Source organism: Mirounga angustirostris, unplaced genomic scaffold (genome assembly GCF_029215605.1).
Source record: "Mirounga angustirostris isolate CCGP_5_RB_7025 unplaced genomic scaffold, mMirAng1.0.hap1 SCAF_16, whole genome shotgun sequence".
Lineage (NCBI taxonomy): Eukaryota > Metazoa > Chordata > Mammalia > Carnivora > Phocidae > Mirounga > Mirounga angustirostris.
The window spans coordinates 19,225,706-19,297,372 of record NW_026991724.1 but is presented as its reverse complement, the minus strand read 5'-3'; the positions used below and the strand labels follow the sequence as shown (position 1 = coordinate 19,297,372).

The window sequence follows — 71,667 nt, the reverse complement described above, 5'->3', positions numbered from 1 at the left end:
AAAAAATGAGGGGGAGAGGAAGAAGAGCTGCCCTGGCATTACTGTTTGTAAGAAATGAGATTGTGCCCCTTCCACGGCCTGAAATCCTCTAGTGCTGCCCTCTGGTGGTCGATCCGATAGAGGAGCCAGTAGTCCCAGGGGGCTATCTGAATTTAAAGTAATTAAAATGAAACAAAACTCACCACACTCCAAGTGCTCAGAAAGCACACGGAGAAGGGGTGCTCTATCGACAGCTCAGACACAGGATGTTTCCACCATCACAGAAAGTTCTGTGGGGCAGTGCTGCTCCAGCAGTCCCCACCGTTGGACTTGGGATGAAACTACTGCTCCCACGGGGGCCTACAGGTCCCTTCCTCTCCAGCTTTATCCTGGGCCACTGCTCCTTCTCAGGCAGTTCTCATTATCCCCATTTGGCAGATGAGAAACTGAGGCTCAGAGAGGTACAGTGATCTTCCCAAAATCAGCACAGCTAATAAATGCTGAAGCCTGAACTTGAACCCGTGTCTGGCCCATAAGCCTTCACCATCTCTCTGGTGCCTATTACCCCCACAACATTAAGGAACAGCCCCTCATCCTGCTCGTCTAAGCTCAGCTTGACCGCCTTCAGGCTCCTGTCCCGACAGCCTCTACAAGGCGGGAGCAGAGATACCCTTCTGCCCATGACCATGACTAGGTCAAAGGCAGAATATCCCGGGTGTGGCCCAGGCTCTTCCCCATCAACAGAAGGAGATGTGCCCTAGCTGCTGGCTTTTATTGGCCAAGAGCCCAGAGTTGACAAAGCAGGGGCAGGAGGGATTCTCCAGAGCAGAGATTCTTTTAAGACAAGAGAACAGCGTGGAAAACATTCCTTGATGGCCGTACATGTGAACACAAGTTCACACACAGGATTGCACATGTGAGCTGGTGCACACCCACACAGTCATGCATACATGCTGACTGACACAGACGTACACACTGGCCTGCACTCACACACACACACACACAAACACGGGCTGGCACACTCTCACACACGTACACAGATGAGCACATTCAAGCTTGCACAAGCTTGTTAATATAGATGGCAGTGTCCACACCGGAAGCATTTCAGAAAGACAGCCAAGAAAGTGCGCCCCGAACCTAAAGCAGAGCTGTTTCTCTGCAGGCAGAGGCCTTCCAGTTTTGTCTTGGATGAATCTCCACGCTCCAGAGACAAGCATCCACAAAGGCTGTTCAGAAGCACACAGATGGCCATAAAGACTGACTACAAGTCAGAAACGTAGGGTGCAGGGACAGGGACAGCACAGGAACACCCAGGCGCTAACCGGGAACCCCCAGGTGACGGTCTGGCTGGGGAACAAAAATGGCAGGGCCCGGGGAAACAAACACACCAGCCTGTCCAGCACCCTGGCCACAAAGCAGATGCCAGAGTCACCTCTAGGCCTCCCCGGGTGCCGCGGGGAGAAGCGGAGGGGCAGACAACCAGGTTGGGTGTGAAATGGGAAGTTTCCAAAGCTCATGGACATTTGCAAAAACACCCATGGCAAAGAAATGCTCTGACTTTCCATAATAGTCCCAAACAGGAAAGAACCCAAAATATCCATCCACCAAAGAATAGACTGGTATATTCCATGTGGGATACGATGGAATATTATTCCGTGATTAAAGAAGCAAGTACGGACACACACAGCAACAGGAACGAAAGCTTCCTGGCACACACACAGGGAGAGAAGCTAGCCAGAGACAGAAGCGGACTGCGTGACTCCCTTCCAGAAAATTCTAGAGCTGGCAACACTAACCTGTGCTGTTCAAAGTCCGGAGCGTGGTGACCTCAGGTGGGGAGGGAGTTAGACACAGACTTAGAAGGGTCACGAAGGGAATTTCTGGGCTGCTGGAGTTCTTTCCTTTCTCACTGAGCTGTACATTTCAGACGTGTGGCCTTCAGTATACATGCTATACTTCAACAATTGTTTTAAGGGAGAGGGAACCCGCTGGCGAGCAGGTGAGTCTGTAAGAGCCCAGGGCCCGGGCAGGGGGGAGGCGTGCATCCAGCAAGCAAGGGCTGGTGTTACACTGGCCAGACCTCTGCAGGGGGCGCTCTTCCCACCCATCTGGTCCTGCCATGCCCGCATCCCTGTGGGCGGGTGAACCTGGGCCCCAGCGGAACTTACAAAAGGGATCTTGTAGGAACCATTCCAAGTGAGGATGGACCCCAGCCCAGCCCAGAGGGGGCCCTCAGGCGTTTGTGCCACATGCGTGCGCACCCACGAGCTGGCTGGGGCTGAACCGCAGGGCCTGCATCGGGCCCATACAGGCGCATGCAGTCTTGAGGAGGGAGAGGATGGGCTCAGTCACACTAAGCTTCAGTGCATCAGGGTCAGGAAGAGAAACCCAGCCTCTCTGCCTCCACATCCACCTCAAGGCAGGACCCCTGTGGTGTGGCCCCATTTTCTGGTGCCGCTCTCAGCTCCAGGACCTGTACTCTACCTGCCCTGACTCAACCTCCATGGCTTCAGTTCTGCTGTTGCCTCCTGGGGACTCAGCTTTTCCCATCTCTAAAATGGGGCCGTTACCCCCTTGACAAACGGCTGTGAGGACACAGTGTGGCCATGCTCAGCCTGGCACCTGGCACACAGAACGTGCCCAAGTCCAATGTCTGTCCCCTTTGGTCTGCCCCCTTCCCTTGCAAACTGACCAGTGTGGCAGGGTCTCCTGGACTGAGGACAGAATCACCTGGGCCCTTATTAACCATACAGCGGCCTCCCAGGCCCTCCCAGGAGGTTGGGGCTCAGTGGGGCTGGGGCACTGTGTTTTTCACAAGTTCCCTGGTGACTCCCACATCGGAGACATCGGGGCAGCTGTGCTGGGCAGGACAGAGTCACCAGGCTCCGGGTGGGATGCTGGACTGGGGTTGCTGCACCTTTCTTCTTTGGCCGTTTCAAGGACTCAAAGATGTTACTATCCTGGGGCGTGTGGTAATCAACTTTCAGGCCCCTAGCCTCAAGTCCAAGCACAGAGTAGGTGCTCAGTCAACTGTACTGTTACTGGAGACCCAGCAATGGACCAGGAGGAAGGGCCCCCAGTTAGCTATACAGCAAGCCAGGGTTGGGCCCCCCAGGCCTCCTAGGTCAGTGAGGTGCCAGACAGGAAATGAAGGGTCCCAGCGGTGGGGTACACAGCTTCAGGACAGTGCAGCCCCCCAGTGGGGACCCCAGGAAACAGACCACAACCGGGAAAACTGCTCCCAGCATTTCTGACTGCCTCCCCCTCCCCCAGCCGTGGAAGCTGCAGACTCTGGGAGGTGCCTTGCCAACGTCCCCCGATTTGAGCCCCTCGCAGGCTGTGAGGCAGCAAGTGTCAGAACTGCCTGCTGACTTTCACGGGCCCTCAGTACTTCTGCCTTTGTGGGCACCTTCCTCCAGAAACCAAGCGGTTAAAAATTGTATCTTAAAACCGCATTAGCATAAAGATGAATATAATCCGGTCTGGATTACATTTACTTTTCTTCTGATTTGAAAAGGAATTAGAACAGTTCTGTGGGCCCCGGTATCCATTTACTATTGTTGCTATAACCAGCTACCATAAATTTACTGGCTTCAAACAACACAAATGTATTATTTTACGGTTCTGGAGGTCAGAAGTCCCAAATGGGTCTCCACGGACTTAAATCTAAGGTGTGGCAGGGCTGCAATCCTTCCCAGAGGGCTCCAGGGGAGAGTGCCCTCCCCTGCCTTTCCCAGCCTCCAGAGGCAGGCACATTCCTGGCTGTGGCCCCACCTCTATCTTCAAAGCCCACCTACTCTCCTGCCCATCTAAGGACCCTTGGGATGACACTGGACATCCTCCCCAGGATAATCCAGACTAACCTCTCTACTTTAAGGTCAGCTAACCAGCAACCCTAATGCCTTCAGGACCTTAATTTCCCTTTGCCACATAGTATAACATACTCGGCTAACCAGCAACCCTAATGCCTTCAGGACCTTAATTTCCCTTTGCCACATAGTATAACATACTCGGCTAACCAGCAACCCTAATGCCTTCAGGACCTTAATTTCCCTTTGCCACATAGGATAACATACTCGGTTTCCAGGGATGAAGAATGAGCATCTTTGGAAGGCCATTATTCTGCCTACCACAGCCCGTACTTTAGTACCTTGGGCCCTGCACTGTCCCTGCCAAGGCTAATGGGAAAATCAGCCTTGAGCATGTGTTCCCACTCGATAGCTGAGAAAATGGAAGCTCAGAGAGTGCAAGCAGTTCCCTAGCGGTCACACAGCATAGAGCTGAGGTGCCAGCTCAGCCTTGCCTGCCTCTGAGTTTGAGAATGGGGTGCAGAGCTGCGGTCAGGATCTGGGGGAAGGTCATGCTGGGGTACGAAAGCCATCTGCAGCAACAGCACCTGGAAGGGCCTGGCTTCACTGGGGATGGGAAGGCTGACCTAGCTCTTCAGAGCTCCCCGTACTCAAGCAGGAAGGCGATGCTTGCAGGTACTGACAGTGCGGCGGGGCAGGGGTGCCAGGGGCTCCATGATTCACAGCCCAGCAGATGCCTCCCTGTACCAGCGTGCTGATTCTTAATAAAACAGATTCATTTATCTCTGACATTTATGACCAGAGACAGAAATCATGTTGGGGGAAATGTCTTACTTTTCAAAAACACATTTGTTTCTTCCTCATCACCTACCAGTAAGCAGATGTGGGTAAGAGTTATTTATTTGAGGTTCCTATTAACCAGTAATTTCATTGCTAACACACTATGAAAAATGCAGTTATGCAGGCAAGAGCATCCTGTTCAGGGCAGACAAGTCAGGCGGTAGAACTGCGTGGAGACCCTGCCACACCCCTGCAACCTGGGGACCGTGACCCAGTGAGCCCAGAGAGGCCAGCAGCGGGTAAGGGGTTGCCCAGCAGAAGTCAAGGACCCTGAACTCTGAGACCGGGAATTGGCGAATTTAAGGGACACCAAGGAAGGGGACGATGGATCATCCTGGAGCCGCAGTGGGGCTGGGAGCAGGACACAAGCATGGTGAAGAAGAGGACGGGTCCAGGACTTGAGCGTGGGGGCCCAGAAGCTCATTAGTGCACACCCCAGAATAGTAACACCTGTTCACAGAGCGCCTGTGTTTTGGGTACCTGGCAGACAGCTCCTTTGAACCCCCCCGAGCATGATCGCCGTAGCTGACAGGTACTGGTACGCTGACTGTGGGTGGTACTGTCCCTGTGTCTCACACGATGCCTGCCAGAAGTATCCCCAGTTTCCCAGGTGAGAAAACCAAGACACAGAGAGATTAATTCACCTTCCCATGCTCACAAGCTCAGGGGCTGAGATTCATACTTAAGCGGGTGGGCACCCAGGACAAGAGAGGCAGGCCTCTCCTTGCTCTGCCCGGCTGGTCTGAGGGCCCAGGAGTCTCAAGGAGGCCCCACAGCCTCCCCACTTCTCCAAATCCATCACACACATCAGGTGGGCCAAGCCTGGGTCCTGAGGTTGCTGCCGCCCTCCCACTGACAAGGGGCTCCGGCTAGGAGTAGAAGGGAGGCAGGGGAGGGAGGCCGGAAGGTCCCTCCTCCCTGGCTGCCAGCCCTGAACCCCTCGCAGGCAGATCATTTTCTCTGATGTTTATTTATTAGCCAAGCTGTCTTAAAATTTATGCCAAATCAATGTCATAGCAACAGCTTAGCTGCAAAGATTTATTTCTTTTATTTAAGGTGAAACTAGTTTAGTTTAGAGGCCCCGAGCAAAATCCTAAGTTTGCTGAAAAGAAGCTGCTTGGCAAGAGGATTCCTGGGAAGAACCCCAAAAGCTGGAGCACCCCCAGCAAGCAGCCAGCCTTCAAGGCCAGTGGTTCCCAAGGCAGTGCCATCAACACCACAGGGGAGAAAAGGGGGAAGATGCAGCACTGAGTAAGGCACTCACGCGCACGGCCTCAGCACACTGGGAAGGGCATGTCTCCCCCTCAGCCCTAAATGAGGAAGCTGAGGCACAGAAACGTTGAGAAACTCTTCCAAGCCACATAGCGTTACATCTAAATATACGGGAATTTTTTGAACCTGGCGACTGAGGGAACTTCCCCCCAAGTAAATTCTCTGAGTTTCTGAAGCCACATCATAAAATGAATAAAATAGGACGTTTTCCCACAGGAACAATGTAAGATATTCAGCTTGGGTTTCTGATCAATGACTGGGCATCCAGTACATCATAAATATGACGAACCCTGTATCATAAATATAGGTGTACAATAACTATAAATGTCTCAATAATCAGCTGAAATGTAAAACCTAAATGGTCATGTAAAATTTGTCACAAGTCCTAAAACCTGTGAATAAATACAGTGTGCATGTTTGTCATAGGAGAAACCCCAAAGTATTATAAATAACGCACACATGCAGTGTATAAAAAATAGAGTTCTCCCATATCACACACTTGGCTTTCAAGTAGTAAGTTGCTATGGCAGAATTATAGAATTGCAGAGGAAGGAGAGACCTTAAATTGTATTTATCCTAGTCTCCATCTGATGCTGGAATCCTCACCACAATGGCACTACCAGGGTCTTCCGGCCTCTGCCTACACATCCCAGTCATGGGGAGCTCACTACCAACATGGCCTCCTGGTCTACTTTAGGCCAAACTTCCCTGTGGCTGTTCCCCATGCATCTGACAGTAGCTTGAAAGGAATGAACACAGCATTCCCAACGGGGTCTGGCCGGCGTGGAGCCAGCAGGCCTCGGGGGAGGTCCTGTCATTGATTAAAGCTCTGTCACCAACTAGCTAGTTATGTGACCCTAGGTAAGTTACTTCACCTCCATGAGCTTCAATTTCTCCACCTGTTGAATGCGCACTGATAGTAATATCTATATCACACATTATTGTAAGGGCCCAGTAAAGTCATCCATGTTAGCTATCATTATTGTTAATATTATTATTATCCCAACCATTGACCAAGCATCCTCAATTTCTTTCATACATGTCTCCCTATCTGTAGGCAGCGCTTCCTGATTTGTTGTTTAAGTGTCAGTACAAGGCCTTCAATTCATCCTTGTAATGTTACATACGGTTATTTTGAATAATTTCTCTGTCTTGTCAAGATATCCTGACCCTGATGCCCAATGCATTCCCCAATCCACCGGAGCTGGAATAGCTCACTGTGTGGATTAGCAGATAATCAATGTTTTACTCTAAGTCACTGATGAAAAACGCTGATCTAGGGCGCCTGGGTGGCTCAGTTGGTTAAGCGACTGCCTTCGGCTCAGGTCATGATCCTGGAGTCCCGGGATCGAGTCCCGCATCGGGCTCCCCCTGCTCGGCGGGGAGTCTGCTTCTCCCTCTGACCCTCTTCCCTCTTGTGCTCTCTGTCTCTCATTCTCTCTGTCTCAAATAAATAAATAAAAAATCTTTAAAAAAAAAAAAAAAAAAAAGAAAAACGCTGATCTAGACGGGCCTGGGATGGAACCCTCTGGCTTACCACTGAAGATCTGCCTCTGGGTCAGTGTTTCCCAAACTGCGTTCCATAGAACCTTTACTTTCCATGAGATACAAATATGTTTTTGAGAATAAGAGAGCCTGTGATCAGATGAGGTTAACACACAACAGATGCTAAAATAGCACTTGCATAAAAAAACAAAGACACAACATCTACTGGTAAGCTTCCAGGCTAGATGGTTTCCCTTATAACAGCATAAACCCTTAGATCTGTTTTGTCCACTAAGTTTTTTTAAAAATATTTTATTTATCTATTTGAGAGAGAGAAAGAGCATATGCACACAAGCAGGGGGGAGGGACAGAGGGAGAAGGAGAAGCAGACTCCACACTGAATGGGGATGGGGCTCGATCCCAGGACCCTGAGATCATGACCTGAGCCGAAGGCAGATGTTTAGCTGACTGAGCCACCCAGGTGCCCCATCCACTGAGATTTAATTTTATATAAGAATTTCAAGCTACAAGAAAAGATGCTCAGGGCACCTGGGTGGTACTGTTGGTTGGGCGTCTGTCTTCAGCTTGGGATCGAGCCCCATATGGGACTCCCTTCTCGGCGGGGAGCCTGCTTCTCCCTCTGCCGCTCCCCCTGCTTATGCTCTCTCTCTCTCTGTCAAATAAATAAATAAAATCTTTTTAAAAAAAAGAAAAGATGCTCAACATCTCTAATCATTACAGATATGTAAATCAAAACCACAACGAAATCCCACTTCTCACCCAGCAGGATCCCCGCTACTAAAAAATTTAAATTTAAATTAAAAAAAAAAAAAACACAGACAATAACAAATGCCGGTGAAGACTTGGAAAAATGAGAAGCCACATGCACTGTGGGCGGGGATAGAAAATGAAAAATAGTATGGTGGTTCCTTAAAAAAGTAAAAATATGATTACCATGTGATCCAGCAATTCCACTTCTGAGTATACACCCAAAAGAACTGAGAGTAGAGACTCAAATGGATATGTGTACCCCTATATTTGTAGCAGCATTATTCACAACAGCCAAAAGGTAGAAGCAACCCAAGTGTCCATGGACAGATGAATGGACAAGCAAAGTGTGGTGTATACATACAATGGAATACTATTCAGCCTTCAAAAGGTAGGAAATTCTGACTCATGCTACAATATGAATGAACCCGGAGGACATCATAGTCACACAAACACTGTATGATTCCACTTCTATAAGGTACCTAGAGTAGGCAGATTCATAGAGACAGAGAGCAGCATGGTGGTTGCCAGGGGATGGGGGGAGGGAGAAAGGGAAGTTAGTGTTTAATTGGTATAGACTTTCCATTTTGCAAGATGGAAAGAGTCCTGGAGATGGACGGTGCTGACTGTTGCCCAGCAATGTGAATGTACTTAATGTCACTGAACTACACGCGTACAAATGGTTCAGATGGCCAATCTTCTGTTATGTGTACATCCTATGGGTGCCCTGCCTGTAGCCAGTCACTCGCACCTTCCTCTGATGCTTTATTTCTCTCAATGCCCCTGCCCCTGGTGGAACGCCCAGCTGCTCCAGCCCGAGAGGTTTCAGGAACTTCCTGGGGGCCCTTGTTTGGTCCCACAGGAGCCAGCAAGGCAGGTAGCAGCCATCAATTTTGACTCATCTCTGTGGGCTCCTCTTCAGACCCAGGGCACCAGCTTCAAGAGGCTACCCCCACCCCAGCCACTTCAGGTCCCCCAACTGGGGGCGCCACCCCGCCCCACCCCACGCCACTGCCTCTGCCAGAGCCCCTCCCAGGGCTGAGAACAGAACCGCTTGTACCACAAGAAATGGAGCACCCCAAATATTCCATGCTTCTCCCCCTGATGTCTGAGACCAGCACCCCTCTCATACCTGACCTACAGTGGCCATCTGTCAAATGAACCAATGCCCAAACAGAGGTCAGACAGCCCCAAGGGTGGGCTCAGCTCTCTTTCCCCAGTGAATGTCTGTCATTTCAGATTCCTCTCTGCCTCCCCCTCCAGTCCTGCCTGGGACCCAGCCTCCCCAGAGTTATACATTATTTCTGACAGTTGCTAAAGATGGTAAGGCAGACTCTATTCAGGACCCTCACAATAGCTACAGGGACCACTGCAGTGGAGTTTGGGGGGAGAGAGAGGGCGCAATTCCAAACATGCATGGGCAAGAGGGAACTTACAGCCAAGGAGCAAGGTGAGTGGGAGCAGTGGATGGAAATTTGGTAAGAAAAACATAAGGGGTAAGAGGAATTCTGCCTAAACTGACCTAACAGGATTCTTGATCAAGGCAGGCCAGGGAAATGAGATGTTACCTGGGGATGGGCGCCTCTGGTTAAGCTGACTTAGCAGGGTTCTTGCTAAAACTAGATTTTATGAAGAAGTGCACAGACTAGGCCTCGGAGAAAGTTATGGAACCTGCCCAAAGTTTGATCAAGAAGAGTGTCTTCTTCCCCAGCCTCTCTCAGAGTTTGCAAATGGACTCTCATCAACAGTGCTTAAACATGAAACCTGCCATCATTCCACTCTCCTTTTCTCAAAAGACGCCTTTTGGACAAATGGGCAGCCCAAGTCTCCCAAAAACATCTGTCTTCAGTAACTGTAAATGGTGGCTTTTCCTCTTCCCTTATGTGTCCCCTGAGAACAGCGTCATTGGAAGTCCTGGAGATGCTCATTAGTTCCCACCAATGGCCACTAGATGGTGACATCCTGCATCAGTTAAAATTTTCCAAAGAGCTCAGAGAGGAGAACCAACACAGAGGTTCTAAATGCAGCCGCAAAAAAGGAAGGAATGGGAGGAAGGAGGGGAAGTGGAAAACAGGGACACTGGCTTCCAGCCCGTCTTGCTTCTACGTGACTATACAACCTTGGACACGTCCTTAAACTTCCTAGAGCTTCTGCGCCTATACAATGGAGCTTGGGGGGGGGGGGGGACCTACTCCCAAGGCAGTGATTAAAGCCCTGGGTGCACATGAGGACCTGCCAGGGAGCTTTTCAAAACTGTGAAGTTCAACTCCTACTGAGACCATTTAAATCAGAATCTCTAGGTGTGCCTTTCCCTCACGTGGTACTTGGAAAACAGAAAACAAACAAAAAAACCTCCCTGGGTAACTGCAGTTGGGGCGTGAGGGGAGGGACAGCACTTTAGGGCAGTTCTCTAAGTTTGAGCATACCAAAATCACTTGAAGCTCTTAAATAACACAGACTGCTGAGCCCCACCGAGTTTCTGATTTAGCAGGTCTAGGGGAGGGCCCAAGAACTGGCCGATGCTGCTGGTCAGGGCCACGTGCTGAGAGCCACTGCCACGGAGGAGGAAAGTGAGCTAATGCACACCAAGCTCTGAGCACTGCCCCTGGCCAAAGGAAGCCCTCCAGTGAATATTCCTTTATTTTTTTAAGATTTTATTTATGTATGTATATATTTATTTGACAGAGAGAGAGAGAGCACAAGCAGGGGGAGTGGCCGGCAGAGGCAGAGGGAGAAGCAGACTCCCCGCAGGGCAGGCAGCCCGATGTGGGATTCGATCCCAGGACCCCGGGATCATGACCTGACCTGAGTCACTTAACCAGCTGAGCCACCCAGGCGCCCTCCAATGAATATTCCTTACTCTTTTCCTTAACCCACTGCCATGCTTCCAGGCTATACGTGGGTCACGCTGGCACCTTCCTGAGCCCAGCTCTGAGGCCAGACACTTGGCCATCTACTAGCTATATACACAGGGATTAATCTTCGAGCCTCAACTTCACATCTGTAAAATGGGAGTGAAAACTACCTTGCCAGGATGTGATGTGAGATGATCTATGTATGGGACCTGACACAGGGTAACTTTCAAAAAGTGGTAGCTAATCTTCCTGACCTTGGATGAGGGAATGGTTTCTTAGCTTTGATACCAAAGGTACAACAGACAAAAGGAAAAATAGACATAAACTGGCCTTCGTTAAAACTAAAAGCTTTTGTATTTCAAAGGACACAATCAAGAAAGCAATGACAACCCAAGGAATGGGAGGAAACATTTGCAAACCGTATATCTGCTGAGGAACTTACATGCAGGACATATAAAAAAAAACTTCCAACACAACAACAAAAAGACAAATAACCCAATTAAAAATGGGCAAGTGATCTGAACAGACATTTTCCTAAAGAAGATACACACACAGCAATAAGCATGAAAAGGTGCTTAACAGCATTAGGCATTTGGGAAATGCAAATCAAACCCACACGGAGGTACCACTTCACACCCACCAGGACGGCTATCATCAAAAAGACAGATATTAACAGGTGTTGGTGAGGATGTGGAGAAATCAGAGCCGCTACACATTGTTGATGCAAATATAAAATGGTGCAGCTGCTTGGGAAAACAATTTAACAATACCTCAAAGATTGAATTTCGAGTTACCATATGATCCAGCAATTCCACTCCAACTATACACTCCAAGAGAATTCAAAACATCTTCACACAAAAACCTGTACACAAGTGTTCACAGCAGTTTCATTCATAACAGCCAAAAAAGTGGCAACAACCCAGATGCCCACCAACTGCTGAATGGATAAACACATGTGGTATATCTATACATGAGAACAGTATTCAGCCATTAAAAGAAATGAAGTCCTAATACGTATTACAACATGGATGGACCTTGAAAACACCGCTGAGTGAAAGCAGCCAGCCACAAAAGGTCACGTGGTGTACGATCCCGTCTGTATGAAATGTCCAGAATAGGTGACTCCACAGAGACTGAAGAGTAGATTAGTGGTTGCCAGGGGCTGAGGGGAATGGGCAGCCACTGCTAACGCGTACTGGGCTTCTTCTGGAGTGATGCAAACGTTCTAGACTTAGATAGTGGTGACTAAAGTACGACCTTGTGAACATACAAAAATGAAACAAAAAAACATGGAATTGTATGCTTTAAAAGGTGAGCTTTATGATATTTAATTATATTTTGATAAAGCTCTTATTTTTAAAAGGCAAGTATCTATATTCTTTACTGTTACTGTTTGAAATGGACAAAATGACTTTTCGATTGAATTTCAGGGAGTTGGAGGGGCTAGAGAGTCTTGGGGAGGTGGAATCCAGGCAGTGGAGATGACCCATGCAAAGGCCCTGTGGCCTAACAGAGCACTGTGCTTGTAGGGAACTCAATCCTGCCTCTCGTATGGCTGGAGCTGAGGGGCGGGGAGTAGAGCTGCAAGGGGCATCAGGGTGTTGAATGCCAGGCTGAGGAGCTTGGACTTTGTCCCAAAGAGTAAAAAGATGGTGGCCATCATGTAGGATCTGGCACAAACAGCAGACTGATGGGAACAGAGGTGGGAGGGGGTGAGATAGGGTAAGGGAGGGCCATAGCAGGGGTCCCAGATATGAAGGTGCTGCAGGGCTGGCCTATGGGACAGGAGAAGGGGCAAACCATCCCCCATCAAGCCTTCTTAGGCCCCAGGACTCCAGACACTGCCCACCCCTACACCACAAACCGCACTGCCCTGACCCCAGCCGTCCCTCACCCCAGCAAAGGACCACCATATGTTTCCGGTAAGTGGCCCCAGCCAGGACTCAGAGGTGGAAGGAAACTTTCCCAGAAGCACAAACAGTCCTGAGCTGTTCTCAGGATGGTCCCTCAGCCGAAGACAGAGGAACCCCGGATGGCAGCCAGATTCACAGACCCACAGAGATACAGAACCAGCCCGAGGCTCTGAAGAGCTGTCCACACAAACAAAAGAGCCCCAAGTTACCCCTCTTCACTGGTCTGGCTGCCCTCCCACTGAAGACAGGCCCAGCTCAGGAGTGCCCCAGCGCCACCCTGCCCCTTTCCTGCCCCCAGGCTTGTTAGAACTGTACTCGAACTGAGAGGTAACAGGCTCAGTGACACCCCTGGGAGCATGAGCTGCAGCCCAGGACTGGGGAAGATTTCTTTTGACTGGTTAGAGTCTCTCGTCTCCCTCCTGGTTCTCAGTGGCATGACAGGTGGGTGAAGTGGGGGATCCCCAAGATCTCTGCCAGCCTGAGTGACTACTCCCATCCAATCTGCCTTGAGTTCTCCCTGGCAGCTTCCTTCCCCAGGACCAGCTCCAACTCCTCTCCCCCAGCTGGACTATGCCCAGAAGACCTGACTCAGGCCATAGGAAAACAGGGAACAGAGTGTGCTGAGGGATCTGGAGACAGCCTGAAGAAGGGATGGACCAGCCCAGGCAGGAAGCAGACGCCCCAGGCTTGCCAGGTTCTGGCCCTGCTGTCACAATGCCATGCTTAGGGCTGGGGCTGGAGCCCTGTCTGTTTGCCCCCTCAAGAGGCAGGACTGACCTGCCCCTGACCCACCTTCCTGCCCTGCAGATGGCAAAGGCTCTGACTCATTGTTCTCCAAGACACTTTGACGGAGGACACAAGGAATGTGCAGCCTGGAGACAGGAAGTCCTGGCTTTCAAGGGGTGAGTTGTCTGCCAGACTCAGGCCTGCCCTCCAGACAGGGAAGCAGGGGCTTTAGTCTAATCCTGCTCCAGCTCGCTGGGCCACCCTGGAGCAAGGCTTTGACTTCTCTGGGCCTCTGCAGGAGACGAGGGTACAGAAGGCTTGGTCAGTGGGGTAAGCGGGGCAGATGATTCCAGGTGATGGAGGAGGAAGGGGCTGCCCCAAGGCCCGGCCCTCCCTTGGCCCGGCTAGAGCCCTCAGTGCATAACGTACCCATAAACACGCACGGTCAGTCCACGTGGGCACCTGCCATGCTCTATGGGTGCTCTGGCACATAGAGCCACACAGCTGCCCAGCAGACACACCCTCACATGTACACAGGGGCCCTCCGCACACACTCCCGTGGGCCCCACCGTCCACCTCGGCGGACATCATTCTCTGGACTAACGTTTATTGAGCACTTACTATATGCCAGTGACTGCTCCATGCACTTGAAGCTTTTCAATCACTCCCTCCAACAACCCCATGAGGAAGGCATGCAATCGCTCTCGTTTTACAGAAGGGGAAACTGAGGCACCAGGCTTGTCCAGGATCAGCGGGACCGTAAGTGGCAGGCATGCCCAGGACATAACAAGGCCCCCTTCAAAACCCTTACCGGCCACTCCCCGGTCCCCTCAGCCCCACAGCACGGGAGCACCGTTTCCTACCAACCTTCCCCGGATGTTGTGGGAGAAAAGTGAGAAACATCTGCGAAAGTGCTCGGCAGATAAGGTATTGTTCTCACTGTCGGGAATTCAATTCCTGCTCAGCCAGTCCTTTCCTGGCCAAGGAGAGGCCTTAGCCCAGCTCCAGCGACTGCACCTGCGGGACAGCGAGGCTTGAGGTTCCCCAGCCTGCGTCCTCGCCTTGGCCTGACCACCGGCCATGAGCCTGGACCGGGCAATACCCCTAAAGCTAAGGGCTCCTGGGGTCCCTGCCCAGCGTGAGGCCCCAGGTGCGCCCTGCCTGAGCAGCTCTCCACCACCTGCCCCATCCAGCCAGTCTGCAATGCCCTCTGGCAGAAGCTTGGTGCTGCCCCACATGGGATGGCTTCTCTTTCCCAAGTAGGACTCTGTGCCTTTGACTTTGTCGTTCCCTCTGCCTGGCCAGTCCTTCCTCCTGCTTGGGGAACTCCTGTCTACCCTTTCAACATCTTGGGGATCCCAACCTCTGGCAACTCCCCAAGGCCACCTCCAAGTACCCCCACCACAAGGCACATACCTCTGTCACCAACATGACCCCACCTAGTGTAGCCACCACTAATCTGACACATCAAGGGCAAGGACCCAGGCTGGGTCACCTCTGCATCCCCCATACCCAGCACAAAGCTAGGCAAAGCCTGGGCACCATTAACAGTATATTTTAATAATAAATGAGCATAAACATTATTACACAATGACAGGTTATCAGAAGTAGGATGATGTAAAATGAGCACTAAACCAGGAACCAGAAGACAAGGACTGGAATCCTGGCTCTGCTACTCGGGAGCTGTGTGAACTTGGGCAAATTATTCAGCCTCTCTGAGCCTTGACTCCCTCACAGGAAAAAAGGAAATATGAATAGTACTGACAATTCTCAGGGCTGTAGGGAGGAATCACCACACAAGAAAATAGGGGAGGGGCCCGCGAGGCTTTGAAACTGGACAAGTGGGGTGTAGGTGGAGTGGAAGCTTCCCAGAGGGCATGATGCTTCCCAGAATGGGAACCTGGGAAGACTGGATGGAGGGTGGGGTGCATCTGAGCTGGGCACTGAAGGGCTGGGAGGGTTTGGGCTGGCAGAGGTAGGAAACAAAGAGCAATCTCGGAGGCAGAAGCTGGAGCAGGAGGATTGGATCTAGGGTGTTCATCAAGGCTCAGCACACACAGGAGGCCTCGTTTGAGCTGGCCAGTGCCACGCCGGGCTTCTTACTTAACACTGTGAGCTGGGCAGAGCCACAACCCCTCGCAGGGTCATCGTGAATACTGACAAGAAAGTACAGGGCCTGGGGCAGAGACAACACACAGCTGGTGCTGAGTTCATGGCACTGTTGGTGACTGCCAGACCTCCACTCCAGACTCAGAGTTTATCAAGGGTTGATCTCTTTCACTTCCCTGGGCACCCACCCTAAGCCTGGCACAGAGCTGGGCACCCAGCAGGGCGGAGAGATGGACAGATTGATTGATTCGGTACTTCCTTGAAGCCTTCGAGAAAAGGACCCACTGTGCACTGGAATACACCGCAGAACACAGGGACATACCTGGCCCCAGGCCTTGGGTCTGCCTCCCTATACCAGTGGTTATCAACCCATTTAGTTACTCACTCATGCATTCTTTCTTTCAATGAGCCCTGCTCTGTTCCCACCCTGGGCACCCGATGTTAAACCCAGCCCTGTCCCTGCCCGAGGAGCTCTCCCTGTTCCTTGTGGCACCCAGCTGAGGGAAAGACCCCTCCCCTGCTCCTCCTTCCTGCTCCTCTCCCCTTGTGGGCTCCTGGAGCCTACCCCACACAGACTCCCATTCTATTTCCCCTGAAGGTTGGGTCCACCCTCACCCCCACCACAGCCAGGGGGCCTCCCCTAAATCCCTGGTGGGCAAAAGGGTTCTTCCTTTGCGTGTAACTAAGCAGGCTGGCCCACAAAGCCCTCTGTGCCTGTAACTCATGGGCTATGTTGCCCTCTCTCCCCTGCAGGCAGGAGCCCAGCAGCAGCCTGGTGAGCCCAACATGCTCAACTGTCCCCTCTGTCCCCACCCAACCTCCACCCAGGGAAAGTCTGACCCTCAGGTACCCACACTCCTCAACAGCTATGGTGTCTGGAGCCATTATCTGGAGAAGAGAGGAAGGAAATGAGAAATACTTCAGCAATCAGAGCAAGCTACTGACAGCATCCATGGAGTACAACCCAGGAGTTTCCTCACAGGAGAATCCTCACTGTATCCCCTGCCTACGTGTTCTGTGACACTGTGTGCGTGCTCACGGCATCCTGGGGCGCTTTGCACACAGCCCCTTACCACTCAGTGCAGGGGTGAAGAGCCCTGTGCACCCATGCAATCCCTGCGGAAGCCACAGATCTGACCCACAATGGGCTGACTATGGTTGCTAGCAAGCCATGGTGTCAAGTCCATGTATATGGAGCACTCGCCCTGGGCCGGGAACTCACCACAGACAGACACACAAAGGGGACATGATCCTGATCCTGGGTGGAGGGAGGCCAGATGAGTAGGTGAGCAAGGTGGTGGGCCGTGAAGGGGGTCTTGCAGGATGTTTCAGGAGCCCAGGGAGAGAGCGGAGTGGCAGAGAGGGCAGAGGAGGGGGGTGTTCTGGGTGGACAGGGCAATGACAGAGGCTCTGCAAGCAGGCCAGGGGGCAGAGAGAAGGCAACCCCAGAGGTGGGAGAGCATGAGCAAAGACCCGGAGGTGAGAGGCTGCCTGGCTTCCCTGCCCAGCACTTGGGCCTCCAGCACCGTGGGGAAGAAGGCACAGCACTCCTGTTGATGAGCCCCTACTGTGTGCCAGCCACAGGGGGGCAGGAGAGCTTAGGGGGCGAGGACACGGCCTCCAGAAACAGGCCTGGCTCGGAAGTGCCACTCCAACCCTGACAAGCTCTGATGTAGGAAAGCACGTAACTCGCAGCCTCTGTTTCCCCGTCTCAGCACAGTGGGGATGATGACAGTCCTGTCCCCCAGGGTGCTCTGAGGATTGCAACAGGAGCTCCTGAGAGAGAGCTCCACCCACTGCCCATGCACACAGGCTGTGCTCCCCGGACGTGAGTGCCCGCATGTCCTAGGCCTCAGGGAGCCACTGCCAGCCATCCTGCCTCCATCCACCTGGGCTGGGGCCCAGGAACCTGTATTCTCAACAAACCCTCCCCCAGTGATCCATCCGGAGGCAGGAAGCCTGAAGGCCACACTTTAAGAAACATCTACTCACTACTGGGTATTTACCCCAAAGATACAAAAGTAGGGATCCGAAGGGGTACGTGCACCCCGATGTTTATAGCAGCAATGTCCACAATAGTCAAACTGTGGAAAGAGCCAAGATGTCCATCGACAGATGAGTGGATAAAGAAGATGTGGTATATATATACAATGGAATATTATGCAGCCATCAAAAGGAATGAGATCTTGCCATTTGCAACGACGTGGATGGAACTGGAGGGTATTATGTTGAGTGAAATAAGTCAAAAAGAGAAAGACATGTATCATATGATCTCACTGATATGAGGAATTCTTAATCGCAGGAAACAAACTGAGTGTTGTTGGAGTGGGGGGTGGGGTGGGAGGGATGGGGTGACTGGGTGATGGACACTGGGGAGGGTATGTGCTCTGGTAAGCGCTGTGAATTGTGCAAGACTGTTGAATCTCAGATCTGTACCTCTGAAACAAATAATGCAATATATGTTAAGAAAAAAAAAAAAAAGAAGAAGAAGGTAGCGGGAGGGGAAGAATGAAGGGGGGAATCGGAGGGGGAGACGAACCATGAGAGACGATAGACTCTGAAAAACAAACTGAGGGTTCTAGAGGGGAGGGGGGTGGGAGGATGGGTTAGCCTGGTGGTGGGTATTGAGGAGGGCACATTCTGCATGGAGCACTGGGGGTTGTGCACAAACAATGAATCATGGAACACTTCATCTAAAACTAATGATGTAATGTATGGGGATTAACATAAGAATAAAATTTAAAAAAAAAAAAAAGAAAGAAACACCTGCTCAGTAAATGCTTCTTGCTGAGGTCATGCATTTGTGTCATCTTCTTTGATCCTCTGGACAGCCCTGCAGAGTGTGGACGAGTAACCTATTTCACAGGTAAGGAAAGGCTCAGAGAGGTACATCAGCTGTTCCAGGTCACTCAGCAATGAGAGGCCAAGGTAGGATTTGAACCAGGTCTGTAGCTCTCCAAGGACAGCATCACAGGGCCAAGCCCCCAGGCAGCTGTCGTCCTGGCAGAGGCTAGGTAGGTGTCCCAAGGCCCCCCTGCTACACTCCCCAGCCCACCCCACCGCCCCCACGGTCGCTTCCTCCTCCACTGCTAATCAGGTCTCACAGACCATCCCGTTTCCTGCCGGCCCCCCCGGCTGCCTCCTTTGCTCCCGATGGCACTTCCTGGCCTTGTGCCCTCGCAGCACCTCCTCTGCCTGCAGAGGGGTTGGAGCAGAGGCTGGGTGGTGGCAGATATGGGGCATGAGATCCCCAGGGGCCCCAAGAGGCACTAGCCCTCCTCCTGTGGCCTGGACTACCTCTGCACAGAGACCACATCCCTGCCCCAGGGGCACAGGCCTGAATGGCCATCCCCTTGTTTACAGACCACAGGAACTGCAGGCTTCAGGGCAGAGTCGACTTCCCCGTGGACTGCGAGGACAAAGGGAATTGGCAGATGGTTCCAAGACAGACCCTGTCCCCATATGCCACCAGCGCCAAGTCCGAGACCCAGCAGGAAGTAAGGCCAGGCCCAGCCTGGCCCCGTGGGCACGCAGACCACACAGCAGGCAGTCGACGTAGGCTAAGGGGGTGCGGGGCCGGGAGAATCGGGCCGAGGGACCAGAGACAGAGTGCTGGCCTGTCCTGGCTCCTCTGGGGCCTCCCTCACCCTCCGGCAGGGGAAGGCAGAGTTAAGCCTGCTGGAGAAGAAAACAAGAAAATGCTGCGCCTTTGTTTGTTCATTCCGCCGAAAGTGATGGAATGTGCTGGATGCTGTGCAGAGGCCCGCCTCAGGACCGTCCTCCTTCCACAGGTCACTCTTCCCCCTCTAGCATCATTTGGCCTCCCCATCTGCTGGAAGTCCCCTCAGCACAAACGTAGCTTTAAACACACACACACACACACACACACACACACACACAGAAAACCTTCCATTTCTTGCTCCCGTTCACTCTAAGTCTCAGGAAGGAGCTGTGATCACACACATCTCCCCCCTTCATCCCCCTTCGCTGGCCCCTCTCATCTGCCTTGTCTTCTCCGTTCCATTTAACCTGTTCTGCCCACAATGGCCCATGACTTCCAGCTTCCAAATCCACCCTCCCCTCACCCAGGCTGACCCAGCTGATACCCTGTCCTCATCCTCGCCTACTGTCCATAGCCCTGCTCTCTCCCAGCTTTCCCCCTTACCGGCTGGGCTCTCCTAGAAGATCTACAAATCTAGGAGGCTGGGGTCTCCCTCCAGGTAAGTCCATCCAATCCCAGGACCTCAGGTAAATAAGCCATAAATAAGTTCAAGGTTTCTGAACCTCATCTCTAGGCCACCTGTATCCACCCCTCTCCATCTGCCAACCTGGCATCACCACCTGGGGGTCTAAAAGCCATCTCTAACTCGACGTGCCCAAAACAGAGAAATTTCTACCTCCCCTTCCCAGAAAATATTCTTCCACCCTGTTCCCCATCTCCGTACTCCTGTCTGAAGGCTGTCCAGAGCACTCCTGGGCAAGAGGCTCCCTCTCTCAGGTCTCTGTTTGCCCAGTCCTATAAAGGAACAAGTTCGGGGCTTCCCAACCACTCACCCATGGGAAAACAGAGGCAACCATTCAGAGGACGGATTCCCACTGCTCACCCTGAGAGATTCCAAATCAGCTGAGCTGGAGTAGGGCCCCGGTATCTGCAGGTTACAAAAACTCCTCCTATGACTCTTAAGGTTCACAGAATCTGATCCCCTCCTGCCCCCAGGTGCTTGGTTCGGATGGACTGATCCCACCTTCAGCTTCATTTTGACTCTTGTTTATCTCAACAGCCATGTGAGGTTGAGGCTCTGATTATCCCCATCTACAGATGAGGAAACTCAGTATCGGGTCACATGACTGGCCCCACAGTCACATCAGAAGCAGAGCTAGGGCACTTGACTCCACCAGATATTCCCACACTCAAATGCCCCCCACAAGCCCCAGCTGCTACCTTAGAGCTAGAACCCATGCCCGCCCCTACCAGGGAGAAGCCAATCTGGCCCTCCAGAGCCAAGAGCTGCTGCCTGTTTCCTATCTCCCACCCAGCCACCCCCAAAAGCCCTGAAGCCTCCCCATCACCTGCAAAGTCTGCCCCTCTCTCAGCATGTCATGGGTCACCTCGGAAGATCTGGCTCCAGGGCCGGGCTGACCCAGGCTGGATCTCTTGCTCTGTACACCCCAGCTGGGTAAAGAAGCACCTTAAACTTAGAGTCTCAGTGCCCTGAGCTATAAAATGGGAGTGATGACACCTACCCTGAGGGTTACAAGGAGGATGAACTAAGGACCCTGGCGGGTGCCAGGCCCAGAGCCCCAGAGCTGAGGCCTGGGGTCAGGGTGTGAGTTGAGCATCCCAGGCCAGATCTAGGCCTAGCGCTCTGTGGGGGTAGCCTGGCCAGGCCAAGGCAGCCGCCCACCACAGAGCCTGCCTATCTGCAGCCAGCCTGGCCCTCACAAAGGAACAATAACAGGAAGCCATCCCAGGGGGAAGTGGGCCAGGGCCAGCTGGAAAACCTGAAGGGGCGGCAGCCAGGCCTCCCTAGTCGGCCGGGTGTGGCTCTCCTCGAGAGGCTATCGGCAGAGCTCCACAAACTCCACAGCAACTCAGCCCCAGACGGACAGTCTGACGGAACGAAGACACCTCTCAGCCCACGAGCACGGTGAGTGACAAATCTCTGCGCCCCACTCCATCCCAGACCACGCTGTGAGGGTGCTCGGCTTCCCTGGGTATAGAGCGGTGGTTGTCGGGGTCCCAGGGAAGAGCCATTCCTTGGGGGCAGACCGGGTCTCCTCCTGGCTCAGAGCAGGGCCAGGAGAGTATGCCTAGTGGTGGTGCCACAGACACAAATGGGCATTCTCAGGACTGGGGGGGAAGGACTAGGCTCTTCCACATGGAGACTCTCCAACTGTGTGTGGCGTGAAGGCCCCTTGCCATGATCAGAGAGGGAAGGAGTCTGTCTGAGTTGCCAGCACAGCAGAGGCAGAGGACCGGCACCAGGCCTAGTCTCCCCTTGCGTGGTCCCAAGGCCTGACATCGTCCCTCCTGCCCAAGTTCTGTGCTGGTATTGGGAGAGGAGCCCTGGAAGGGGAGCTCTGAGCCCCAGGCCCTCTCTGTCAGCCAGTGCCCCCATTTTTAGAATAGGCAAGCTGAGGCTTGTCTCTGAGCACCTAAGGCCCTGCCTATGGATCCCTCCCCGCCCTGCCCTGGACACTGCGGGGGCCAGGTTTGAGCCATGGGAGCTATAGTCAGATGCCCCGAGGTTGGGACCCCAGAGCCCTCATATTTTAGGGAAGTCCCCCCAAAAGAGTTGAAGGCAGGCAGTTTAAGGTGAGATCCCCAGATCTCCCAATCCTTCCCATGTTGCTTTGGGGAAATTACTCAGCACCTCTAAACCTCCACGCTCTCGTCTGAACAATGGAGACAGGGACTCGTTGTGCAAGTGGTTATGGGAACTGAAGGTGATAGGATAAAAGGTTCTGTCTGACGGAGCTCATGACTCTACTACTGCCAACGAATCCATGAGTTTAGATGCGTCCTTTCTCCGTTCTTCAGGGGAGGCAACTGAGACTGGGCGAAGTAAGAGCGGGAGTGGGGATCTGAACCAGGATCGGCACCCCAAAGCCCAGACTCTTGCCAGTGCCAAAGAGTTGCTCCATGTCTCAGCTTTCTCATCTGTGAGCCAGAGGAAAGCAGTCTTTTCATGAGTCAATGAAAGGAGATGGTGTGCACACCCAGTCCCGGCACCAGGAATGGCTCACGGGAGGGGGGCCTTCAAGAAATCACAGCTGACTGTCGCCGCCACCCCAGAGCTGTGAATGTCGTAAGGTTTTTGACCCCTGAGGTCAGTGTGTCCTCCACAGGTGGGGGGGCGGGGGGATGCAAGGGAGAGGATGTGGACTTAGCTCTTCCTCTGGCAAGCACTCCAGGCCGAGCTTGTTCCCTACCCCGCGGACGATGCTGCTGTGTGAAGGGGACACACAGGATCCCCCAGGGGATGAAGGGCACTCTGGGGGAGGCAGGAAGCCTGGGCCGCTCAGAGGACTTAGGGAGGCTGCCGTGGCCACAGGGATTTTTAGAGCAGGAAGTGCCAGGAAGGCTAGCGACACTGAAGGCCCCAGTTGCCAGGACCAGGGGCTCTGGCCCCCCGTCAGGTGGTGGGGAGCAGCGGAGACCAGCCCTCTTTGGGCCCCAGTCTGGGGGGCAGCAGGTGATCTCCAAGGGGCCCAGCAGCTGCTAAGCGGCCCCCCGGCAGCCCTGCCAATTCCTGCTTACCATTGCAAGGCAGTAGAAGAGGCATGCACTGGCCTCGCAGGGGTTAAGCTGCCCACCCTGCAGCTTCAACCTGACCGATTGTGCTGCAAACAAGAGCCGGACATGGGGGCAGGAAACCAGAGGGGCCACACGTATTTTCTTCCCAAGTTGGCTGACTCACGGCTCTGCTGCTGCCTCAGGGACACAAGGTGAACACAGCTGCCACTCGCTCTAGAAAAATCTTGGGCTTCTCGCCTACGGGGATCTATCCCAGTTACTTCCACACCTCTCCCCACCCCCTCAGCATCCTTGAAGCTACTAAAAGAATTCCCATTTGACAGAGGGGACCGCGGATGCTGGATGCTGAGAGAGACCAAGCCGCCAGTCCCAGGTTACACAGTGAGCATGAGATGGAAGCAAAATAGGGAGTGAGGCCAGCCCTTTCAGACCCCATAGCCCCACCACACTCCATAGTGAAGCTCGGAGCGGGGAAAAGTCAGGGAGGGTTGAACCTGACAGTTTAAGCCACAGAAGCGGGCACGAGGAGCCAAATGATCCTGGAAGGAATGTTCTAAGAGACAGGTCCTGCCCTGAGGAGCTTGGCTTCTGGCTAGAGATACTAAAATGTCCACCCTAACCCAAGTCCACGTGGATGCTGGGTGGAAAAATACCAGAAGGCTTCCTGGAGGAGGAATACTGAGAGGCCTTAGGTCTGCTCTGACCTTCAGTCCTCGAATCTCTCTAGGGCAGGGGATGGACCAAATGGTCCCTAAACTCATTCAAGGACCTCCAGTTTGTCTGTCTTGGGACACAGTAACAGTCAGATCCGGCCAGGCACAGATACTGGGAGGAGGGGAAGCAGGGACCCCAGGGCCAGGCAGGCAGCGAACGCGATTTCCTTCTGGAGAGGAACAGAGGGGTGTAGGAGGTGGGCCCAGGGCAGAACCAGGAAATGAAGTCAGGTGTGAGTTGGCCAGCCCAGCCCACAGCCATCAGGCTGGAGTGGGTGGGTACATAAGAGTCAAGACACCTGCATACCTACTGAGCACCAACTGTATACCGGGTTTCACACCGATGATCTCAAATGAGATCCTCCTGACCAGCAAGGCAGCTACTGTTGCCTCCATTATAGATGAGGGAGCTGGGGTTCAGAGAGGCAAGGGATGGGCCTAAGGCCACACAGCTCTTGAGCAGCTGGGCCAGTACAAAGAGGCAGGTATGTGGGGCTCATTCTGTTGCTCCCAATGACTGTCTCAGAGCCTCAGTCGAAGTCAGGAAGCCCAAAGAAGACTGGAAAAGGCTCCCTGCTGGGGGTGAGGGTGTTCTCTCCTTGAAGCTTGGAGCTGCCCCCATTAGAAAACAAGGGGTAGACTGGATGATCCTAGAGCCCAGACACCCAACACAAAATTATTTGAAATCACAAACTAGGCCTGGTGAATTGTTACTATCTACTTGTAAGATTGTACTGAAGATTGAGGGACTGAGTTCAAGTTCAATGGGAATAAATACTGGGATACTGTGATCAGTGAGGTCTACCAGGGGTATGGAAAGGGGTGAGTGACACCCTGGGAGCTCGGTCCGGCCAGGCCTACATAAAAGGTTCCTTGCACAGGGACAGGCACGTGTTCGTCAGAGTATAACCTTGTCGTCCTCCAAGAATCAAAATCCTACTGGTGGTATGTCTGATATGATGGGCCATTCAAGATGCTATTTGGGGGGCGCCTGGGTGGCTCAGTCGTTGGGCGTCTGCCTTCGGCTCAGGTCATGATCCCAGGGTCCTGGGATCGAGCCCCGCATCGGGCTCCCTGCTCTGCGGGGAGCCTGCTTCTCCCTCTCCCACTCCCCCTGCTTGTGTTCCCTCTCTCGCTGTGTCTCTCTCGGTCAAATAAATAAGTAAAATCTTTAAAAAAAAAAAAAAAAAGATGCTATTTGGGGACAAGGAGGAGATTCTCTTGAGCTATACCAAGGATTGCATCTGCTCTGACCACCCAAGGTCTTGCCTGTGAATACGCAAATTTGTGTTTTAAATCCTGCAAGTGAGGAGGGAAGCAGTGACAAGACCAGAACTGGAGACTGAGGCAGGCTGACAGGCAGCAGTGGAGACACTGACACCTCAAGGTCCAGGGCCTTGAATTCATGCAGCAGGATGCTGGGACCAAGTGGAGACCTAGGTCCAAAACCCGCCTGGTCAGAGACACTCAGGCCAGGAGGCAGAGGCTGTGCTAGGGGCAGGAGTCAATCAGAAGACCTCGTCAAGGAGGCAGCCCGGGGCTTGAAAAGAAGTAGAGCATTCACCCAGGGGACACAGCAAGAAAGGGCATCCCACGCAGAGGCAACAGCCTGTGCAAAGAGCCTGCTGGAGAGAGGAAGAGCAATGTGCATTCCAGAAATGTCTAGCTCTCCTCATGGATGGAAGGGGCAGGGAGAGAGAGGAGAGGAAAGCCAGCGGGATGGGCAGGGGCCATGCCATGCTGGGCCCTGAAACCAGGCTCAGGAGTCAGGCTTCATCCTGCTGGGGGTGGAGAGCCAAGGAGGAATGGTCAGCAGGGGAGCAGCATGGTCAGCAAGAAGGGGCCTCAAAACAGGGAAGCTACTGGCAGAACCCCAAAGGAAGGAGATTAGGTCTGGGACCCACAAGAGCAGGTCCCTACCCTGAATTGAGCCACAAACCAAGAGAAAGCCCCAAGGGGCCAGTTAATAGCTGCCCAATCCTGCCCCCCAACACACCCCATGCCAAGGGCCTCCTAGGGCCTCACCCTTCATCCTCCCAGTATCTCACAGCTGTCAAGGCCCAGTGGTAAATGCTGGGGATCAAGTGGACAATGTGGGAGTCTGGGGATCACTGGCTCCAATCTCTGTCCCAGACTGAGAAGCTCAAGGTGGTGGGGTGGGAAAGCAGTGAGGAGAGCCACTCAGGGCCACACAAGGAGCGGGGGCTCCAGCACTTGCCCTTCCCACAGGCACAGCCCCCACATGTTCTGGGCTTTTCCTCCCAAAGCCCAGCCCTTAATCCCTGACCCAGGGCCTCTGGGCTAGAGTCCAGAGCCCGTGGGAGGTTGGGCTGGGACTGATCGTCCTGCCCGCCCTCTGAGGCTTTGCCTGGAGCTGGGTTCAGCTGCCAGATCTTGTCCCGGCTGGTGGAGGTGTACTGCGTGGGAGCGGAGAGGGCAGATGAGTGGGGACAGGGGTGTGTACTGTGTACTTATGCAGACACCGTTGATGGTGTTGTGTGTCCATGTGGTGTGAGAATGTCATGTGTGTATCCCTGACCTGCAAGCTTCTTCTACCCCACCCCAAAGGGCCCTCCAACCTGCCTGATAACACCTTCAGGCCTAGACTCAGCCCCTGAAACCTCAGGTTTGAGCAGGGCTCTGGTCAGGTCAAGGAGCAGAGGTCTGCTGGTACTGGGGGCAGGACTAGCCCAGGGGCACCCGCCAGGCCACTCCATTGAGGGGCTCCCAGCTAGGTCCAGGCTTCCTAGGGTCTATTTAGCTACAAAAGGAGCAGCTCCAGCTCTTCCCTTCCCCTCCCTTTGTCTCCCTCTGTGTCCCTCGAGTTTTTTTTAAACTCACAGAGCTGAGTAGACTTCACAGCACCTTCGAGACCAAACCCCAGTGACAGATGGGGGCAACAAACAGAAAGGGACCAAAGGGATGTTTGCCTGATATCCCACAGTAGGTCAGAGAGAAGGAAGACTCCCTCCTGGACTGAGACCCTCAAACCAATCTGGGGTGGGCTGGCCCCCTCCTCCAGCTTCCTGCTCTCCTCCATCAGCACACCTCACAATTTAAAACTAGACATTGTTTATCAAACGGTTAGTATCCTAACGTGGAGGCACAGCCTGTGTTTGTTCCCCACATGTAGTTCGGCGCCTGGCACACAGCAGGTGCTCAGTAAGTGTTTGCTGAGTGGCTGTATAAGCCCAGGGCTCTAGAGAAGGCTTCCAGAAGTGGGGATATATGACTAAATCCAGGCAGTGGAGAGAGAATGCCAAGTGCAGAGGCTGGGAGGCTGTGACCTGGTGGGTGTTAACGTCCTGCAGGCTGGGGCTGCTGCCAGAAGCCCACCAAGCACCCCGGGACCCAGACAGTAACTGGAGGGGAGCAGACAGAGGCACAGGCTCCCACACTTGGCTCCACCTTCAGAGCCACCCCTCAGTCCTCAGGCTCAGCCCAGCCATCTCCACCAGTGGTCCCACCCGCCATGGACGAAGAATTGGACCTGAGAGCTTTCTAAGGCCCCGACCTCCCATCTGGGCAGAGGTGAGCCCCGCTGTCCCCCAGATTCTCTGAGGCTCCTCTGCCCCTTCTCCTGGTTCCATGCCCACTCACCTTAGACCACACACTCTGTCTTCTCATTCTGGGCCCCCCAGACCTTCCCAGACTGACTGAGGGCACAAGAGCCCACCCTCATCCAGGAGTGCACTTGGAGCTGCCCCCAAAGCCACGAACAGGGCTCCAGGGACGGAGCCCCATCACAAATCCTGCCTGACAGGGACACGGGCAGGCACCTGGCCTCTGCGTGGAGCTGCCAAGCAGGTTCCCGTGCCCCTCCAGGCTGTTGTCAGGCAAATTCCCGGGGCTGCTCAGCTGGGACTTTCTGAGCATAGAAATCACTTCCAAACTCCTCAGACCCTCTGCTTGTCCGTCATACCCCAATCCACCTGGCAGCATTCCGATAGCTCCCAAAACTTGGTGAAGGGAAACCGCTCATAGGAAGGGAAAGAGCTAAAGTAAGCCTGACCCCAGCTGCGGCTCTGACCACACCTCCAGAGGTGCAGCCAAGGGCAATTCTGCTTCCAGCTGTGTGCTCTCCATCAGCAGTAGGAGAAACAATTGTCTGACAAAACCCTTTCTCTTGGCCCCCATTTTGGAGGCCAAATTTCTAACACAGAAGGCAAAAGACCCAAATAAATGTGGCTTTTCAGATGGAAAAGTCCCTCAGGCCCCTCTCAGTTTGGGTGTGGAAGGAGCCCAGGATTCAGAAAAAGAGCTGGGTGAGGGTTCTAGACCTCCCACTTCTGAGTTGTTTGTCTTTGTGCCTCAGTTTCTCCCTCGGGGAAGTGGAGGCGGTAATTCCTATAGCCTGGGGATAATATGAAAACCAACTGAGACAGCATCTATGAAAGCTAAGCATGCTAAGCATGGAGGATAACTGTTTATTATCATTACATGTGAGTGTCTTCAAAGAGTCGGTCAGAGGGCAACACAGTGGGGAGTGCAGTATTTGGGGTGAAAAGCAGCCTCAGTTCAAATCCTGGCTCCATCTCTTGCCACCCTATGACCCGGGATGACTCACTCCACCTGTCTGAGCCTCACCCGCACAGGGGGATTACTGCCAGCTATCTGGTAGTCTGCAAGGTTTAAATGAGATAGCACACAGCACCGAGGACATGCTCAGGGCTGTCAACCCCATTCTACCGCCCCAGGCAAGAAGGGGCTGGCTTGAGAGGGCACTCCAGGGTAAGCATGCGGATGGACATGGGATTATATGATCCTCATCTCCAAAGGCCTGCCCCCTCGCTCACTGCTTGCTGACAAGGAGCTGAGCACACACAACTCTCCCCCTGCCACACTGGTGACACACCAGTGATGTGGGGTGACCTTGGGAGCCCAATCCTGTGTGTCAAGGGATTTCTCTCCAGGGCCCATAGCAGGGCCTCTACTGGACAGAGACTAGAATCCAAGGGGCTTTTCTGCACGTCCAGAGAACAGTGTGTGTGTGGAGCCAGCCAAAACCCACCAAGGAGTTAATGTCCCCTGTGAGCCATGTGGCCAAAGCCTGTGACTGGTGGCCTCTGCTTTACTTAAGTCCAGCTTGGTTATTCATTTGGATGATGGCAGCTGTTGGCCCTGAGACCACTAGCCCATCCACTCAGGTCCCAGCCAAGAGAAAGCCATGCTCCTGTCTGCTGTATCAGACAAGGTCCCAGCAGGAAACAGAAGTTACCTGGGGTGGGGGGTGGGGGGGGGGTGTCAAACGCAGGGTCTCTATGAAGGAAGTACTACAGAGCTGTGAGCATGTTAAGGGAACAAACGGGCTGTTGAGGCATACAGAAACCAGCAAGAGTGGGAAGCTGTAAGCACCCCAGGGCTGAAGGCACAAAGAGGAGGCGTATTTCCAGAACCCAGTAAGGGACAGAACCGGGGGGTGCTGCCTAACAGGAGCTGCCAGCATGGACAGATGCAGCCACAGCAAGAGATGCAAACCAGAACAGAGAGCAACGGGGAAGAAATATCCCCCACTTCTCCCCTCCCATCCTCAGAGCTCCTGCTGGAGCCCCTGGTAGCCAAACACTAGGAGTCAGGCCCAGGGTCAGACCCCCTGACACAGAGCAGAGCACAGGGACGGTGCAAGAGGCGGAGACCTGGCAGGGTGGGGACCCGCAAATCTCCAGCCTGACGACTGGGTGTCAAGGAATAAAATGGTAAATCGACTACTCAGTGAAGCAGAACCAGTGTCAGAGAGGATTTGTCCACGTTTGGTTTCATTGTTACTGTTTTTCACAAATACTTTTGGATTCAGGCCTGAAAACAACGCTGAGAGGTAGATGCTAGTGTTCCCATTGCACAGATGGTGAAACCAAGGCTCCAGGAGGTAAAGCGTCTTGTGCACAGTCATGCAGTGACAAAGCAGTGCAGCTGAGGTACACGAAGACCACAGAGCCCGCGACCATCACCCCACGCCGCCTGAGCCCAAAGAGGAAAGATTTATGTGTGACTTGTGGCTGGCCTTGGGGAGTAGGGAAGACACAGATGGGGCATGATGTTCTCCAGGAAGGAGAGGGTGCTGTGATTTGAGCCTGCGGCAGGGCCTGGGCATCAACCCTGGGACCAGGCCCAAGCTTGTGCTGCAATGGGGGATGCCCTGGGAGAGGCCACGATGAGGGGCCAGCCCAGGGTTCCTTTTCATCCCTCACCCCACTATCCCCTGCCCCAGCAGGTCCTGGTCACTCCACCTCAGAAGCATACTCCAGGGCCCTCCCCTCCTAACCCCAATCTGGGTGACAGTGACCGCCACCCCGGGGTCTCCCCTCTCCCAGCCTATCTCCTCAGTGCAGCTGCGACCTCTGCAAATCAGACCACATCGCTCTCCCACCCTCTTAAGGAAGAGCTCTCTCCCCAGGCTGCCCTACAAGGCCCCATGCAACCCGATAGTACCCATTTCCAATGGCTGAGCCAACAAACTACCCCAAACATGGTGACTCAAAACAACACAATTTATTTCCTTTTCATCTTACAGTTCTGGAGGGCTGAGGTCTGACAGGGGTTTCAGCGGGCTAAAAATCAGGGCTGCGTTCCTCTGGAGATCTAGGGGAGAATCTATTTCATAGCCTTTTCTGGCTTCAAGAGGCCGCCCACATTCCTTGGTCCGTGGCCGCACATCACACCAATTTCTGTCTCCACTGTCACATCTCCTTTTACCTAATTTTGACCCTCTTGCCTTCATCTTTTAAGGACACTGTAATTACATTATGCATAACATGGTGCACATAATCCAGGACCGCCTCCCTATATCAAGATCCTTAACTTCATCATATCTGCTCAAAGTCCTTTTGCCATAGAAAATAACACATACATAGGTTCCAGGGATTCAGACATGGACATCTTTGGGGGGACTGTCACTCAGCCTGCCACACTGACCTGGTCACCTCTTCCTGTCTCTCACCCCTCATTGCTCATTTCTACCTGACCTGGGGACTTCTTTTGTTTCTTCAAGCACACCAACCAGTTTTCTACCTCAGGGCCTTTGCATGTGCTGATCCTTCTGCCTGGAATGCCCTTCCCCTGGTATTCCTAAGACTAACACTCAGATGCTGGCTGAAGTGTCATCTCTCTGAGAGGCCTCCCCTGATCTCAGAGTCTTAGTCAGCCACCCCCTCTCTCTGTTGCACCCCCCAATGTATCACTAGCTGGTGTTTTCCATATTTGCTTATTTTCCTGGTGTTCCCACTATAGTGTGCAGTCCCTGAGGACAGGCCCCATGTGCCCTGCTCACTGTTGTACCCCAGTGCCCATTACAGAACCCACATATAGTAGGCACTCAATACCCATTTGGCTCAGTGCATGGGTTCTCACTCCATCCTGTCTAAAGGCCTGAGGACTCTCTCTCCTTGTTTCTCAGTTTCACTTCTGTTTGTTCTACTTTTTCATTTTTGAGTCACTTCTCACTTGAGAGGAAGAAAGAACCAAAACTCAAAGTTCCTTTGTAGGCAAAAAAGGAAATGACCCGCCAGGCCTGGGCCCAGCAAAGCTGGGGCAGGGACATGCCGGCCACCTCCCCTGAGTCAGAACCAGCTTCCTGGCCAGCACGCCCAACCTTCCCAAGTCTTTGTTCACTGCCTTCCTCCCACCTAAAATGGCTACCCTCTCCATGTCCTACCTCAGTGGAGACCAAGCCTCCTCCAGTTCCACCACCTCACAAATGAGGAAACTGAGACCCAGAACCTCTCCCCAGGCACACAGCACATGCATTCTGGAGCATGTTCCAGCGCTCTGTCCCACCCAACCCTGGGAGCCTGCTTCCTCCTGGGCCAGCAGCAGGGACTACAGGGTAGGGGCCTCAGATGCTAAGGTCAGCAGACCCAGAGGCCAGGCTAGCTCAGCGCAGACATACTGGGCCCTCACTGAGGACAGCGTGGCGCCAGCGTCTCAGAGGAAATGTTACTGGAGTTTACAAACCTCCGGTAATGTTCAGAATCCGGGCTCTCCCTCGGGCCAAGGTGGGGGACAACCTGGGTGGTGGCCTCCCATCCAGCATCCAGTGAGTGGTCCTTCCAAGCAGGAGCCCTGGTTCCCACTCCCACCAACCTGCCCTCTGCCCCTGAACTTACCCAGGAGCCACAGAACAGTGGCACAGGGGCCCAGCATGAGTAGACTAATGGGGTGAATGTTGGGAGAGCACAGTAATAGCCAAAGTCACAGCCTTCAGCCACCATAGGGCAGTGGGGAAAAATCCCCCTTCCTAGAATTCAGGATGAAGCCAGGCTCTGATTTGTGGGTGACCCACGATTCAGGTCCAGGCTGATTCCCTGTCCCAAGGGCTGCCTTTTAGGGTCTGCAAGCACACTGGGCCCTGCGCTTGATGCCTGCTTTCATATTCTTCTGTCTCCATCTTGAAATTCTTAATACTTTTTGAACAAAGGGTCCCACGCTTCCATTTTGCACTGGGCCCCACAAATTGTGAAGCCAGTCCTGTGAGCCCAGCCCCTCAATCCCCTGCCCTCCCCCACTCCTGCTCTTGCGACAGTTTCTAAACTGATCACCAGCTGTGAGCTCTGGGCCTGGTGAGGGCCTGACCCTCTGGGTTAAGACATTGGGGTTTCCTAAGAGCTTTCTGAAGACAACATCAAAGCAACACGGCCACAGGGGCTCTCGTGCTGGCGGGGGGCATGTTTGTTCAGAGGCATCTTGAAGTCCCACCCCGCAGCAGCTGCTAGGACAAGAGAGGGCAGTGGGAAAAAACAAGAACTTCGGGGCCAGGCAGACTTGGTTCAAGCCTGGCTCCGGGGCTCACTGTCTAGGCGACCTCGGGGATGTTAACTAAACCCCTCTGTTCTTCGGCTTATTGGTCACGTGAGGGTTATAATTATATCCACTTCGAGAGTAACTAGGAAAATTAAATGAGATGACACCCGTCAAGTGCTGGGAACGGGGTCAGGCTGGTAAGAAGTACTTGGTAAGAGACAGCTGCTGAGGTCAGACACCAAGGCTCTACTGCAGCCCCACCACCCGCTCCGGTGTGGACTTAACCTCTCGTGCGTAAAAGGAGGGTTACGGGGCGCCCACGGCACCGGGCTTTGGGAGCTACCGTCAGCATCAGCGTCACCCTCTCCTCCAGGAAACCTTCCCTCCAGCCCTCCTGAGGGTTCCACGGTCGCCTGCGCTCACTTCCACACCAGCACATGTGACGCTTGAGGAGGAGGTGTTTCTGTGTCTGCCTCCCTCTCCCAGACCGGGAGCGATCTGGGGGCAGGAACGGCATCAGCAGAGAGGAAAGGACAACAGAGCGAACACAGGAGGGACCTTCCGTCGGCAGCAGGGAGTTGCTCACGCGCCAGGGTAGTGACGCCACGCCTTGGGGGGCTCTCCTCTCTCTCCCCAGATCGGTGCCTCTCAGGAGATGCAGGTGCTCCTGCTGCTGATCGCCTCGGCGGGCACCTGCCTGGGCCTGCTGGTGGCAACTGCGGCGGCCACCAGCCCTGCCCGACCGGACTCCCCGGGCCTGCTGCCCACCCACCGGCGCCAGAAGAGGGACTGGATTTGGAACCAGATGCACATTGATGAAGAGAAAAACACCTCGCTGCCCCATTATGTGGGCAAGGTAAGGCTCGGGCCCTGGAGCAGGCGTGGCGGCCGCAGCGGGCGGCCCACAGTGATGGTGGCGGTGGGACCACTGGTGACGCATTCCGTCCTGGCCGCCAGGGTGGGGCTGACGGCCGTGAAGGTAATGGTGGTAGAGCGGATAGAGCTGGTAGAAGTGGTCATGACGCTGAAGGGAGAGGCGGTGATGGGGACAGTACACGGAAGCTGACGCCACAGCAGCTGGGGGTGGGGCCGGCCGGGGAATGTCCACTCGCAGCCTGCCCACAACCAGCTAGCTGACTGTGCCCACGGGCTCCTCTGGCTCCCTAGAATGGCTGGGAAATTTCAATGCCTCAGGATGGCCACTCAGAGAAAGATGCTTGACCAGGGTCACATGGTGAGACCCGGACAGAGCCTGAGGAGAACCCAGCCCTAGGAAAGCACAGGGCTCCCGACTTCCAACACAATTGTGAACTCTGCACCATAGAGGAAAATGTCATCAACCCACCTACATCTTTCCCAATGGGATAACTGTGCCATGAATCAGCCACTGATGAGAATGGCCAGCCCCGAGGAAAATCTGCGGGGTGAGTAAGGGAGAGCCAGCAGAAAGCGGAAGCCACCTGCATCATGCGCAGCCCTGACACGGAAACCTTCAGAGGGCTCTCCTCTCCCGAGGGTCTTCAAGCAGCAGGAAGAGCGTCAGGCCTGCCATCATCTGCTAAGAGCGTTCACTTGGCACCTGGCATGGGGCCACGCACGGGACAGAGAAGCCACATGCAGTCCCACCCTGGGAAGGAACAGCGTGCCTGGGAGAGGCATGGACGAGGCTCCAAGGATCGCCTCCTGGCTCCCAAAGACATAATCTGAGGGAAGGAAATCCCTGTTTATCAAGGCCACTGTCCGGAGCCTTTGTTTACAGACTGGTTGGACAATGGGAGTGAGCTCTGAGCAGCCTTCCGAATCCACAAATATGGGTCAGCATGGCTTTCAGCATTAAGATGTTATATCCAAATATAGTGATAATTTTAAAAAAGGGGGGCTCCCAGAAACCCATAATCTCAGTCTGATTATGAGAAAAATATCAGATAAATTCCAATAGAGAAGCATCCTACAAAACACCTGATCAGTACTCACCAAAAACACTGAAAGTCTGAGAAACTATCATAGTCACGAGGAGCCCAAAGTGATGACTAAATGTAATGGGGGTGTCCTGGATGGGCTCCTAGAGCAGAGAGAGGACATGAAGCAAAAACTGAGGGCATCTGTATGAACAATGGACCCCAGTTACTACAAATGTATCAGTATTGGCCCACTGATGATAACAAAGGTACCATACTAACATAAAATGTTGATAATCATGGAAATTGGGAGCAGGATGCATGACAACTCTGTACTATCTTCTCGATTTTTCTATAAATCTAAAACTATTCGAAAAATTTAAATGTTGGAGGGAAGGAGCTTTTTAGTGTACGTGCCGCCGAAGTGAGCACAAGGGACGGAGCTTATATTCAAATGGAATCTTATGCAGAATTCCAATAAAATAGGTCAAAGCTCAGTCAGGCCCCATCACTACCCCTGCCCATGTGGGTCCTAACACACACCGCCCCGCAGAACCAAGTTTGGAACTACCAACGAACCCTAAGCAACTCACACAGAGTCCCAGACTGTCCCTTCTCCTTGAATCCCCACTGTTCCCCCCAAGCCACAGGTTGCAGAGCTGGGGCATTTGCTTCTTGCCTCCTGACCCACTGTTCATCATATGTCCTGGCCCCTGGGTCTTGGGACCCCCTCATGAACCCGCCTGGCCCCAGCACACCGAGGCCCTGCCCCACCCAAAGCAGAGGGTCCTCACTTCTGGTCCCCACTTCCTCACCTTGCAGAGTCTTCTCCAAGCCCTGTCATCTGCCTTCCCACCCCACCTCCCCTCACCCCAGTGCTGCTCTCACCAAGGGCTCCAGGGTCTGCACTGTTGCTCAACCCTAGGGATGTCTTCCAGACTCACGGGATTTGACCACACCCTTCTTGACGCTCCCCCTCCTGTCTTGAGACCCACTCTTTCTCGGTTCTCCTCATCAGACACCTTCACTCAGGCTCTTGCTCCCTGGACCCTTACGTATTGCCCTTCCTCAGAGTCTCAGCCCTGAGAGCAGGAACAGGGTCTGGCTTACCTCTGTGCTTCCAGTGTGCTGCTTGGCACCTTATAGGCATCCGATTTATATACTTTGAATTGAATTGAACTATATTTTTTGAACATTCTAACCATCCATGGGAGTACCACTTTACATGCATGAAATAGGATTCTCTTATATTCCTAAGTGTCTCTGTTTCTAAGATTCTATAAATGAAACGTTTAGCACTTCTAACCTAGTATCTTTTAACATATGCATCTACCATGAATAATAACAGGTATTTATTGAAAGCCTGTGTAAGTTGCTTTACGTACATTAGCTTTCAAATCTTTTTCTAAATTTTGTTCCTGGGGCACCTGGGTGGCTCAGTCAGTTAAGCATCTGCCTTTAGCTCAGGTCATGGCCTCAGGGTCCTGGGATCAAGCCCCGCGGCGGGCTCCCTGCTCAGCCGGCAGTCTGCTTCTCCCTCTGACCCTCCCCTATCTCGTGCTCTCTGTCTCTCTCACTCTCTCTCAAATAAATAAATAAATAAAATATTTTTAAAATTTATTTTAAAAAATGAATAAATCTTGATCCTTAGGGCACTAATAGTATATGTTACAAACAAAAAGTATTCTTATTGCAATGGGAAATCCTGAGTTAAAGCTCATTCGAGTTTTTTTCTATAGGGCTATGCATTGTAAATCTCCAAGAAGAGAACATTTTATGTACCATTCCAAAACTAAATTGACCGGAACCAGTAGTGTGCTGATAAATGTTTGACAACTGGTTCTCCAGGAGAAGAAGTCCTGATTCATAGCATTTGCTCATTTCCATGTGGAAATACTTTCACCATGTCTGTTTCAAGCTCCCTACTTGATGGCACTGAAGGCAGAGTTGTGAAAAGATACATATTAACACCGCACTGTGTGGTATTTCCATCATTCAACATATACATAACCTCAAGAACATAGTAAAATATAGTACAATCACGAGGAAGCAATGAACTTTGAGTAGGCTACCTGTGTTTTTAATAGGATTCATTTAATTGATACGTTGATATAAATGGATTTGTAATAATGGCTGTGCTTAACAAGCAGCTCACAGACATTCCTAAAAATGTAAGTTGGCTGGCCGGTGCAAGCCATCTCCCAGCTCAATGGGCCCAAATTTTCGTGTGGAACAACAAAAGACACCAGTGTTTCCTGGAACTGACTTTCAAAAGTGCCATCATTCTGCCCGTTAGAGCAGCCCATCAGAAGCGATATTATCTCCACTTTACAGATGAGGTTACCACAACTCAGAGAGCTTAAGAGCTGAAGTGACTAGTAAGGGGCAAAATACCCCTCGCCTTCCATTGGCACCAAGCAAATCTTTTTGCAAGCACCTGCGACATTCCAAGCGCTGCTCTAGGCCTACGAGGGCAGCGTGCTGGGCAAGTCCCACAAATGTGGTGTTCGCAGGGACCTGGCTGAGAGCAACGCGTGCTAATGACCAGTCAGAGACGCTTGTGAAAGAAGCAGGTGCCACACTTAGGATCCGTGGCCAGCACCACACACGTGTCCACACACGTGCACAAACATGCAGGTGTGCATGCACACACCACGTACCTACATACACTTGTATGCTCACATGTGTGCGTGCACAACGACACACGCACACAGCCACCTCTGCCCATCCTCAGCTCACGGCGCCTCTTCTTTCCTAGATCAAATCGAGCGTGAACCACAAGAACACCAAGTATGTGCTCAGAGGAGACTCTGTGGGCAAGGTCTTCCGGGTCAGAGAGGACACAGGCGACGTGTATGCCTTTGAGAGGCTGGACAGGGAGAAGATCCCGGAGTACCACCTTACTGCCCTTGTGGTAGACAAGAATACCAACAAGAACCTAGAGTCTCCGTCCAGCTTCACCATCAAAGTTCACGACGTGAACGACAACTGGCCTGTGTTCACACACCGGTTGTTCAACGCCTCTGTGCCAGAGATGTCGGCCGTGGGTATGTGCACTTTGCCCCCATGCAGGCTCCTCAGACCACGACACAGCCTTTTCTACCCCCCGGGACCTGGGGGAGCTGGGTTAAGGGAGCAGCCTGGGCCCCACCTGTCCTCAGCTGGAATGGGGCAAGGGGCCAGCAGTCCCAAGGCAGTAACCCCCGGATTCTCTTTCCTCAGGGACCTCCGTCATCCGTGTGACAGCAGTTGATGCAGATGACCCTACTGTGGCAGACCACGCCTCTGTCATGTACCAAATCCTGAAGGGAGAAGAATATTTTGCTATTGATGGTTCCGGTCTGTGTTACTAACGCTCCGGGGCAGGCCCTGGCTTGGAGCAGGGTAGGGGTGGATATTCCATGTGCAGCAGCTGAGCAAAGTCTAGTCTGACAGGTGTCACCTATCACCCAACCACACTATCCTATGGAAACAGTTGCTTCTACCCATTAGGACAAGGTGGCTGATGAGGGGAGAAGGAAGCAGACAGCTGCCAAAACACGGGCTCCAGTCCCGGAAATAAACCAGGACCCAAGCTGTGACACAAGAAGCAGAAGAGAATGCTGGTTAGCAGCTCTGGGTGTAGAGTAGGACCAATCCAGTTTCCAAACCCACTCCTGCTACTCACTCCCTCCAAAGACCTTAGGCAAGTCAACTAACCTCTGCGAGCCTTAGTTACCTCATCCTGAAGATGGGAAAACGTGTATCCATTTTGCATGGCAGCTGTGAAGCTTAAATGAAATAAAATATAGAGAATACATGGCCCATAGTAAGTATCCACTCAGTGTAACTTTAAAAACCGTAAGGACCGAGTTTGGGGAGCAAGAGAGAAGTCCAGGTGGTCAGGCCTGGGGCACACTGTCTTTCAGAAGGATGGCAAGTACAACAAAGCAAAGAGACCACCCCAACCGATGACGTGCCTAGGCAGGCCATCACTAATCCATCATAGCTTTCCACACTAAGCCTAGCTGTGGCCTCACACTCTTTCTCAACACCACGCTCCACACAGCTAGGACCAATATTGGACCAAACTGTTTGGGCAGCTTTGGTCCAGCAGAGCAGGGTATGAAGCAGGGGCAGGGGGTGGGGGTGGTTGGGCATCAGTTCTCAGCCCTGGCTGCACAGTGGAATCACCTGGGGAGCTTTTAAGTCAGGGAGTGCTCTCCGGATAGGGCCCAGGCACCAGTATTTTCTAAAAGCCCTCCAAGTAACATGTCTGCTGCTGGCACACTTTTTGCAGGACTCATTTTCACGACAACCAAAACCTTGGACCGAGAGGTGCAGGCCAAGTATGAAATCGTGGTGGAAGCGCGAGATGCCCAGGGCCTCCGTGGGGAGTCAGGCACAGCTACGGTGCTGATCACTCTGCAGGACATCAATGACAATTTCCCCATCTTTACCCAGCGTGAGCTTTTCCCCCAGGGTCCTGGGGAGGATGGGGGTTGGGAGAATACAGATTCAGTGACCTGGGGGATCTTGTGGAGAAGCCCAGTGTCCCTCTGTTCCTTGACCCCAGGGTGGGTCCAAAGGCCCTCCTGCAGGCAGAGGCTCTGCTCCCCATCCCTGCACACATTCCCAAGGCTGTCCAAATGCCACCTGCCACAGTGCCCTCACAGGCCACAGGGAAATCATGCTCCCTGCTGTGTGCCACCACCGTGCCCTGAATCCCACTACCAGAGAGGAATAGTTTCACCCAGTTTCTACAGACTCAGAAAAATCCAGGCCCTAGCTAGAAAATCCCTGTGAGCTGGTGAACAGGGGTATGGCAAAATTCCATATCCAGAGCTGAGGCTGGGCCCTGAGCCCACCCACAGACTTGAGTCTCTCCCCACAAAAAGTGTCTGACAAGAGCTTTTCCCATGCCTTGGTTAGGGCTGGGGAGGAAAGTCAGACGGTTCATCATTTATACCCTCCAGTGCTGAGGTGTAATTCAGAGGCTCAGCCACCCCAAGGACAGCCTGAAGTGGCCTCACTGTAGTACATGACAGAAGCTCGCTAAAGGTAGAACTTGTCTCTCTTGTCAAATGATAGGTCCCCTAGCAGAGTACCTAGCATACAGTAGGTGCTCAATTACTATTTGTTAAATGGATGGACAGATAGGACGGATAGAGCAGAACCTCTTTGCCTTGGGACCCCAAATTCCAGAGGTTGTATTACTATTATTATTATTTTATTGTGCCCATTTCCTGTATAAAAATGTATTAGGATAATATAAGGGTCTATCTCATTAACCCAATGCCCTTGGGGGCACCCTATTTGCATCAGCCAAGTACACATTCTCCGTGCCTGAAGACATCCGTGTGGGCAGCTCCCTGGGCTCTCTGTTCGTTGAGGACCCAGACGAGCCCCAGAACCGGATGACCAAGTACAGCATCGTGCAAGGTGAATACAGGGACACCTTCACCATCGAGACGGACCCCAACCACAACGAGGGTATCATCAAGCCCATGAAGGTTTGTAGGCATGCAGCGATGACATTAGATGTGGGGTTTGGGGCTCCCCACATTCCCAGGACTCATCCAGGGGCTACCACAAGGTCAGAGGCCATCAAAGGTGTCCATTCTGGGTCAGCTCAGAGCTAGCCTTGCACTCTTAGAGCTTGTGACCCCAGAGCTGGGAAAGGGGAGCCAGGAGAGAAGGGTCAGTGCCTTAGGCTGGGTTACCCCAGAGGCAGACCTTAAGGCAAGGATTTGGGTGTAAATCATTTACTTGGGAAGTGACGCCCCAGGAGCAGTGCCACATAAAGGGAAGAACACAGGCTCCCTAACTATCAGGTTATCACTGCGGGCAAGGGGGGCACAGTCCCACCGGGGACATCTGAGGATGGTGTGGAATAGGCCTCAGAGTTGCAGGAGCTGAGCGGGAGGGAGCTGTGGGGTTGGCTGAGGGCTCCAGGGGGCTTTCACTCTTGCACTTTCTGGCCTGCCCTGGGCACCCGCGTCACGGAGAGCCCCGGTAGTGTTATAGGCATTTGCAGCAGAGAGCCATGGCAGGGAAGGAAGCAATGAGTGCTGTGGGGGTGGGGGTGGCCACTGGCAGTGGCTACTGCAGACAAAGCAGTCAGACCAACTGTATCTTGAAGAGGAGGGAAGGGACACAAAATGCCTCTAGAATGGCCATGCCGAGGACTGGGGCTACCTGGGCCGGGGATGACCCATCTCAAAGGGGACATTCTAGAACCCCCCTGCCTGAACTGGGCCATTCCCCCAGGAGCACTCTCCTGAGGCTGTCCCTGCTCCAGTCCTGCACTGGGGACTGGAGGCACCCAGGGGACTCATACAATCTCCACAGCACCGAAGCTCCCAGTGAGTGGGGAAGACACGCATAGACCAACAGGGTAGCCACACGTAAGTGCTCCAGCTACCCATGCAGGGAGCAACTGCCTATGTCAGGGGGGCAGGACAGGTTCTGGAAGATGTGATTACCTTCGGATCTGTCTTCTTGAGGGGTGAGTAGGAGTGTGCTAAGTGGGCAAAGGCAGGAGAAGCATCTTGAGCAAAGACATAAGGAAAAGGCACATTGTTAAGGAGCTGTGGATAGAACGACTAGCTGTGATCCCCTAGAGAGCAGGACTGTGGCTTACCCACTGGGTGTCCTCAACATTTGGAACAGGGCCAGTCACAGAGCTAGGGTTGGGAGGCAGCCCCGAGGCTGCTGAGATGCAGTGGAGGCGGGGGGGGGCAGCCGAAGATAGCCAGCGAGCCCCAGCCGCTCTCCCCTTCCCTCCTCTTGATGACCCTGGAAACACCGCTTCTCTGGGCCACAGCTACCCCACCCATCTGTAAAACTTGTGGGGTTGCTATGAAGATCACATGTCACATGCTTGGCTCAGAGCAGGTACTCGCCATATTTGTCCCTTCCACAGCCCCTGGACTACGAATACATTCAGCAATACACCTTCACCATAGAGGCCACAGACCCCACCATCAACCTCCACTACCTGAGCAGCGTCTCCATCCGAAAAACCGCCCGTGTCATCATCAACGTCACAGATGTGGACGAGCCCCCCATCTTCAAGCAGTCCTTCTACCACTTCCAGCTGCGGGAGAACCAGAAGAAACCTCTGATTGGCTCAGTGCTGGCCACAGACCCTGACGCAGCTCGGCGGAGCATTGGGTAAGCGGGTAGAGGGCATAAGGGTGGTGATGACCATGACGATCCCGGCATTGAGGTTCTTAACACTTGCTGGACTGACACCAGGACTCAAATGGGGAAAATGGCTTCTCCTGGCACATACATGGGACATGGCAGAGGCAGGACTAGAAGCCCAAGCTCTTCCACTGACGCGAGGGGCCAGGTGGGATCCTGTCTTGCCCAGGCACCCCACCCAGCATGGTCCTGGCCATTAGAACTGTCCAGGGCTGCTCTACCTTACAGCGGCTCCCACAGGTCCATCTAGGGAGATCGGATGGCCAAGAGGGTAACCAACTGAGAAACCCCTCCACTAAATATGTTTTACTAAATTTGCCTTCCCAAAACCACAAAAGGAGAAAGTGTTCATTTCACAGTGAAAGAACACAAAGATCGACAAAGAAAACATCAATAAACCCCACTCATGTTCATGGTTTGAGGTGGTCCTGTCACACCTTTTCTTCATGACTACACAAACATCTATGTACATTCATGGGGGATTTGTTGTGTCTGTCTGTCTATCTGTTCGGAGGTTTTGATTGTTTTTAAAATGTTTTGGGGCGCCTGGGTGGCTCAGATGGTTAAGCGTCTGCCTTCGGCTCAGGTCATGATCCTGTAGTCCCTGGATCGAGTCCCGCATTGGGCTCCCTGCTCAGCGGGGAGTCTGCTTCTCCCTCTGATCCTCCTCCCTCTCCTGCTCTCTGTCTCTCGTTCTCTCTCTCTCAAATAAATAAATAAAATCTTTAAAAAAAATTAAAAAAAAATAAATTAAAAAAAAAATGTTTTGGATCACACCACACCCATTTTATCACCACCTGTTCTATCTCCACTAGACTCCTTGCCCCTACCCTCTGGGACCAAAAATATTCATCTAACTCATACATTCTAGAGCCATGTAGCAGTTGATTTTAATCCAATCTCATTTTATTCCAGAGGGGTAACCAATTGTGCTAGGACCATTTATTAAGTCCTCATTTTCCCACCTTTGTTATATAATATACACGAATCTATTTCTGAATCCTCTATTCTGTCCACTGTTCTGTGGCAAAGCCATTCTGTTTTATTGCAGCAGCTTTATACTAAAACTTAGCAGATATAAGCCAAGTCCCTCCCTCACTGTTTTTTTACTTTCTACAGCTTTTATGCATTCTCAAACATTCACTCTTTCATATGAATTATAAAATTATTTTATCTGTTTTAAAAAAAAATTAGAATTCTAATGAGAATTGTGTTATACCAATTCAGGGAGAATTAGTATTTCTATGATATTAGGTCTTCTTACTATGGTCAAAAAACATGTCCCCAAAAATGGAAATTTGGGCCACATCACACAAGCTCTGGGACTACTACAGTTTTCATGGCCGTTCTATTGTAAATAGACTGTAATGATAATTTTTATTTCTTTACTGATCCAAGAATTTATTTAAGAGATTGATTTGATGTTTTTCTTTCCATTTACCAGTGGTAGGGTATTTTTTGTTTTTGCTTTAACTTGTTCTGGGATACAATACAACTGTGTTTGCATTCATTTTTTCTAGAATACCTAAGATTTTGCTTTATATATTTTAATTTTTCTATTCACAAGGGTTCATAACTATTTTACCTTCATTATGACTTGTAACTTTTATCCCTATGAAGTTACCCAATTTGTTCTGCTAAATACCTTACCTTTAGCTCCACACTGCCTGATGTCAAGTTTGCCGGTCCTATTTTCTTATTACTTATCTTTGCCTGATAGAAGTTTTCCAACCTGTACTTTCAACTTTTCTAACTTCTGCTTTTCACTTGGCATTAAGTTGTCTCTCGAAAATAGAAGGTAGTTAGTTTTGCTTTTTAATCTAAACTGAGATGCTTTGGGTTTAACCTATTTACATTTGTATCATAAATGATATGCTTGATCTTACTTTTTTTATCTTGTTACACATTTCTCATTTCTCAAACTTTATGGTTTTTTTCTTTTCCCCCATATTTGCTATAGACTCTATTTTGTTTTCATTTTTTTTCTCCTGGATGTTTGAATGGAATACATTCATTTTTACTTCTACCAATGAGACTGACTTCTACCTGTAAAATTAAAAATGTTTTCCTGGACATTTTCTACTTTAAAATATCACACATATACACACACACAGACACACAATTGCTTTCCTATGTATGATAAAGAAATAAATCATTTCATCTTAATTCCTCCCAAAGAAGGCTTTTTCTTTGTATTTCTTAGTTGGATGAAGTTAAGTTTTCATAAAAAATTTTCAGGACCCACCTCTATGGGTGACACACTTCCTGAGTTCTGGTATGTTTACAAATACCTTAGTTCCTTTGCCTTCTTATGTTAATAACACCAGATGTGCTCCTATAATCCTCAGAGTATAGAAACTTCACTTCAAAAATACTATCAATGTTTCTAGCATTTAATTTTGTGGGGACATCTCAGGTGAATCTGATTTTCTTCACAAGAACATATTTTTCCGGGGACGCCTGGGTGGCTCAGTTGGTTAAGTGACTGCTTTCGGCTCAGGTCATGATCCTGGAGTCCCGGGATCGAGTCCCGCATCGGGCTCCCTGCTCAGCAGGGAGTCTGCTTCTCCCTTTCCCGCTCCCCCCTCTTGTGTTCTTTCTCTCTCTCACTCTCTCTCTCAAATAAATAAATAAAATCTTTAAAAAAAAAAAAAAAAGAACATGTTTTTCTGTCTGGACCCTGTTCAGTTCCCTCACATAGCCTTGAAATTCAAAAGTGTCATCAGGATACAGGTAAACATTGATCTCTTTTGGAAAATTATGCCTGATATTAATGACTTCTTTTAATCTGTAGACTTGAGCCTTTCTTAAGATCAGGAAAGTTTTCTTTTAGTGTATCTTTTGTTATTTCTTCTGTTCTATTGGTTCTGGAATTTTCATCATTAGCAGCAAATATATATGTTATATATTATGTGTTATATATCTCATATACATTCATCTCTCATTTCTTCACACCTTTTTCTTGATTTCTGGAAGAACTTTTCAAATTTTTACTTCATAAACTTAATTTATTTTCAATTATTTCCTATCTATTCCAGCTCCTTTTTTATTTCTTCCTGGCTCCAGTCCAGCTATCTTTTCTTTTCTTTTTTTATTATGTTCAATTAGCCAACATACAGTACATCATTAGTTTTTTTTTTTTTTAAAGATTTTATTTATTTATTTGAGAGAGAGAGAATGAGAGACAGAGAGCATGAGAGGGAGGAGGGTCAGAGGGAGAAGCAGACTCCCCGCCGAGCAGGGAGCCTGATGCGGGACTCGATCCCGGGACTCCAGGATCCTGACCTGAGCCGAAGGCAGTCGCTCAACCAACTGAGCCACCCAGGCGCCCCCATCATTAGTTTTTGATGTAGTGTTCAATGATTCATTAGTTGCATATAACACCCAGTGCTATCTTTTCATTAATCGCAAAAACCAACCTTAACTCTGGTGTGCTGGATTATAGCACCTCCTGCCTCAGTTTTCAAAGTGCTACCAAGGGAGTCTTAAGGCACCACCTTCAGCTCAGCCCGGGTAGCATTGCTAAAATAGATGGGATTATCCCACCACTCTGCATCCCGCTAGGTGGTAGAACACAATGAGCAGTGAGAGGAGGATGGAGGGGCTGCAAGGGATAGATCCTGAAGGGCCTCATCAGTCATGCTGAGAAGTTTGCACTCAGCAAAGAACAATGGAAAACCATGAATTTCTCTCCCCTGGCAGATATTCCATCCGTAAGACCAGTGACAAGGGCCAGTTCTTCCGAATAACCAAGCAAGGGAACATTTACAATGAGAAAGAATTGGACAGAGAAATCTACCCCTGGTATAACCTGACAGTGGAGGCCAAAGAACTGGATTCTAGTGGTGAGTGGCCCCATATGCCAAGGGACCTGGGCTTTTCTCCTTTCCCTCATTCCTTCAAAAAAGGCACAATCTGTCATCTCAATCTCTGGAGGTATTATAAGCTCCTGCTGAAGCACCACTTGGCTGGAATAACTATAGAGCCTCCATCTCCAAGTTGTTCATGGACCAGCAGCAACCACATCACCTGAGACCTTGTTGGGAGAGTAGAATCTTGGGCCACCCCCCAGACTGAATTGGAATCTCATGCACATTCCAGTTTAAGAAGCACAGTCATAAAACAGCCTGCTAGACATCCCTGTGATGAGAATCACCTAAGACACCTTTTAAACACAGAGCCTTCTCTGGAGGTTCTGGTCCAGGGATCTAGACATGGGGCCAAGGAGTGTACATCAAACAAATACCACATGATTTTTATTATCATGGATGTTTGGAAAAGACTGTTCGCTGGGAGGGGAGGGAGATGATTTATATGCCGGTCAGTGGGTTGAATTCAAAATCTGAAGTACCCTCCAACTTCAAGACTATTAGGTTCTCCAGCTTAGTGTAACTTTTGCCAGAGGGAAAGGCAAGTATTGGAGTTTTGCATCCTTATAAAACTTAACATGAGAAAAATCACAGCTGCCCTCCAGGAGACGGATTAATATGCCTGCCTTACCCAGGAGACCACCAGGGTTCAGAGGGGCGGGTGACTTGACCAAGGCCCTTCTGGTGCTACCCTAGAGGGCCCCTGCCTCCTATTGCACTTCTGAGACTTATCATCTCCCCGCATGGCAGTCAAGCCCCAACTGCAATGGGCTCCCGCATGTTTTCCAGATCAGTCTTTGCCCTTTCTTCCCCATCTAATCTCATTCACACAATTTTTAAACTTTAAAAGTAACAGTTTGTTGTTCATTTTAAGATATGAGAGAAAATACAGAAAAAGAGAAGAAAGCATCCCCTCATAATCCCACCACACAGAGATAATTACTGTTAGCACTTTTGTGTACTTTCTCCGGTCTTTTATTTTTCTATACATATTTTTATATAACTGAGATCATCATATTTATATAAATATCATATCCTGAATTTTTACTTAACCTTATTCCAGAACTATTTTCTCATGGCACTAAAATACCATTTTTTATTACAATTTTTAAATGTAATTTCCATGGGCATTGTAAATGGCCACACATTCCATTCTTTTAAAGTGGTTTAATTTGTTAACCCCATCTCATTTACGTTGTTTACCTTTTAATTATTTGTGATTAATTTTATTGATTTAGATAAATTACTTTTATTTAAAGTAATTACTTAAACTATTGGATCAATTTGATTGTTAATTTAATTAAAACCTTCTTTAATTGGTTTGCATTGTCTAACTTTTTGATTCTTACAAGTAACTCTTTAGTAAACATCCCTGTGCATGAAGCTTGATGCCCCCCCCTCTCCTCTTCCACCCTTTCATCCAGAATGCCATCCCTGGTCTCTCTTCCAGAGGTCCCTATCCCCTCTTCCTGCAAAAAGGGCACCCCTCCAGGATTCCCCATCCACATACCTTCTATCTCTGGGGCTGGCATCATGAGCCCTTTCCACCCCCTGCAGGATACCCCACAGGCAAAGAATCCATTGTGCAAGTCCACATCGAAATTTTGGATGAGAATGACAACCCTCCAGAGTTCGCCCAGCCCTATGAGCCCAGAGTGTGTGAGAACGCTGCCCAGGGCAAGGTGAGTCTGGCTCAGTTTCGGGGGGGGCACACCCACTGAGGACAGGCTGAGAGGCAGCACCTCCTACCCACAGCCAGCCGGCGTTTCACTGAGCTTAATGTAACCTGCACGACAGACTTGAGGAAAGGGATTGATATCCCCATGAGAAACTGAGGCCCAGAGGGGATGTGTGAGGAGGGTGGTCCAGAGAGTGGCTTTGTGGAGACCATTTAGGTTAGTGTTGCAGGTGAAATGCAGCCATGGTCAGGTCTGAACCCAAAGTCACCACCACTAACCCCCCAGCCACCCCAACACCACCACTGACTGTCCCCCATCTTCCATACTGCAGCTGGTCGTGCAAATCTCGGCAACAGACAAGGACATAACGCCACGAGATGTGAAATTCAAATTCTCCCTGAGCACCGAGGACAGCAACTTCACCCTCACAGATAATCACGGTATGCATCAAAATAGTCAGCCTGGCTTCTGGCAGGGGCAGGGTTATTGGGAGTCTGGAAGCACCAATATCAAAGACCAAGCCAACAAATGGGGGAGCAGGTCCTGACTGAGGTCTTCAAGTTATGGGATATTTTGTACAACTCCTTACTGGTCTGTGCCATGGTCAGAGCTGCCCTGGCCAAACTGCCAAGTCCACACTCCCCAGAAGATGCTCAGGTCAGCAAGGAATATAGAATAGATATAGGGAGCAGACACTTGCTCAGTTCACTAACAAGCCAAGGGATTCCTTTCCACACCGGATCTCTATGCTCAGCACAACTGCAAATTCTCTATGAACTTTGAGGTCACTACCAAAGAGTCTAAATTGGAAATGTGAAATCCCAAATGCCAAGAATACAGTGAACTTTGTCTTAATTCAGCTACAATGACTACTTACCACCAGGTGGCCCCAGGACAGCATCTGGTCCACTCCTCACAGCCCAGAGGCTGGGATGTCAGTAATGGCCGATCAGAGCTTCTGATGAGCATGTGCTTACAAGAATGATGATGCTGAGTTGGTTGAACTCTAGCCAAAAGTAGACAGGCTTCCATGGCTTCACCAGCTTCCTGAGAAAAACAGAGAAAAATCCCTCTTGGGCCTCAATAGAGCCATCCTTCACCCACCGCGAGGCGGAATTCCTGCCTGTCTCTGATTGGCAAAACTGAGGTTTTGCCAGTGAGGATCCCTGTACCTGAGGATCCCTGTACGGAACAGCCACCGCCACCTGTGAGGAAGGTCAGTGTGAGGCAGACCCAGGGGATCAGCCACAGACCCATCCTTAAGGAGCCTCCTGTGGGATGGGAGAGGCGGCCATGATGTGTTGGCAGTCAATGACAGACCATTCAATTGCTCAGCTGTCTTTAGCAGTAAACAATGTGGCAAAAATACCTGTCACCCCATCCCCCCATGTTCACCTCAATCCTACTTCAGAGAGGGTCTGCACTGGGATAGAAAGTTTAAGTGCCACCCCAGAGGCACCCTATGTACAACCAGGAGGCAAGCCTATTGGTGCCAGATTCACTTACAACATGAATGTCCTATTATGATAGTAAATGAGTATAGTGAGAAAACTCATTTCTCTCATAAAGTATCAGTGGCCACGTAGCTATTATTTTCGATTATAATAGACATAGTTACTTAATAACAAAATGTAATTAGCTTTCATTTGAAATGTAAATGATAGACTCCTTTGCTTTTGACCAGCTTCCTGAGTGAGCTGATCCCGAGGGGCTAGATAAATCCTGGAGCAGGGAATCCCTAAATCCTCTGACCGCCAGCATTATAACTTCCCAGGAGCCTGCAAAAGGCAAACTATCTGGCCTCTGCCTGCCCAGAGCCATTGAATCTGAAATGTGAGAGGGGGAGGGGGGCTGAGGGGAGGGATATGGAGGGGAAGGGAGAGCAGGGTTCTGAAAATCAGCATGCTTAAAAAGCTCTCCGGGGGATTCTTCTGTATGTGGAACCACTGATTGGAGCTGGGAAGGAGAGCCAATATTTGGGCCAGAGCACATTCCCGGTTCCATCCAGCCTACCCAGGAAATCCTGTTACCCATGTCATCACTCCCTCCGTGCCCCAGGGAATAAGTGCTTTGTTTTCACTTTCTAGTGGATTTTCAGGAATGGCAGAAACAGCCTTCAAAATTAGCCCAGTGCTAAAAGACTTTTAAACACTTTCTTTTTCCCCATGGTCGAAGCTTGGTATAATGCATTAATTGAGCCAAAAGATAACCACCTGTTAATGGAGCGGGGCTAGGGAAGAGGAGGTGGGGGTCAGACATATGGGTTGCTCACAGAAACAGAAAGCGAGGATTTTACATTTGGGCCAAGCCATTCTTAGAGGCTAGGTCAAAGCCACTGCCCAAAATATCCCCTCTCTGGAGGAGCAGACCCACACTGAGGCAGGGGATGCAAAGGGCGGAGAAGCAGCCCAGGCTGCATGTGGGCTGGCACAGTCATGGAGGCCTCCCTGGAGGAGGCAGGCCACACTGTCAGGGTGGATGAGCAGACAGGCACTCTGGATAGCAGAGCCTGACTGAAGCCCTGGTGTTTCCAGATAACACAGCCAACATCACAGTCAAGTATGGACAGTTTGACCGGGAGCGTGCCAAAGTCCACCACCTGCCTGTGCTCATCTCAGACAATGGGAGGCCGAGCCTCACAAGCACCAGCACGCTGGTCGTGACCATTTGCAAGTGCAACGAGCATGGCGAGTTCACCTACTGTGAGGAGATGGCAGGCCAGGCAGGCGTCAGCATCCAGGTCCTGGTAGCCATCTTCCTCTGCATCCTCACCATCACAGGTCAGTGCCCAGGAGGGTGGGGAGGGGACACTGGGGGCGCTTCAGAGGAGGAGGAAGAGACCAGAGATCCAAGGGGCAACCCTGCCTCCAGCCCATATCCCACCCTGGGCCTCAGGGTTCCATAGCAGGACACAGGGATAGAAGCGCTATCTCCCTGGATGCCTGCATCCTAAGGGTGGGGGTAGAAGTGGGGAAAGGGAGAGTTCATGGCCCCTCCCACACTTTAAAATACTTTACATATATGACATTCATTCATTCAATTTATACATTTTGAGCACTTACTACATTCCAGGCACCGTTCTAGGCATTTATTTACATGAACCCAATTTTGGAAAAAATACCTCTTTTGGGAAAAAAAAAAAAAAATGGAAAATTTAAAAAATTCTAGCTTAGCTCACCTCCAGTGGCTTTCCTGCCTTTTTTAGGATTCCTACAGCCTTGATTTCTTTTTTTTTTTTTTTCCTTGTTTGGGTCTCAGAAATTTTAGGAGCATTTTAGGCCTTGCTTTGTTTGGGGTTACCCAGGGAAGCAGACCCTGGGACAAGGATTGGGGTACAAGTGATTTATTTTAGAAATGCTCCCAGGAAGCCCTAGAAGGAAGAGTGGGGAGTGAAACAGGGAAGGGAGGCAGCTGATGAAGGGAGAGTTGTCAATACAAGTTAATGGTGTGGGTCCCCGGAGCTTCCTGCCATCTGGGATGGGGAAGCAGTGGGGCACTCACAGCAGGTGTTTATCCACCAGCTCCCCTCAGCTGATGGTTGAGGGCTTCTCCCAAGGGAATAAATTCTGACTTCACCAGCCCTGAAACGGGGCAGGGGCCGGTCCTCTAGAGGAAGATTAGGGATCGCCCTGTGCACCAAAATGAAAGGCCCCGGGGATGCTGTGGGGGCACCCGCAATTATCTGCTCCAGGCTTTTCCTGCCAGTGCCCGCCCTGGGTGTGCCACCATCCTGGCGCTTCCCTGGCAGAGAGTCCGGACTCAGACCCCCTTTTAATAATAACGAGTGATAATAATGATAATGACATCACCACCACACACAGAATTGCACTTAACCCCCCAACTACCTTAGCAAATATAAACAAAGCAGAGAGGTCGTCATGGGTCTGTCCCATGGAGGTGGGGGGAGGGGGGTTGGCTCCGACCCCTGGAAGGTGGAGGAGGGGGCGCGGGTACCCACTAAGTGTCTGGCCCGAACCAACCTCTGCGTCGGCTGAGAGGCTGGGCTGGCGCGGCCATTTCCTGGGAGGAGGGGAGGACGCAGGTGAGCCGCAGGGGCCGGGTCTGACGGGCTCTGACCCGCTGCAGTGATCACCCTCCTCATCTTCCTGCGGCGGCGGCTCCGGAAGCAGGCCCGCGCCCACGGCAAGAGCGTGCCCGAGATCCATGAGCAGCTGGTCACCTACGACGAGGAGGGCGGCGGCGAGATGGACACCACCAGCTACGACGTGTCGGTGCTCAACTCCGTGCGGCACGGCGGCGCCAAGCCCCCGCGACCCGCGCTGGACGCGCGGCCGTCCGTCTACGCGCAGCTGCGGAAGCCGCCGCGGCACGCGCCCGCCGCAGTGCATGGCGGGCCGGGGGAGATGGCCGCCATGATCGAGGTGAAGAAGGACGAGGCGGACCACGACGGCGGCGGCCCGCCCTACGACACGCTGCACATCTACGGCTACGAGGGCGCCGAGTCCATCGCCGAGTCCCTCAGCTCCCTGGGCACCGACTCCTCCGACTCGGACATCGATTACGACTTCCTCAACGACTGGGGGCCCAGGTTCAAGATGCTGGCGGAGCTGTACCGCTCAGACCCCCAGGAGGAGCTGGTGTACTAGGGGGCGCTGGGCCTCTCGTCTGGGGACCCAAACCACGGCAGCTCAGGCCAGTCGGACACCAGGCACTGAGCCCGCAGACTGTGGCACTGACACCCCAGCCCAGCAGCCCTTCCTCGTGGGTCCCAGAGACTTCACCACCTTGGGTAGCGAACTCCAGGTCCCTGAAAGGTCCAGGAACATACTTCAGTGACAGCTACCCCCCAAATGCTGGAAGATCCAGGCTGGGGTTCTGTCTGGGCTCGGACACCCATAACCCTGTCCCCTGGGACCACGGGTCCCACTCAGAGCCTTTCTGTGGCTCCTCAAAGCAGCTTATGTTCAATTTCCAGGGGGAGATAGTCCCTTGAAGTCCCTGAACCCCCTGGTGAGATTGGGGAGGTCGGGGAGGTCCTGGTGCCTGTCTGCCTAGAGGCAAAGCGCTGGATGGCATGGCCTGTGGGGCAAAACTCTCCGTCAGCCCAGTCCCACGGGAGACTGGAACTGTCCATCAGCCTACCCTGCTTCAACTTCCCCCACTCTCCCAAGTCCCCTACCCCTCCCAGCCTCTCCCCAGTCCTGTCAAGAAGGAGGAGGGGGCCCCTTGACAGCTATAGAAGGTGGGTCCTGAAATGACCTCGCTGGCCTGCCACGCCCATAACTACTGTACTAAGCACTGAAAATTCAACCAAAGTCAGGAAAATGGCTTGTTGAATTTTGAAGCAACTGTGAATCCATCCTGGAGGGACAGTGGAGACCAAGTGTGACAGATCACTTGGTGAGGGCAACCTCCACACCCACACCCTTTGGAGAGAGCCTGGAGTAGCTGTGACCCCCCATTTTGAGACTCATCGACAACCCCTCCAGTTTTGCCTGTTCCCAGAACAGAAGACCTCTCCCCTATATGCCTTGCCTGGTCACTCACTCATGCTCTTTCTCTCTTTCGATCTACTCCTTATCTCTTGACTTCAAGGCCCTCAAAATCTGACCCTCAGCAACTCTGGCCAAAGTCCAAACCCAAACATGACTGCACTACAGAACTGTGCCATTTGCCTTTAGGCACCTCGTTGTTGCCACATCTCAGGAAACCCCTGCAGGGCCCCCACACCCTGCAAAAAGCAAGGCCCCTGCCCTGTCCACACCCTGTGGTTATCTGTGCATCTCCCACTTTCAGCCAAATATGGAACATTACATTGCAAACATGTCCTGGGGAAGTGGCATCACTCAACAAGAGGGGGCAGGACAGGAGGGAAACTCTCCAACTCACCCTTGGTCATGGACTGAGGTTCCCCTCTGAACAAGGGCCCTCACACTTCAGGAGATTGTAGATAACACTGACTTTTTTTTTTTAACCAATATCTAGTTTTTGTAATTTTTTTGTTTACTAATAAAACTTACATATTTCTAGCTCTCACAAACATATAGAATAAGGGTTTTTGCATAATAAGCGGGTTGCTATTTAGGTTAACAACTTTAATTTGGGTTTTTTAGTTGGATGAACATATTCCTGTAACCTTCTTTTCCCTATCATTGTAGTAATTACTCTAGTGATAATGACTATATATAGGCCACACTGGGAATGGGATGTACTGTATTTTTTTTTATACCTAAATAAAGAAAAATCTTGAAATTCTTTTCTTTCTAGAGCTGAGAAAGCTCATGTGAGACACATACACATCACCACCACCACCATCATCATCAAAGGAACCCTGGACACAAGGGGACATTTGCAATTAGGATTTCAGAGACACTCACTCTGCATTGAAGCACAGAATAACACTGGACACCTAGTCCAGCCCTCTTTCTTCCCAGTGCTCAATGCCTTCACTCAGCCTCTGTACATGCCTCCTAATCCCACCTCCACCCTACACAACAGGCAGGGCCTCTGGAAGCTGGGGCTGACACACCATTTGCATTTGGCAAATGGACCAGGGCGGGTGAGATTCATCAGCAGTGAGGGAGGAAATCAATTTCTAATGAGCTGGTTGACAGGAGGGAACAGCTAGCACTGTATTGGGGTGTGTGGACCCAACACTGGAGTCTTGCCTGGAAAACCTCACAATCAAAATGAGAAGAGGAAACCTCCATGTCAGGTCTTGAACTGGGGAGGTATGGGTTGAAGTTTACTTCAACAAGGCCCCTGCTCCTTGACCCCTCCCAGCAGGGTTTCCTGGGGACTGTCCTCCAAGGATGATATTTTGTAAAGATCTCAGGGGTCAATTTGTCTTAATTCCCATTTTGCTCTAACTTCCTTTGTGATTTCCTTTTGATCCATTGGTTATTTGGAATGCATTATTTAATTTTCACATATTTGTGAATTTTTCAAATTTCCTGCTGTTAATGATTTCTACTTTCTTTCCCTTATGGTTAGAGAACATAATTTTTATTATTTCAATCCTTATAAATTTATTTCTGACTTGTTTTACGCCTTAACGTATGTTTTATCCTGGAGAATATTCTATGTGCATTTGAGAGGACTGTGTATTCTGCTGTTAGTAGTGGAGTATTTTATAGCTGTCTGTTAGATATAGCCAGTTTGTAGTGTTGTTCAACTCTTTTATTCTCTCACTTATCTGTCTAGTTACTCTCTATCCATTATTGAAAGTGGGGTGCTGAAATCTCCAACTATTATAGTTGAATTGTCTATTTCTCCCTTCAATTCTGTCAGTTTTTGCTTCATGTATTTTGAGTCTCTGTTGTTAGGGGCATATAGGTTTATAATTGTTATCCTGAAGGATTGACCCTTTAGCATTATAAAATGTACTTTTGTATCTGGTAACAATTTTTATCAGTCTGTTTCATCTAATATTAGTATAGTCACTCCAGCTCTCTTTCAGTTAGTTTGCATAATATATCTTTTTCCATCCTTTTACTTTCAACCAATTTGCATTTTTAATAGAAAGTGTGTCTTCTGTGGACAAAATATAATTGGATCATGGCAATTTATCCATCCTACCAATCTCTGATTTTTGATTGGCATGTTTAATCCTTTTACACTTAATGTAATTACTATAAGGTGAGATATATGTCTGCTATTTTCCTATTTTTTTCTATATCTTATATCTTTTTTGTTCCTCTATTACCCTATTACTGCCTTCTTTTATGTTAAACAGGTATTTTCTAGCATACCATTTTAATTCTCTTGTCATGTCTTTACTTTTTTTTTTTAATTTCCTCAGTGGTTCCCATTAGGTTATATTTAAAATCTTATAACAATCCAGTTAGAATTTTTACTAATGTAATTTAAATACTATACAAAACTTTGCTGCTATATAGCTCTACTCCCTCTTGCCTCCTTTGCACTATCCATTGTTGTACATATTATATTTTTATACATTGTATGACCATCAACATAAATTTATAGTTTTTGCTTTATACATTTGTCTTTTAAATCAGATAGGAGGGGGAAAGTTACACACAAAAATATGCCTCTTTAATTTTTTTTTTAAAGATTTTATTTATTTATTTGAGACAGAGAGAATGAGAGAGACATAGAGCACATGAGAGGGGGGAGGGTCAGAGGGAGAAGCAGGCTCCCCGCTGAGCAGGGAGCCCAATGTGGGACTCGATCCCGGGACTCCAGGATCATGACCTGAGCCGAAGGCAGTTGCTCAACCAACTGAGCCACCCAGGCGCCCTGCCTCTTTAATTTTTTATATCTACCTATACAGTTACCTTTACTGCTGATCTTTATTTCTTCATATGGATTCAAGTTACTGTCTGTGTCTTTTCATTTCAACCTGAATGACTCTCCTTAGTAATTTTTGTAGGGAAAGTCTGGTAGTAAGAAATTCTCTCCATTTTGTTTATCTGGGCATTAATTTTCCTTTATTTTTCCAAAATAAAGAATTCTTGACTGATAGCCTTTTTCTTTCAGCACTATGAATGTCATTCCACTGCCTTCTGGCCTCCCTAGCTTCTGATGAGAAATTGGCTATTAATCTTATTGAGGAAACTTTGTATGTGATACATAATTTCTCTGTTATTGCTTTCAATATTCTCTCTGTCTTTGATCTTCAACAGTTTCATTATGATGTGTCTGGGATAAATCTTAACAGTTTATCTTATTGAAGTTCATTGAACATATTGGATATGTAGATTAATATTTTTATCAAATTTGAAAGTTTGGGGCCATTATCTTTTCAGATATTCTTTCTGCCTCCTTCTCTCTCTTTTTACTCTGGGACACCCATTATGCATATATGAGTATGTCTGATGATGTCCAATAGCTATCTAAGGCTCTATTCATTTTCTTCATTTTTTTTGTTGTTGTTCCTCTGACAAGATAATCTCAATTGATCTATCTTCAAGTTTACTGATCTTTCTTCAGCTCACTCACATCTCTTCTTGAGCTCTTGTGAATTTTTCATTTCATTTATTATATTTTCAACTCCAGAGATTCCATTTGTTTTTGTATTTTTTTTAAAGATTTTATTTATTTATTTGAGACAGAATGAGAGAGAGAGCACATGAGAGGGGGGAGGGTCAGAGGGAGAAGCAGGCTCCCCGCCGAGCAGGGAGCCCGATGCGGGACTCGATCCCGGGACTCCAGGATCATGACCTGAGCCGAAGGCAGTCACTTAACCAACTGAGCCACCCAGGCGCCCCTGTTTTTGTATTTTTTTTTTTAATAATTTCTATCTCTATACTGATATTCTCTTTGGTGAGACATAATCCTCATTTTTCTTTAGTTCTTTAGACATGGTTTCCTTTAGTTCTTTGGATGTATTTTAAATAACTAGGTTAAACTCTTTGGCTAGTAAGTCCAACATCTGGGTTTCTTTAGGGATAGTTTCTATCAATTGCTTTTTTTTCCCCTACAAATGGGCTATACTTTCTGGTTTCTTTGTATGTCTCATAGTTTTTGTAGAAAGTTGGATATTTTAAGTAATATAACATGGCAACTGTGGAAACCATACCCTTGCTCCCCAAGGTTTGTTGTTTTGGTTTTTGTTGCTGCTGCAGTTTGTTAGTGGCTTTCCTAAACTAATGCTGTAAAATTTGTACTCTTTGTTGTGTGTGGCCACTGAAGTCTCTGCTTGGTGGTAGTCAGCCAATGAGTGGTCAGATACCCCCTTAAATGCCTAAAACCAATAAATCTCTCAGCGCTTGCTGAAAGGCTCTGTGTGTATGTTGGAAAATTTCTTCAAAGCTCAGGCAGGCAGTTTACAACTCAGCCTTAGCCTTCCCTTTCTGATTGCACAGAGCCTCAAGGTCCACCCGAATTGAGAGCTTGGGGTTTCCCCTGGTGTCTCCTGGACATGTGTTTAGCCCTACACATGTGAGTGGCCTTTTAGATTCCCAGGACTGTGCCAGAGTTTTTCAAATGAGTGGACAGCTCACTCCCCAACTTTTCCTTTTAAGATTTTTGGTCAGCTTCTTGTTTGCCTGAGCTGTTATCACTACCTCAAGCAGCTGAAATGTGAAAGGATTACCACTGATTGTTTTCAGCAAATGCCTTCCGGAAAAAAAGCTGTTTGCATTGAGCAAATCTCAAGTCAGGTGAAATAAAAGCAAGCTTTAAAATGAGGTCTTCTAGGGGCGCCTGGGTGGCTCAGTCATTATGTGTCTGCCTTTGGCTCAGGTCATTAGCCCAGGGTCCTGGGATAGAGCCCCAAGTCTGACTCCCTGCTCTGCGGGGAGCCTCCTTATCCCTCTTCCCACTCCCCCTGCTTGTGTTCTCTCTCTCGGTCAAATAAATAAATAAAATCTTAAAAAAAAAATAAAACGAGGTCTTCTAAGGACCACCAGACGGGTCAAATAATGACAATTACTTGGGAACTGGGCTTTGGAGGAGCTCCAACACCACTCTTCCCCTTCCAGTCATTGGTAGGCTGCTGATTTTCACTAGGATTGTGGGGCTATTGGGTTTCAAGGCTACTACAGGGCTGAAGAGGGGGGAATGTAACTAGGGTAAGTTAAAAGACCACAAAGATCATGGTTCTTACCAAGATTTAGCCTCTTCTTGTGAATAAACACTCACAGAATTGTTGAAAGTCTTTGGTTAATTCCCAGAGTTCTGAAAAAGTTGATTTTGACAATTTTTTCCAGTGTTTTCATTGTTTTTATGGAAAACAGGATTTCCTTATTCTGCCATTCCTGTGGATGTCAACCCCACCACCACCACCTAGGCTGGCTTTTGAGCTCAGTTTTCCTGCCTATCTAATGTCCAAATTCAGAGGCTTGCCCTCTGAACTCAGAGTTACCCAACCCCTGGATCTCATGAGATCTGTCCACTACCTTTTCCTCCAAGAAGCCTCTCAGGCTTCACATCACCTTCTATCCCTCCAACCCCCCAGTAGGGTCTGGCTCTGAGCTCCCAGCCACTCTAGCAACCTCCTCTCTTTGGTTCCTGTTTACCCTGAGGTTGGAGGAGTGAAGGCAGGAGGCTTGCCTCTGAATCTGTAGCCTCTGGTAGACACCACAGTAGGGCACAAACCCAGTGCTCCCTGGATTCTGCTAACTATACTGCTCCAGTGAATCCTGGGCCGTGCACCTGGCAAAAGTGGGCAGGAGCAGCAGAGGCTCAGAGCCCTTCCCCTTACCCCAGGTCAAATCTCTGAGGCTGACATGAAATTCCTCCTCATAGAAGACTAAAGTGAGGCCCAGAAAGGTTGCAACATGACCAAAGCCACACAGCAAGTTAGAGACTAGTGCTAGAATCCCCCCTCCTCGTTCCCCCAAAAATGTGGATCTGCAGGTGACTTTCCCAGACCTGGGAGCTGAAGGCTGGACCAGGAAGTGCTATCCATCTCCATTGAGCTGGTCGCGGGAAAAATTACCACTTGGGGGCGCACGACATAAGCAAATGCTCAGCAGCAACCCCAGTGCAGCACACCCTAATATCCTGATGTGGACCGCAGGCTCTGAGGGTTCTGGGCCTTGACCGAGAACCCGGATCAGAGAGGCAGCCACAAAGTCCAACCCCACAACCCACCTTAGGCTCTGGCTCTGTCCCTCCCCTCCAGCCAGGCTCTGATGTGGGAGAGTCAAGGATCTAGTTTTCCACCTTCCCGAGGAAAGAGAACACCTACATCCTCCAGCTATCCTGTTGGCACTGAGAACCTCAACTCATAGGGATCTGCTGGCCCTGGCTGCAGGAGCCTTTGGCTTGTAAGGGTCACAGTCCACTGCACAATCCCTCCCAGTACCAACCCCTGCCTCAGGGTCCATGTCCAGCACTCCTGCTCTTCACCAAATCAATCCTGGAGGATGGACTCTGGGCCAGAAAGAGTGTCCATCTCTGTGTGCCCTGGTTCCAGGCACCTCCCAGATCAAGGATACACATAATAAATCGTACTGTCCTCAAGGTGATGGATTGAGTCCTCTGATCCTCACAACCAAAACCCTAGTCCACCCATGAATCCCCCTTCCAAATATTAGCCTAAGAGGCACACATAGGGTACACCTGCCACAGTGTTAATTTCTGGTTATCTACAAGGCAAAAAATTGGAAACAATGGAAATATCCAACAAGAAATTGGTTAGGTAAATTATGGAAGATCCATTAAAAAAAAATACTGGACAGCCATTAAAAGTCATGTTGTTGGGACGCCTGGGTGGCTCAGTCGGTTAAGCGTCTGCCTTGGGCTCAGGTCATGATCCCAGGATCCTGAGATCGAGTCCCACATCGGGCTTCTTGCTCAGCAAGGAGCCTGTGCTTCTCCCTCTGCCTGCCTCTGTCTCTCTCTCTGATAAATAAATAAAATCTTTTTTTTTAAAAGATTTTATTTATTTATTTGACAGAGAGAGACACAGTGAGAGAGGGCACACAAGCAGGGCAAGTGGGAGAGGGAGAAGCAGGCTCCCCGCAGAGCAGGGAGCCCGATGCGGGACTCGATCCCAGGACCCTGGAATCATGACCTGAGCCAAAGGCAGTCGCCTAACCAACTGAGCCACCCAGGCGCCCCTAAATAAATAAAATCTTAAAAAAAAAAGTCATGTTGTTACATGGTGATCTTGAGCTGAACTCAAAGTCAAGCAAAAAGGCAGAATCCAATGCATTATTTATAGTTGGATCCCAATTTTTTTTTTTTTACTAGTAGATATTCACCTCCAGATTTTGGAATTATGTAATTTTTCTTTTCTTCTTAATTCTGTGTTTTCCAAATTTTCTATATCAGCATGCAGTATGTTTATAATCAGAAAGGATGTTATTTTATGTTATGTTTTATGTTAATAGGTAATCACTTACTTGTAATTGAAAACTGAATATGATAAGCAAAGTTTATCCCCAAATATCATTTTTTAACATTGAGTTTTTGTTTTTTAAGTTTATGATTTATTAAAGCAACACTTTTTGTTTTTTAAATTAACCAAACTGCTTTTAAAACCATTGCTTTTGAACCAGGCAAAACTATTGTTGGAAGGTTTGTTAATTTTATTGTTTTGTTTTGTTTTTTAATTTTTGAAAGCATTTATCTGAACTTGGCCATGTGGGACCTGCACCTCTTAGCATTTGGAGTTCTTTAACACCAAAGCAGTGCAATTGCAGTCCATGGAATGAGAAAAACCTGGTTTTCCAGACAGGTGATCCTCATATGATTTTCAATGCATAGAAATAGCCTACATTACTCTTTCTCAAAGATATGAGAAAGAGCTGGGACCAATTTTCCACAGCCCATCCAGAGGCCATCTGGGGATGTCTAACGCTCAAGAATTTCACATGACTTTGCAATGTGCTTTCCTGGCTTGGGGTGTTAAAAGCACAATTAACTTATTACACTCCTGAATAATGGTTGCTGGAGGGATGGTTAATGATGTTACACAGGAAGCTGTGCAAGGAAGTTTTGGGTTTTGATGGGACTTTGAGCAGGAAGTGAGTCTTCTCATCAAAGGGAAAAAACAAAGCTCTACCTTTGAGTTCAAGGTTTTCCTGGCTAAGCAGAGGGAGACCTTCAGGCAGAGAGCGCTCAGCAGGAGAAAGAAAAGCCCCATCTGGGGCACCACATAAAGCAGCTAACATTTTGCAGAGCACAAAGAGTGAAAAGTGATCTGGGGCTTGCTTGCTTTCTTTCTTTCTTTCTTTCACACCAATTCTGATACAGACATATAACGAAATACTACTGAACAACAAAAAGGAAGGACAAATTGATACGTACAACAACTGGAATGGATTTCAATTGCATTATGCTAAATAAAAGAGGGTAGACTCCAAAGACTACATATTTCATGATCCCATTTATTCAACATCTGAAAAAGGCAAAACTAGAGCAAAAGAGAACAGATCAGGATTTCCAGGAGTTGGCAAGGAAGGAAGATTTGACTAAAAAAGAGAAGGTGCACAAGGGAGATTTTTGGGGTGACAGGACCATTCAGTATCTTATCTGTGGCAGTAAACAAGTCTATTTGTCAAAGTCATAGAACTGTACTCCCCTCAAAAGTGAATATTACTATATGTAAATATAGAGTAAATATTTTTTAATCGACATTTTTTTTAATGGAGAAAGATTTCATCAGGGTCTCATTTTATTATTTTTTTTAGAGAGAGAGAGTATGTGTGCATGAGCGAGGGGGAGGGGCAGAGGGAGCTAGAGAGAGAGAGTCTTAAGCAGGCCCCATGCCCAGCACAAGACCCAATGCTGGGTTCAATCTCACAACTGTGAGATCATGACCTGAGCCGAAATCAAGAGTCAGACGCTTAACTGACTGAGCCACCCAGGTGCCCCTATTTCATTTTAAAAATGATTGGTTACTGGTCACATCATTGGCACAAAAGACCCAAATATATGTACCTACGTGTTTATTCTGTCTCTAAAATATCTGTTGAACAATGTGCTAATGAACAAATTCCCTTGATTTTACTCCTGATGTCTCCTGAAGCCCTCTCCTCTAAACTGTGCCAGCCTTAATCGGGGCCCTCTTCCTTCTCTACTATGGTATTCCCCAAAATCTCCAATTGCTCCTTCTACCTCTAGCCTCAACCCCCACCAGCCGTTCTCCTGCAGTCACTGAAATTATTTGTCTAAAGTGCAAATAAGATTTTGCACTCCCTTAAACTCAACAGAATTTTTCAAACTTCCCATGGCTCTCCACTGTCAGATGACAGAGCCCAAACTCTTCAGCCTACTACCCAAGGCCCTGCATAATCTGGCTTCTCCTTAACATATTAATCTCTGTATTGATATATCTGCCTTCATGCCAAACAGTCTGTTATATTAAGCTGTTAGCCTTTCCTCAGACAAATGGTAGGTTGTCTTATTGGTCAAAATTTGCACTGCCCTTCTCTGTGGGAGAGTTACACATCCTTAACCCATTGATGTCAAGCTTGGCCAAGTGATTCAATTTGTTCAATGTGAGTGAAAGAGACACTTGTCACTTTGCAGCAGAAACTTGAAGAACCAGCACACGGTTCCACCATCTCTAGTCTCTCTGCCACCAGCGATGAACATATAACATGAGTGAAAAATAAACCTTCATTTTTGCAAGCCACTGAGATTTGGCCGGTTGCATGCTATCACAGCATAGCTTAGCTGAACCGGACTGAAACTCTCCATTAGAACATAAGCTCCATAATTGTTCACTTTGTAAGCCCTATGCATAGTACAGACACATGGCTGGCACTCAGTACATATTTCCTGAACGAACGGATATAGTCAGTGAAAGAATGAACACATGACCTCTAGGCCTTTGCACATGTTGTTCTCTCAGTGAGAGACCATCTCTGCTTCTTCACTTGCCCAAATCCTCCTCAAGTCAAATCTCAAAGATATCCTCCTCCAAGAAGCCTTCCCTGCCCATCACTCTCTCCTCCCTAAGAAATCAGTGTATATTTCTGGTCTCATAATAACCTTCTGTCTTCTTGCCCTGACTATAACACCGTTAGGCAAGGCCAGATCCACCTCCCCTTGCTGGCCCTGTGCCCAGCACATGGTCCAGAGCAAATGGGTAGATGAATGAATAAAGGAGTAAAGGAGTAGGGAGCTTTCAATTCCTTCAGGTAATCACAGGCTTTCCCCACTTTAGGCCTTTGCTCATGCTGTTCCCCTGGAAAATCAGTCCCTTCCCCATTTTGCTAGCCTAACCCTTCTAAATCTTTTAGGGTCACCTGTCCCACCCACTATATATCCCTGTCACAGGTAAGTCATTCACTCTCTCCTGTTCCCACAAACTTAATACATCCCTTCAACAGAGCCCTTATCACATGGCACTGAGATCTTATATGGTCTATCTGTCTCTGTGAGCATTGTGAGGGCAGGCCCCGAGTCTGACTCATCCCTATGTCCCCATACCTATGAATCACAATGACAGCAAAAACAAAGACAATAATAAAGATAACCAACCAGGGTATGCTCTGGTTAGATAAACAGATGAATGAATATTTGAGTGAATGAATGAATGAATGTGAATGGGTTCTAGAATGTTCTTCCATTGTCCCTCAGAAAGCCGAGGCTCATCACCAGAGGAGAACTCTCCGAATGTGATGGGGACTGAGCTGGCTGATGCTTTGTTACCCCAGCTGACTGCTCTCCCAGGGCCCTGCTCCTGTCCCCAACCTCATGGGCCACATGACCCCATCAGTGAGTGCAGGACACTATAAGGATCAGCACACCGTCCGACTTCCCAATTCACTACTGACATCCGGCCTCCCCACCCCCCGCAGCAACCTGGCAGAGGTGTCCCAGAGCATGACTCCAGGGAAGTGTGTGCACCAGGTCAGCCCTGGAGCCTCCTCTAATCTGTCACTAACAGGGGACAAATGGAAGAGGGGAGGAATGGAGAAAGATTTGCAGAAAAGGAGGAACAAGAGGGAATCTGCCTCCATTCCAAAGTCAACATGCATGGCTACTTGTGTAATTGACTGCAGATGTGATCGGGAACTTGGAATATGACAGTGAACACCCAAGGTCAAGAAACGTTAATCACCTCCACATAATGCTTTCCCTCCTCTGACATTTGCTCCAGAGGATCCCAAGGGAACCAAGGAGAAGAGGGGTGAAAGAAGAAGCAGCACTTATCCAGAACTCATCCTAAAGGCAGACCTCCAGGAACTTCAATCATCTGGAAACCAACCGGGAACCAGAAGCAAATAGAAAGCTTCTCTGTAACTGATCAGTACTCATCAGAAATGTCAAGGTCATGTAAGTAAGGAAAGAAGGAGAAATTCTTACAGACTGGAAGACTCTGAGGACACGCAACCACCATGAGCAATGTGGGATTCTGGAGCAGATCCTGAAACAGAAGAAAATTTGAGGAAAACTGGTGAAATTCACCTAAAGGACAATAATTGTATTGTACCACTGTTCATTTCCTGGTTTTGATCACTGGACTATGGTTTTGGAAGTTGTTATCATTAGGGGAAGCTGGATGAAGGATACACATGAACTCCATTTTTGCAATATTTTTTATAGGTCTGAAAGTGTCTTACAATAAAAAGTGTGCTTTGTTTTGCCTTCCAAAGGACTTGTACGCAGCCATCGTTCTCCTGCTAAAAATGCAGTCATGCTCACCCAACCTGGTTTTCCTGAATTGTCTGTGAATCTAGCTTATTTATTTAGCAGTCATGGAGATTGTTGGCTCAAGAAACCTACAGTTCTTCTGTGAAGCTTTGAAGTATCAATTGGGAGGAGGAGGAGGAGGAGGAGAGCTGAAAATGATACATCGAGAAGGGCAGGGAGAGAGAAAGCGCTGTGGTGATGCCATGTGGGGCCATTTAGCACCAGGGCAGATCGGCCTATGCACCTGAAGAACCTGCAGAGGCAGCTCCCTGGTCCAGCTCCGTCGCCGGTGTCTTTAGGATCCAGTTCCATTTGTGCAGCAAGTGTTTATGGAGCCTTGAGCCAGACCCTGAGCTGGGGACACTGGGTTCCTGCTCTCCAAAGGCTCACAAATGGGGAGGCACGTGGGCACAAACACAGAAGAAAGTATTACACAATTTCTATCATTCTGAAATGTGAAGTGTGTTAAGGAACCCCAGAGCCCTAATACAGAGCAAGTGATTCAACCTCAGAAGAGACATGGTCAGAGAAGCTGCTGAAGAAGAGGGTCTTTGGAAGTCAGAGGCACCTAGAGCCTGGGGATTCGGGTGGAGAGTGGTTGGAAGGGAAGCTAGCAAAGTGGGCAGAGACCAGATCAGAATGAATCTTGACTCATTTCCAGTGTGGACTTGACTTAGCTAGAGGAAGCTCCTGAAGGTCTTAAGCAAGGACACGGGTTGATTTAAGGAAGCTCCACGGTTGCAGTGTGGAGGGGTGTCCTTTCTTCCAGACTGAATTGAGAAGTTATATCAAGGCCACTGAGTGCCCTGTTTTAGGGGGCGGAATGCCTGCAGCACATTGTGTGAGGGTGAAAATGAACAAGGCGATAGTCCCAACAGAGATGCTGAGAAACAGCTCCTTCCCCGCAGGGCTGAATTCAGAAGACTCTGCTGTCCACCAGGCTGCCCTGCCTTTCCCCACGTGTAAAGGCTCAGCTGCTCCATGCTGGGGTGTGAATGGTTCGTGCACTGTGCTGCATTCAGATGGCAGAGTTACTATACTTCTAGGGCACGAGTTCTCCTGGCAGCATTTCAAATCCATCCCAGTCAGCTCAAAATGAATAGCAGCCAGACTGCCTCCTAAGGGAGGGACAAAGGGGGGCCTCTCTCTTTCTGACCATCTAGGCTTCTAGCTGTCTCAGCCCTCCTAAGTCGCCAAGCTTAAGAGGAGCAGGTGCAGAGGGCAGCAAAGCCCCCGAGAGTGGTCAAACCCGGTTTAGGATTCTCTGTGCTTCTGAGTCTTTTGGATGTGTGTGGGTGATATGGAGATGTTCCTGAGTCCCCAAGAGGCACCAGAACTCTTGACAGAGAGGACCAGGACAGAAAAGAGAGGCAGGGTTAAGAGTTCCCTTCACACTCGCTAGGTGCCCCAACAGAGGGGGCCATAAGCTAAAGATGCTGGACACCCAGGTCCCAAGCAGTGCTTGCATAAGACCCTTCTGCTGGACCAAGGCACTGAAAGAGCGAGCAATTTGCTACAGGAAGCAGAGCAGGCAAAGGGCAGGGCGGGAACAAAACCAGGTTTTTCTGGCTCCAAACTCAGAGCTCCTGACCCAGTCCAGAGTTAACTTCTCTGTGCTTTCCAGAACTTAGAGCAAAGGCCTCACACAATCCCCTGTGTTCCAGCCCTACCTCCCACAGGCAAATGCCTCACAAATGCAACGGGCACCTACTATGTGCCAGGCCAGCCCCTCCTGCACCACATCCCTCCCCTGTAACTATCCCCTAAACGGGTGGTAGAAATGCCTGACACATAGGCAGGTTTTCCATAAATGTTTTCTGCTCCACTGGTTTATTCATACACCATCTTCTTCCAAAGAGAATCAAAGCCACTTAAAAACACACACATACTACGTATAATGTTTTCTCTAACAAGTGAGTAACTAGGAGCAAAGGAAATATACACACATCTCAATTTTTTTAAATAAGTGAGTGATTCAGGACAAGAGAAACACATGCATTACAATTTTTTTAAAATAAGTGAGTGAATTGGGACAAAGGAGAAATAAGGATAAGAAATAAAAGAAAAAGCTCAGGATGGCACTGAAAGACACAATCCCTGCATTTGCCAGAGGTGGACCCCAAAAATTGACTATAAGTAACAACCACTGGAGGGAAGCACCCTCTGTTGTAAGAGTCACAATATTCAAGGGATATCTAAAAATAAACAAAAAGAAAAAAAAAGTTGTTTAGAAGAAGTGAAACTATATTTGTTACCAAGCACGGAAAGAAAGTTGACTGATGGACTGAACAGGTATTAGCTCCTTCCCTTTACCCCTTTGCCTGAAATCCCAATCTCTCCTCCACCTTCCAGCTGGGAGCAGCCTAGACTGCTTCAATCGGGCAGATGCACAAAAAAATGGGGCACTCTTTTGCTTTTTTTAAGACTTTTTCTCAAAGTATAATATACGTACATTAAAATGCACATCAGTGTACTAGTCAGTGAATTTTCACAGACAAAATACGCCTGTGTACCCAGCACCGAGATCAAGAAACAGCATTACCAGCACACCTAAAACCCCCTCCTAGCCAATACCTCACCAAGGGCAAACTGCCCAGACTTCTAACACCATAGATGTGCTTTTCTTATTTTGGAGAATTATATAAATAGAATCATTCAGTGTCTGGCTTCTCTCGCTCAACCCTGTTTGTCAGTTGCCCATACATTTCTTGTAGCTGTAGTATGTTTATTCTCATTGCTCTATTCCATCATGTGGCTATCCACAATTTATTCTCCTGTAGATGGACAGGTTGATCCATTCTTGGTCAGGAAAATAAAGACAATCACAGGTTGCACATGGTTCTTTTTAACCTAGTCAGTAATTAGTTAATAATTTAAGTTCTTTAGTTCAGAGGATGCCAATGTTGTTTTTCTAAACTTTTAAATGAGACTCAAATGCACCATCTGAAAACTGTCAGTCTGGCAGCTGTCATCATTTTGATCACTGAAACCTATTTTTGTAACCAAAGATGTCTCAGTCCTGTGGCCAGGGAACCAAAAAAAAAAAAAACATATAGAAAAGCCATACAATTTTTTTTTTTTTTTTGCTCTTTTGTAATTAGACCTTCAACATTTGTAGACAACATTTATTGAGACTTCACTATGTGTCAGGAACTGTACTAAACATTCTGCTTGTACTATTCCTTTCAACTCTGACAACGACCCTGTGGAATAGTTTCACTTTTATTACTCTCATTTTTCAAGCTTTGTCCTCAGCATTTAGCGTAGGATCTAATACAAACCAGGCACTCAGTAATGCTTATTAAGCAAGGCAGTGAATGAATGATAACAGCTACCATTTATACAGTCCACAGTATATACCAGAAAATGCCAAAAGTTTACATTCATTATCCTATTCAATCTTCCAAAAAAACCTGAGATGACATAGGAGACACCTTTGTGAGTTTTGTCCAACTCACACATCCCCCACTTTCTCGGAGAACTACCCGCTACTTATTATGCACACGTCTGTCCGCTAGCTGCCAAGTTTGTGCTATATGCCCCCACCCCTCTGGTCACAGTTGATTGGACGTGAATTAGACATCTAATGCGGCTCAGCCAATCAGATTCTCTCTTGGGAATGCGGACTTGGCGTTGAAAGATGGTCAGTTAGTTTCACTTGTGGCCAGAAGTGAGGTGCTATGAACTCACCCCCAGCCTGGAGTGTGGACTTTTTATAGAATAATGGGGAAAGAGGAGAGAGGTGCAGAGACAAGAGGCAGAGTCCCTCTGGGTTCCCACCTGCTCCTCTGTTCCCCACTCTAGGACCTCAAAAAGCCCAGATTTGGATAGGCAAATAGTCTCTTTTTCCTTCCACTTATGAATAAACTGAAGCTTGGAGGAAGTAAAGTGACTTGCCCAGAGTCACAATCCAGTGAGTGGCAGAGCAAAGACTTGAACCCAGGTCTGCCCAAGTCTGCAACCTGAGCTGTTTCCTCTTCCACACACTGACATTACTTGGTCCAGATCATTGGGACCCTCCCAGATCAATCTTTCATCCCTGCTGCAAGCTTTTTGAAGGCCAGGGCCACATCTGATTCATTATAGCATCTCCACCTGGAATGAACACTGTCAGGTGTCAGTGGTCAGCCACCAGGATGGAGATTTCACGGGGCCAAAGGAAACATCATGGCGTGGCTGATAGGAAGTTAATGGGTTTTGTGAATATAAATTATAGAGGCAGAAAAGTGGGGCATGGAACTGAGATACTTCCTAATGACCTTGACAGAGAAGCCAGTGAGCAACTGATGAAAGCCCATAGCAGCCATAGCTGGAGAGGGACCATCACAAAACTAAAGGTGGTATGAGGGTTCAGTATGCCACCCTGGAAAACAGAGAATACCTAAATCCTCCTCGTGCCACAAACCTCAGCCTGGCTGCCTTGAGTTCACCCTTGGCCAAATAAGTGAAGTGAGAATTGGGTTTGGGTCCAGGCCAAATGTGGGGGCCTGGCCAACCCCAGGGGCTGAACCCAGAGCACATCATTGGCCAAAGTCCTCATTCTGCAGACACTGGATCATTTGATCCCCTCTGCACACACGTACTCCACCCCATCTTCCACAAGGTAGTCAGAGAGATCTTCTAAAACACCAAACTGATCAGGTCACCCCCTCCAGAAAACCCTCATGTGGCCCCTGAGGCCCTAGCCTGTCATTCAAGGCCTTTATGACCTGCTATGGTACAGTAAGAAATAGATTTGATCCTTGGCCGGGTTCCTGGCACAAAGCTCCTAAAACCCCTATAATCTACAGGGTGTTAAGGATGATAGGAGCATCTTTTGTTATATTGGGTTTTGTACAGAGCTCCTAAGATTCTTGGAATTTCCTAAAAGTGTTAGGAGAATCTTTTGTTATTCATTATGAGCCCTTTTGATCACACCTAAGTTTATGCTAAGGAGGTGATTTCAGATGGGGCCCTTACATAGCCTCAGAATAGGTATGGTCATCAGAAAGACCAAGTGGTAGAACTTTCAGCTCCACCCAATGATCTACAGGAGGAAGAGTAGGGCAGGGAGGGGCAGGACGGGGGCGGAGCGGGGGTGGCTGGAAATTAAGCTATTAAAAACTCTTGAACAATGAGATTGATGAGCTTCCTGATAAGTGAACATGTCAAAGTGCTGGGAGGGTGATGTTCCCAGAGAGATCATGGAAACACCACACACTAATCCCCCAAAAGCTTGTGCTATGCACCTCTTCCATCCAGCTGTTCCTAAGTTGAACGCTTTGTAATAAACTGATCAACATAAGTAAAATGTCTCCCTGAGTTCTGTGAACTCTCTTAGCAAATTATTGAATCCAAGGAGGCAATTGAGGGAAACCTCTATTTAGAGCCAAAATTGTAGCCTTGTGATTGGGATCTAGAGTGGTGAGCAGTCTTGTGGTATTGAGCCCCTAAGTTATGGGGTGTCTCTGTGAACCTCAGGTAGTTAGCATCAGAATTGAGTTGAATTGTTGGACACCCAGCTGGTATCTGGGGAGTTGGACAATTGGTTGTTGGTGTTAGAAAACGCTATGGGATGACCCCAGAGTCCTGGGATCAAGTCCCGTGTCCAGCTCCTTGCTCAGCAAGGAGCCTGCTTCTCCCCCTCCCACTCCCCCTGCTCCTGCTTGCTCACTCTCTCTCTGTCAAATAAATAAATAAAATCTTTTTAAAAAAAGAAAGAAAACACTATGGACCTGCTGTTTCAGTCTTTGCTTATAACACATTGCTCACTCACTCAACTTTGCTCCCAATATTCCAAGTTACTGCATCCCTGACAGTTTAAATGAACTTTAAACTCAACTCAAGGAGCACAACCTCAAAAAAGCCTATTCTAACCTCTGCAGATTGGGTTACGTGTCCTTCCTTTGTGCACTTCCAGCACAGAAAATATACTGTTCTGTGACCATTGGTTTACACATCTGCCTCTCCTAACAGATTGTGAGCTCCATAAGAGCAGGGACTTGGTTTTTCTACATCATTTTTTTTTTTTACCAGTACACAGCAGAGTGCTACACCTGTAGGAGACATCAATAAGTATGTATGGGATGCATGGGTGTATAGATGCAAATGGGGTAGATAGTTGATAAATGGGAGTATATGGATGGCTAAATCGATAGGAGGAAGAATAAGTGGATGTGTGGGAGGACAGGGAGGTGGATAGATGAGAGGAAAATTAGATGGATGATGGATGGATGGATGGATGGATGGATGGATGGATGGATGGATGGATGGATAGGAAGGTAGGAGAATGGATAGGTGGGAGGATAGGGAGGTGGATAAATGAGAAGAAGGTTGGATAGATGATGGATGGATGGGTGGACAGGAAGGTAGGAGGAGGGATAGGTGGATAAGTGAGAGGATAGATGGGTGAATGAGTGGATAAATGGATAGATGATAGGAGGGTGGGAGAAAGGACACATGGATTCATGGGAAGATAGATGGATACATGAATAGGTAAACAGATGGATGCATCAATCAATTCCAGTGCCTGCACATCTAAGCCTAGGGTTCAGTCCTCAGGTTGTCTTTGTGGCCCAGACTCCTCTCAGAGTTCTGCTGCCTGCCAACAACTCCTGAAATTCAACATGCATAAAATCAAATTCATATTCATCTTCCCCAAACTTCCAGTGTTCTGCTCCTCAGTGACTGGCAATACCACCATCCAGCTGCCCAACTAGAAATCCAGGGATGATCTTTGACTCTATCTACTCCCTCAACCCCCATACTCAAGACATCACCAAGTCCTGTTGGCTCGACCTCTGACAACTCAACCAACTGGTCTATCTCCCTCCATCTCCAGGGCCATGGTCACTTCTCTCCTGGGCCAGGGTGATCACCACCTCCCCGGCCTTCCCGCCCCCATCCCGTCTTGCCCCCCCAACCATCTCCACACTGCCAATAAAGCTGTCGTTTCAAAATGCAGGTCTGGTTATGCCACCACCACTCCTCCAATATTGTTTAAATCATTCTAATGCCTTCCATTACTCTTAGGATCAAAAGCAATCCTGACCTCTGCCTATTTCTCCTGCCTCACCCCACACCCTCACAAGGTCATACCTCCTGTAACACCGTCTCATGTTTCCTTGTGGCATGTCTCATCACTGGCACTTTACCTCCATCTCTGTGACTCAGTGGTTAATGTCGGTCACCCTCTCTAGGCAGTGAGCCCTACAAAGGAGAGACCATGATTATTTTGGCTTTACTTGTTTTGGGGCAGGCAGGCTTAGGTGCAAATCTGAGTTCCACCCCTAATTAGTTATGTAACAATTGAGCAAGTTACTTGACCTCCATAAACCTCTTTGCTGTACATGAAAAATAAGAAAACATTGTCCCCCTCTACAGAACACTGGAGTGAAAATAATGTATGCAGTGTGGCTAACAGAGGGGCTGGTCTCCATGAAGACACGTCATGACTGGGCTGTCAGCAGCAGCAGAAAGGTCTGTATGCAGACCCTGCTCACTCCACAGCCAGTTTACCCTGAAATAAGCTCTACCCTGAATACAAATCTTCAAGCAGGCCCAGAATGAAGT

General features: G+C 49.7%; 1 protein-coding gene across 1 annotated transcript; it reads left to right on the top strand.

Moving 5' to 3' along the window:
• The first annotated feature begins 21,242 nt into the window (after positions 1-21,242).
• CDH5 (cadherin 5) lies at positions 21,243-56,801 on the top strand. Its single transcript, XM_045890997.3, has 12 exons — positions 21,243-21,404; positions 33,101-33,319; positions 37,120-37,408; positions 37,584-37,700; positions 38,641-38,805; positions 39,666-39,853; positions 41,266-41,516; positions 45,252-45,394; positions 46,976-47,100; positions 47,429-47,537; positions 49,632-49,877; positions 51,184-56,801. Exons 2-12 carry the CDS (start codon positions 33,119-33,121, stop codon positions 51,702-51,704), a joined length of 2,355 nt encoding a protein of 784 aa, XP_045746953.2. The 5' UTR covers positions 21,243-21,404; positions 33,101-33,118; the 3' UTR covers positions 51,705-56,801.
• Positions 56,802-71,667: the final 14,866 nt, after the last annotated feature.

Coding starts and splice junctions, on each gene's coding strand:
- CDH5 (XM_045890997.3), top strand. CDS start 33,119: ATGCAGGTGCTCCTGCTGCTGATCGCCTCGGCGGGCACCTGCCTGGGC. Junction 38,806..39,665: donor TTTCCCCATCTTTACCCAGC/GTGAGCTTTTCC, acceptor TATTTGCATCAG/CCAAGTACACATTCTCCGTG. Junction 41,517..45,251: donor GCAGCTCGGCGGAGCATTGG/GTAAGCGGGTAG, acceptor CTCCCCTGGCAG/ATATTCCATCCGTAAGACCA.